Source organism: Cyprinus carpio, chromosome B23 (genome assembly GCF_018340385.1).
Source record: "Cyprinus carpio isolate SPL01 chromosome B23, ASM1834038v1, whole genome shotgun sequence".
Classification (NCBI taxonomy): Eukaryota; Metazoa; Chordata; class Actinopteri; order Cypriniformes; family Cyprinidae; genus Cyprinus; species Cyprinus carpio.
The window spans coordinates 2,884,979-2,956,163 of NC_056619.1; the positions used below are offsets into that span (position 1 = coordinate 2,884,979).

The 71,185-nt window shown below is 37.3% G+C and overlaps 6 protein-coding genes across 13 annotated transcripts in view; all 6 read right to left on the reverse strand.

The window, feature by feature from the left end:
* LOC109083437 (protein tyrosine phosphatase domain-containing protein 1-like) overlaps positions 1-1,363 on the reverse strand; it is a 9,550-nt gene extending 8,187 nt beyond the window's left edge. The window contains 3 exon segments of the mRNA XM_042750736.1: positions 52-226; positions 543-577; positions 1,118-1,363. Of these exon segments, the coding sequence (XP_042606670.1) occupies positions 52-226; positions 543-552 (185 nt within the window). The 5' untranslated portion in view covers positions 553-577; positions 1,118-1,363.
* Positions 1,364-15,753: 14,390 nt separating this feature from the next.
* On the reverse strand, positions 15,754-23,871 carry LOC109083443 (serine/threonine-protein kinase Sgk2-like). Its single transcript, XM_019098222.2, has 13 exons — positions 23,734-23,871; positions 23,001-23,193; positions 22,858-22,910; positions 22,688-22,745; positions 22,410-22,493; positions 21,971-22,102; positions 20,870-20,982; positions 20,757-20,793; positions 20,579-20,665; positions 18,699-18,794; positions 17,466-17,621; positions 17,286-17,375; positions 15,754-16,375 (listed from the first exon to the last, which is right to left on the reverse strand). Exons 2-13 carry the CDS (start codon positions 23,151-23,153, stop codon positions 16,214-16,216), a joined length of 1,221 nt encoding a protein of 406 aa, XP_018953767.2. The 5' UTR covers positions 23,154-23,193; positions 23,734-23,871; the 3' UTR covers positions 15,754-16,213.
* A 1,387-nt stretch (positions 23,872-25,258) lies between these two features.
* Positions 25,259-43,566, reverse strand: LOC109083438 (lethal(3)malignant brain tumor-like protein 1). Of its 6 annotated transcripts, none has more exons than XM_042750579.1 (23): positions 43,459-43,499; positions 43,071-43,164; positions 42,449-42,606; positions 42,002-42,168; positions 40,593-40,719; positions 39,352-39,517; positions 39,071-39,194; positions 38,896-38,944; positions 37,549-37,634; positions 37,366-37,470; positions 37,162-37,297; positions 35,312-35,427; positions 35,082-35,233; positions 34,559-34,635; positions 31,910-31,995; positions 31,698-31,808; positions 30,438-30,576; positions 30,258-30,345; positions 29,892-30,086; positions 29,738-29,787; positions 28,756-28,913; positions 27,529-27,591; positions 25,259-26,036 (listed from the first exon to the last, which is right to left on the reverse strand). In XM_042750579.1, exons 3-23 carry the CDS (start codon positions 42,582-42,584, stop codon positions 25,902-25,904), a joined length of 2,466 nt encoding a protein of 821 aa, XP_042606513.1. In that variant the 5' UTR covers positions 42,585-42,606; positions 43,071-43,164; positions 43,459-43,499; the 3' UTR covers positions 25,259-25,901. The 6 variants fall into 6 exon arrangements, with proteins under 6 accessions (XP_042606513.1, XP_042606514.1, XP_042606510.1 ...); XM_042750580.1 differs by having other exon boundaries at positions 43,071-43,161; positions 43,459-43,497; XM_042750576.1 differs by lacking the exon at positions 43,071-43,164 and having other exon boundaries at positions 37,549-37,631; positions 43,459-43,566.
* Positions 43,567-44,999: 1,433 nt separating this feature from the next.
* Positions 45,000-48,810, reverse strand: LOC109083444 (zinc finger protein 124-like). 3 transcript variants are annotated; one of them, XM_042750798.1, is made up of 7 exons: positions 48,600-48,810; positions 48,291-48,319; positions 47,954-48,106; positions 47,748-47,870; positions 47,558-47,584; positions 45,675-45,898; positions 45,000-45,584 (listed from the first exon to the last, which is right to left on the reverse strand). In XM_042750798.1, the coding sequence occupies exons 2-7, from the start codon at positions 48,298-48,300 to the stop codon at positions 45,069-45,071; spliced, it is 1,053 nt and encodes a 350-aa protein (XP_042606732.1). In that variant the 5' UTR covers positions 48,301-48,319; positions 48,600-48,810; the 3' UTR covers positions 45,000-45,068. The 3 variants fall into 3 exon arrangements, with proteins under 3 accessions (XP_042606732.1, XP_018953771.2, XP_018953773.2); XM_019098226.2 differs by having other exon boundaries at positions 45,000-45,898; positions 48,600-48,807; XM_019098228.2 differs by having other exon boundaries at positions 45,000-45,847; positions 48,600-48,805.
* A 6,206-nt stretch (positions 48,811-55,016) lies between these two features.
* On the reverse strand, positions 55,017-59,557 carry LOC109083441 (serine/arginine-rich splicing factor 6-like). Its single transcript, XM_042751187.1, has 6 exons — positions 59,349-59,557; positions 58,250-58,443; positions 56,769-56,884; positions 56,442-56,644; positions 55,945-56,022; positions 55,017-55,869 (listed from the first exon to the last, which is right to left on the reverse strand). Exons 1-6 carry the CDS (start codon positions 59,453-59,455, stop codon positions 55,422-55,424), a joined length of 1,146 nt encoding a protein of 381 aa, XP_042607121.1. The 5' UTR covers positions 59,456-59,557; the 3' UTR covers positions 55,017-55,421.
* A 656-nt stretch (positions 59,558-60,213) lies between these two features.
* On the reverse strand, positions 60,214-65,734 carry LOC109064527 (PRA1 family protein 3-like). Its single transcript, XM_019081568.2, has 3 exons — positions 65,513-65,734; positions 62,835-63,052; positions 60,214-60,988 (listed from the first exon to the last, which is right to left on the reverse strand). Exons 1-3 carry the CDS (start codon positions 65,692-65,694, stop codon positions 60,813-60,815), a joined length of 576 nt encoding a protein of 191 aa, XP_018937113.1. The 5' UTR covers positions 65,695-65,734; the 3' UTR covers positions 60,214-60,812.
* Between the last annotated feature and the right edge of the window lie 5,451 nt (positions 65,735-71,185).

Genomic DNA, 71,185 nt, shown 5'->3' on the forward strand with positions numbered 1-71,185 from the left:
ATTTGGTAAAAGTCATGTTTAAGTAAGCAGGTGTAAGTGCATGCCGTGTACCAAGACGAGTAGATTCCTCTGATGGCCTGGTCGTCTTCACCCCAGTGTGAAGGGTCCTCGTACTTGCAGGCCAGTCCACCACATCCCATGGAGCACTGCATACGGTAGGGGATCACATAACACAGCGCCTCTCGAACCATTGTGTATTTGGCTCTGGGAACCCTGGAACCCGTCACTTTAAGAATCAAACAGACATGATCTACTTAGTAACTCAGGAGAGTCTGATCACTCTCAAACTGTCTGAAGAGTTTCCTCGGGTGAGCAAAACCATTCACCAACTAATGAGTTCTGCAATATAGATGTCAAACAGACATGTAGATATGGGAAATCTTTGTTGCTTTACTGATTACATTAGGAACTTAAAATGTCTTTAAAATGTAAAAGGCGAGAGGACAAAGTCAAACATAGTCAATTAATAATCATCAGAATGATGTTAAACTATTACACCATTTTATTAATCAAGGTAACTGTAAGTTTTTGCCATTCCTTACCAAAGTCCATGATACTTCCTCCTCCATGGCAATATCTGTTTGGGCACAGGATAAATGAATTAGCTCTACAGACGTCAACGATTCAGTAAGATTTACTTGAATCTGTTGCTTATACTCCGCAATTACAGCGGCATTTATTTGATCAGGAATACAGTAAAAACAATAAGATGTATTTTCAGCATCTTTACTCCAGCACACGATGCTTCAGAAATCATTATAATTTGCTGATTTGATGCCCAATAAACATGTCTTATGTTATTATCAAAAATAGTTTGCTGCTTATTTTTTGTGATGAGTTTCTCCCCAGTTATTATTAATGTAAAAATGATATATACATTTTTAACTAATACTAATATTATACCTTTCATTTAATTTTCTTTTTTTAATTGTTTTTGGTGTGAAATGTGAAATGTTCCAGCCATCCAAAACCTTCTCAAATCAAGGCTATAACCTGTCTTCATTCAAAACATAATTGCATTTTTAATTAATTCACCATTATCTCACCTGTACACATTGGATTTGCTGTTCAATGATATTGTCTCAGACTAGAGAATGAGCTGATTATTATTACTCACCCAAAAACTGCTAGAGAAATTCAACTTTACTTTCTCTTCGATCCATTGAATCCACAGCTGAATAGATAACGTGTCCCTCAATCATACACTCTAGAATCAAAAGCAAATGACACGATATCATTTATTTTGTCCTGCTCATTTTCAAACAGTAAGTGTCTGAGTGAATTCTGCTGTTCTGTGCTCACATCAAGCCAAAGAGTGAATAAAGCAGCTGGAGGTTTACCACCTAATCCACTTACTCCTGAAATAGCCCATTCTCTGACCGCTGACCTCACAGACACACAGCATCATCGCTCAGAGCTGCACTCCAGTGATTCCAGTTATGATTCCAAAAAAACAAAACTGTCTCGTTCTTCATTTATTTTTAAACTTTGACTTTTCAGCAATTTTTCCAAAAATTAAGCTGCTTAAAAGACATTTTCAGCAATCCCAACATTTGTTTTTGTTTTGGTTTATGGATCTAAATTAATTCTAAACATGCTAGTTACTTGCTAATCATCCTAGCAACATGTTAGCAAAATGTCAATCATGCTAGAAACATGCTAGAAAAATGCAAGTTACTTGCTAATCATGCTAGCAATTTATTCGTTTTTTAATGCATTATATATTTTAAAAGCCCTTGCTATGTGTACTGCATTTAAGCTAACTGAGACTTGTTATAGCACTTGTGTATCATTGCTCTTTTGGTGATTTTGATTGCTTCCATTAGATAAAAGTGTCTGCTAAATGACTAAATGTAAATGTAACTTCAACCCACCAAAAAGCCAGTAACTGAAAACGTCAATGAGGTGAGGCTCTCAAAGCTTTGCAAACTGATGGACTTACAGCCAATCTGATTAAAGCAGAGTCTCCTAAGTAGAAAGTTAAACAGCTGACGCACTGCTGCTCCACTGAACCTGACTGACTGCTCATTTAGATGATGACACGTACAGGGAGACGATGCATACTTTAAATGAATAAAAGAACAGTTCTGAGGTTTTATTGTTTATAGATGACATTATTAATCATTAAATTGTGCAAACCAGTATCAGAAACCCTGACTGGCCCTCTTAAGTGTCGGTGCATCATATTCTCCACAAGTGCTATAATAATCATATCAGTACAGGCATCATAGCAAACGGATCTGTCCACTCAGTTCACCTAAACAGCCGTCTGTTTTACACACTTAAGATGAAGAGGAAACTCACCGTAATGACACTGAAGCACTCTGCTCTGCTCTAGAACAAGTAATATTCAGTTTTCATGAAAGGTCTCAGAGAACGATACTGAAGGAATGCATGCAGAGCCATCTCTCTGGATGTGAATTAAACGTGTGTTACAGCGAGGACACAGATTACTAGGGTTTACTTGTTTCCAATAAAGTCTATCATCAAACTCTGGGCAAAGCCGGAAAATCACATTAAGGGCTTCAGTGGTGAGATTAGTGTGTCATTGAGCGTGCCCTCAAACTCATCGTGTGACACATTTACACGGCTACAGAGGGCTGCTTATTTTATATTAACAGCTCAGACTTGTTTTAAAATAATGGTTATGAATCTGAGAAGGGGAAAGTGCTCAGTACTGACTGTCCCTTAATCACTGAACAACAGCATTCTGGGATATTACAGTATCTGGAACTTCACAACTGCTAAACCTGTGCTTTGTGCCCTGAACAAATGTGTTGTTTGGCTGGTTTGAGATTCCAGCAGACATCTACTTCTTTTCCTCTTCTGATTCCCTTATAAAGTCAGTATGGATCATGATAATAAGACATACGTCTACCACACTCTGCAATTAAAATGTGTTATTCTCATTTTTTAAAATGGAACCGGACATTAAGTTTATTGAACATTAAGACAAAATGTAAAAAGATATGTAAAAAAGTTTGCATACGAGTGTCATATTTGATATGTCAGGCTTTTATGGCTGATAAAGTGTGATACACGTGACTATGGAGCTCATACTCAAGGATTAAAGTTAAACACTCATTTCTTCAGAGGCCCAAAATTAAGCAATTTGCTGCAGATGCTGAGATTTATATGGACAAAAGTGTAAAACTAAATTCTGACGCTTGTGATGTAAATGTATAACAGTAGAGCAGATAATTACATTTGGCACTCTATATCGCCAATATGTCTTAGTAAGATGAGAATTAAATGATCCAAACATGTAATGCAACGCAGTGCAATAGCGAAACAAAAAAAAAAAAACAAATCAAAATCAAAATCATCCTAATCTAAACTCACACACACTTATAAAAAAAAAAAACTGAACAATCAATAAAAAATAAAATCTACGTTGCTTCAGTAAGTGTTCATCTTGAAATATTACTAACAATACAAGTTATACTTGTGTTTACTTTATAAAAAACAGTATTTGACAGATTTGACAGCAAAAACACATTCAGCACAAGCTGAAGCTGGACATTCACACAATTAAACTAAAAGGCCTTTTACTCGCTAAAAAGGTAAACGATCAATTGGATTGTGTTTTGATCCATTTATAGGTGTCACGAAACACTAAAACACTGTTTTTGAGGTATTAACATGAATGGGTTGCACATCAGTGAAAACTAGCACTCATTATGTCTGTTATTAAGGGACAAGAGCAATTTCCTTCCAGTTTAAAAAGCAAAGTTGAGCCGGCGTCATGAGAGGTGATGTATAAGCATTCATCTGCAGTGGTGATTGGCTGCTGTGGCTGGAGAGCGCTTTAATCTTTTTTAGCAATATATTTTAATATTAACATTTTATATTTCATTTTTCCAAAAATACAGTGACATCATTTGGACAGGCATGCTAAAAATATCAGAATTATTTAACATAACTGAGTAAATTATTCAAAAATAAATAGCCTGAACTCAAATTTGAAAAAGTTTCAGTGAATAATAACAGCTACAGTATTATTTTAAAAGACATGAAATATAGCACTCAAGTCATATGATACTTTAACATACTTTTTTTTATTGCCATATTGGAGCTTGATAGCCCCAGTTCTTATTCACTTTAACTATGTAGTCAACACCTGAAGTGATCAAAACCTTTCATCAAAGTTGTCTTAAAATCCGTTCTTGTCTTTGGACAACTTTGATGAACTTTTTGATCCACTTTAAGTGTAGACTACAGTATATTATAAAGAGTGGCCAGGTATGTTATAAAACCTCATCTTCAGAAAGGTTTGAAACCACAAAAGAGCAAGAGTGTGATGACAGACTTTATCTGTAAGTGAAAGGGAAGGTTATACTCAGTATTTGTGGGGTGGCTATTTGTGTTTTTCTGTGCTTATCCAACAAGGTTTGATTTAAAGAACTCAATCCCAGCAGCGATTCCTTAACCTGCATCTTCAAGAATCAGCTAAAACACATCTCTTCCATCTTCATTGACTCTCTCACTCTAGCACTCTCTATTCTAATTCTATTCTGAAATAAATAAATAAACAAACTTAGACTTGGCAGCCATGTTCATCGGCTCTGACGTCACTGGAAAGAAAACTTCTCCAGTAAGAGTTTTCATGGTGTAACTTATAGAAATATTTTTCTTATTTTCCTGTTAGCTAAATATCATATTCATGAATGTAAATTTTCTAAATGCAAACCTTTTTTTTTTTTTGAGATTCAAACGTGAAATGAAAATGTATTTTGAATCTATTGAATTCTCTACAAATTTAAAAGCAGTAAGAACAATGAATGACCCTGGACTGCAGTTGCATTGTTATGATTTGAGAATGATGACAACAGATATTGTTATTGTTTTCACAAGCATTCAGTTATGTAAGATTCTATAAAAGAATAGCAGACTCCACAGCTCAACTAACGATAACTGCATTGTTGGAATCTCTTTTATATTTTTTTACAGCTGATGAATGATAAAAGCACTGACAGTCAATCAGAATCCATTCACTTTAAAGAGCTCCAGCATTTCAAGCATTGGAAGATAAACCTGCAGCGCAAACATAGATATAAGTTCGCTATCGTTCTGTGGTGTGGAGGCTAGCAGTTACTCCTATAGTTATCTTCATTGTTCTTGGTGTGAAGAGGCTTTAAGAGTGCCACCCAAGCTACTGGGTCCACACTTACTCTATTAGCTTATTGGGCTTTTTAAAGTACCTAGCGTCTCCCTCTGTTCATGAGTGTCTATAATTAATCAATAACACAAATTAAACAATACTGAGCTGGACCAGTAAAGATAATCACAGTTATTAACAACATCTACTTATTTTTCAAAAAAATCTAACAACAATTTTTTTTGGCATTTCACTGAACGACATGTTTTTGTAAGCATGAAAAGATGAATTGATCAAGTATTTAAGAGCAATAATCTCACTTTTCTGCAGCACCACATGGTCTTTCAGGAGCCATCTGATGATATCACAGACTGCTGAATGACTATCAGTTTTTTATTTGATTTCAGAATAACTTCTTATTCCTGGAAATGAACTATAAACTGCATTTTGGTTATTTATTAAAAAAATGATTTCAGAACTGTCACCGTCCCACTTCTTATTCCTATATGTTATATCATTTGAAAGCTTAGAACCCCAAGATTCATCCTGTCAAAACCATTTTGAAATCGGACATTGCGTTACCATGGAAATGGTAATTTAAAATCTTATGGCGGTCTCCTCCCCCTTAGTGGGCAGTGTCAAGTGTCATATTAGCATTACGGTCTTTTAGAAACAAACTGCACCCAAAACACAAAATAACATAACAAATCAAATAGGCCTGTCAAATTAAAAAAAAAAAAAACAAATAAAAAAGCAAAATACAAACATGACCTCAATCATTTTTGGTGATGGAACATATTGCCCATATTTGGAACAAACTATTCGGGTTTAATTTTATACTTAAAAATATTTATAATAAATAAAATAAAATAAAAATAATATGACGCATTTCATTTACAATCAACTTTTGGTTTTTGATGGAACAAAATATTGAGACCCATTAGGTCTATATTCCAAAGTGTTCATAAAATTTACTTAACTTTTATGCCTAAAGTTAAGGGGTTAAGACATAGTCACCATGTTTCAATATATACTTCCACTTGCGCCTCAGTGTCTTTTACTGCAGCTGTCTTGTACACTTGCGCCAGTGTCTTTTGCCGCTTCTCGTCACCACGAGGTGCTCGTTCAAATTTAAAAAATGCTTCTACAAAAAAAGTTATCGTGACAGGCCTAAACACAGCCAACACTATTACTTGAAAATGCCAAGACAACAAATATATTTTTTAACTTGGCATTTTATATGATTATTTAAAGATGTAATGGTAAAATCAAAGTACAGACCATCACACTGAATAATTACTTTACACTTTGGAAAAGATGAAGTGCTGTGCAGGCTATTTAAGACAATATTGGCTGATTAGATTGAAATGCTGACCTAAATTGCAAAATGTTTGCCCTTTCTCTCTTCACCGTTCCCACATCCCAGACCTCAAATACATAAAATATTACCCTTTTTAGACAGTTTTTGAAGTGAAAAATAAAGAAAATACTATACAAAACTTATTGAAATGACCAGGTTTTTTTATTTACCCTTGAAAGATCTCATAGGTGACCTATTTTGATCTGAAAAAGGTGACTGTCACTGAAAGGTGAGGAGTTTGCATCTATGAAAGACGTGGAGGCAGAGGTGAAAGTGTTAGATACATCTGGGTCATATAAGCAGGTTCTCTCTTATTCAGAATGATGTGAAAACTACAATTTGACACTCAATTCAAGATATCAAGACTTTTATATATTTATCAAAGATGTTTATTATCAGGCGACATTCTAATGAAGTCACTCAATAAACAAAAACATTAAAAAACAAAAATACATAAACTTTGTGTCACCGTGTATTTTCCACTTCCTTTAAGAAAGCAAAAAGCTCAGTGTTTACTCCATTGCATTTTTGCCATTGGTTTTCCGATACTCTCTGTACAGCAGAAGTCGTTCGGTCGTGTGTTATTCCACTCCTCTTCTCCCGTACCACACAATACACTACACAAAACAAAACATAAATCCAAACCAACATGAAGATACTAACAAGGCCAACAGTTTGCGGCAGATGCTCTGTAGATGAGGGAAGCGGGTAGCCTCTTTCCAGAAGGTCTGGACAGAAACCTCTCCCTCAGACAAGGGCTCTGATAAATACTGATGCAGCTCAGGCACGTTCATTAGCCTCTGCATATCAACACCTGCTTGATCACAGCTCGCTTCTGCAGCGGTACAAGTTTCACTTAATGCTGACTCCACAACTGTAGAGGCACGCTGTTTGGAGGGTGTAAACAGTGTGGTACTCTTGAACTTCTCTTTTCCACTGTGAAAGGGCTGCAGCTTGATTCGTGGGTCCAGAACTGTGGCTAGTATAAAATCTCTTCGCAAAATCAGAGGCTGGAAGTAAGAGCGGAGACCAGAGCGCAGGGCTGAGCAGAACAGGCTGAAGCTGGTGGCCTTGGTCTCAAGTGTTTTATCGAGTCCAATAATGGACGGAATGATGAGGGACAAGGTGAAAGCGTCTTCCTGAAGCACCTGGACCACTTCCTCAAAAGGCTCTACCAAGCCAACAAAGTCCACTACCTGCTCACGCGCAACATGAACCACTGGTGGACAAACGTGGCAGCTGTTTGTCTCCGTGCGAGCTTGATTGAGAAGGCTCATCACCAAGTCCCATACCGACTCCTGCATGATTTCACGGATGACGGTGATCGTGGAGTTCCAGGTGTAGCTGCTTGTGCTGCAAGAAACAGACAGTGAGCTCTTGCATTTCCGTGCAAGAACCTCAAGCCAGTAGGCACTGCGGCGAAAAAAAGACACCACGCTTTGTATCTCAAGAAGTATACGCTCAACAACTCTGGACTTCTTCAGTGCCTCCTTCATTACACAATGCAGTAGTGTTGTAATACAATCCAGATGTTTGCTGCACGAGACTTCAGCTATAGAGTATTCATCTATGGCGAACTGGTCATCAAGAAAACGCAGTAACTCATTTTCGTCTGGATCGTTCTTTTGTGCAGAATACATGATCTTGTAGTCACAGAAAACATCATGTGTAGCAATAGTGTTCTTGGCCTCGTGGATAATGCTGTAACCAATGTTATGTGGGAAAAGCCCATAGCTTAGAAGAACTGATTCAAGCTCTCCTCCAATCTTTGCAGTAAACTGTTTACACTGCAATTGGCGAAAAGCCACAGTCGGTCTGTGAATGTTCCAGTCGTCATCAAGAAAGTGCATCTGAACGGCAAGAAGTGGTTCTGCATGTTCACTAGCCCAGATATCAGCGGTGATGTGAACAACATTACGGCCTGCACTCAAAGATACACAGCTCCTGAGCTGCTGGATCAGCTGTGGCTTGATGGTTTTCTCCACAGCATTATAGAGCTCTAATGCTATGGTGCGCTGTGAGAGCTGTGGGTGTTGAGGACCAACTGAGGACATGAACTTACGAAAGCCAGAGCCTTCGGTGAAGTTCAGGGGCAGCATGTCCTCGGCAATCATTCGCAAAACATCATCAACAAAATCTTTATGCTGCGGCGGCACAGCAGAAGGGCTTCTGGAGCTGGAGGGAGAAGCTGAACATGGGTAGAGCGGAGGACTGTTCGCATCCAGCGGTCTTTCTGAAGTCGTCCTCTTCATCTCCTTCACCTTGGGTAGTGGCTCTGCTGTGCTCTTTGACTGTGGATTAAAATCAGATATTTAAAAAAAAGACAAGTGTAGGCAAACACATTTATTTCTAAAACGTAAAAAAATCAGCGCGTATAGGAAAGCGATTGCAGGCTTTCACTATTGTCAGCTAACTGTGCGAATCCAGCCATAAAAACGGAATTCACAGTTTAATGCGGAATGTCACGGAATTTGTCAAATTTTTAAATTAATTAATCAAAAGCAGGTCATAACACTTAAATCAAATCACGATATGGACTAGTATCAGTAAATATTAAGCCGGAAAAGTTGATGATTTTGTTGTCCTCTCGCTTCTTAAAAAAAGAAAAAGAAAGAAATATTGGGTCCATCCAATCCTGAGATATAGAGAGGACGAAGAGTTCCCCCTCAGGAGCAGCGGGATTATCCCAGCCGATTCAAAGTTTACTTCAGGGTGTCAATGGCTTAGTTTGATGCTTTGATACTAGAGCCACCAATTTCTGTGAACTCAGTATGCAAGGATCTATATACAGTGCTTTGTGCTGCAAGATGAAGTGGATGAACTTAACAATCGCCATTCTGGGTTTTGGCATTCGCTTGCAATGAGCAATGAGTCAATTCACGGCAACCCATCAAAATAAAAGTCCGGTTTAATTTAAAGACAAGTATTTGCTAGAAATGTATTACTTTTGTTCAGCAGATTGTACATAGCCTACTACTACTACTACTACTAAAAAGAAACAAACATTATTTTTTAAGGGAATAATCACACAACATTTCTTCCAGGTTTTAATTTTAATAGTAAATCACCTTTGTTTGCCAAAAAAATTAAGTTTACTTAATTTTCAATATTTTAATTAATGTTTTATGCCTTCATTTGATAACCAGAAAAATTTAAATACACAACATAATTTCTGAGGGGGAAAAAAACATTTCATAAGGCTATTTTAAGAAAAAAATAATAAATTAAGTTGTTTTTATACATTTAAATAATTAGACATGCTTTATTGTTATTGGGTAACAAAACATATGGTGTAGAAAAAAATAAAACATTTCATAGGGCCCTTAACATGTAATATTTGTTAAACTTTTAATAAATTGATGTGAAAATGTATAAATTTCATGATTTTAATTAATTAGACATGCTTTTTGATTAATAAAATTTAATTTAATCATTAAAAAGGAGTAGAGAAAAATTTAAATGGAAAAAAATGGAATCTAGAAAAATTTAAACGGAAAAAACGGAATTAGGAAAAAAATAAAACTGAATTTGGGAAAAAAAATAAACCGGATTTCATAGGGCCCTAATATATACAAATAATAGAAAAAAGATCTGCACACAGTGCGTTTGCCTGACAAGGTCTTTGACCGAAATGTTACTAATTTTAACTTTTTGAATAAAGGGAGCATAACAGTGTGTAGAACTTTTTTCTATTATTTGATTTACCCTTTGATCTTGCACCTGGCCAAGACTTTTTCTGGATGTGCGTATTTTGACCCTTTCCCTAATATATACACAACACAAAAAATAAAATGAAATACCTTTTCATGACTTGTGGAAGTAGTGGTTTCTTTCTGTGTCAAGTAGAGTCCAAGATCACTCAAGTCAACATCCTCTATCTTGTAGGTGCCCTTGTCCATTTTACGCTTTAAGGTTGAATACCAGTGGTTCTTTATGGAATTATCAGTCCTACCAAACATTACCAAATGCTGATCAGTTACAGTGCCTTACTGTAACAACTTACAAACTGAGAACAGCCTTAATTATACAATAAATGACAACACTATAAATAAGACTGTTTAACTATAAAAACAAAGATGATTATTTACAATTTTCTGTAAATTATAAATTACCTTCCAGGGAGAAACTTTGCAATCTGTGCCCAGCGAGATCCCAGCACACAGTGGCATTTAATGATCATGAGATCCTCCTCTTCTGTCCAGGGGGTCTTAATCACAGAAGGGTCGAGGTGATTGTGCCATCGCTCACGGCACTGTTTGCCCCTTCTGCCTTTTAGGTTCTTTGCAATTGTGATCCAATTCTTGTCACCATACAAAGTCACCAGCTGAATGAGCTACAGAAAGAGAAGACATCACAGTTAAACTCACATAAACTTCATCTCTGAGAGTTCACTTCAGGAGCTTTCCACCATTTCATTTCAGAAACCTATGCTATTACTACTGTATACTAAAATATACTTTCTAAAGTAATAATAATAATACATTCATCTTTTAGGAATAACATACAACTAAGATATTTTTCATACATGTCTTAATGTATACAGTTCTGTCGTGCAGCATCTTATTTGACAAAAACAATTAAAATACAGTGTCTTGACAAAAATAAAACGTCCAGCCCTGATCTTTCATTAAGATCTCATAAATACAGCAAACATTGCTCACCCTTTCATCTTCTTCTTTGGTCCAGGTTCCCTTAACGAGCTCTGGGTCTAAGACAACCGTGAATCTGTATTTACATTCCTGTGCAGAGCGTCCCTGCAAACACAATTCAGACTCAGATATGACCAACCACACATCTCCACTTAAACACGTCAATATTTCTTTAAATTAAATCACTCACAGGTAGGAAGCCTGCGATCATTTCCCACTCATCCTTTCCAAACCTCCCGACGAGGGATGCAAGACTTTCATCCTAAAAATTAGCAATAAAAACAAACCACCAAAAAAAGGTTACATCCCTTAAAACTAAGCATGTTTGTGTACAAGGTTGAATCTCAAGAAACCTATCAATAACATCTCATATTTTGGTCAAATTATACCTCACAAAAAAGAAAGAAAGAAAAGCAATTAGACTTATTAAATAATATTTTACTTAAAAGACAACTAATGCAATCTAATACATATATACTATAAATACCTAAATACCTAGGGTTGTTATTAATCACACCTTACATTAAAATATATAACAAAGCATTTGGAAGTGGAGAATAAAAACCTGCTCCAATACTTGTTAATAATTGTACAGTTTCATGTACAATTACTTAATTCAAGTAAGTGATGTATTAATTTATTATTAGCAATGATTTAAATGCACCTCGGTGCTTCAGCTCACCTCTTTTGAAGTCCATTTGCTCTTCAGTCGCTCAATATCTTCATCAATATCAGACTCGGGGTCTATCACACCCTTAGGTTTAAGACTCACCATAGCTTCTGTCACACTAGAAACACAGAGATGAGAATCAAACTGGATCCAGGACTGCGATTAAACAGTCCTGCATGCGGCCGTTGAGCTGAACCCCAGTCCTAATCAGACGTACAGAGCCTGCTATGAACTTCTACACACAAACACAGCTCCAACGAGAAGCAGAAAGGAATAGGAAGCTTTTGCAAGATTGAATGAAGTATGGTTTCAGTGAGATGTAATCACTCATTTAGTGTAAAGGCACAGAGAGGAAGATATTACAGCAATAGAGAAATGAAACAAAGAGAATATGCCACATACCTTACTTTCCCTTTCAAAGGATGACTCAAACGAATCGCTGGATTAGCATCCTGAACCTAAAATTTTGAGTAAAAAAAGAAAACGATTCATTATTGAGTTAACCCCAGATTTGTTTTTCCTGGACAGCTACACGCAGCTGTGATTTTTAAAGAAGATACAGATGTGGTGGTTGTTGCGTTTAGCCAGAAAGGCTGGAACACCCAACACCACTTTCATAACCTGAACAGGTTTTTAAACACTGCATCATATATTTGCCAATTTTGTAAGATAGAGAAAAACTGGTCATCATACTCGTAATGACTGAGGATCACAAACTAGCAGATTTTCATGATCCTCAGTCGTTTAGTGTATGAAGGCCAGTTTGCACAGTGTTTTAAAATCTGTTTGAAGAAGTCCTGTAGCGTATTCCAGCCTCAACTCAACGTCAGTCCAAAACATGTTTAAACACAGCACGAGGCTTTAAAGTCTGTGCCCATCATACGCTACATGATCTTCTTTGAAAAACTCTGAGTGACCAAAATCTGTAGATTGGCTGACTTCGATCAACTTGAGCAAAAGTCACAGTGTACTTGTCTTAAAGGGACAGATCAGCCAAAATGAAAACTCTGTCATCGTTTGCTCCACCTCGAGTTGCTCCAAACCTGTATGAGTTTCTTTCTTCTGCTGAACACAAGATAGATTAAAGAAGCAATTGATGGTCCTCGTTGACTTCCATAGTTCCAAAATATCTTCTTTAGTAGCAGTAAAAAGAAACACAAATGGGTTTGGAGCAACTTCAGTGTGTGTGCATGATGACTGACTTTTTATTTTATTTTTGGGTGAACTATCCCTTTAACATCCCTTTACATCTTTATAGTGTGCTTTCATTTGTTTTTGCAAAACTGTATGAAAGACATGATGTCAATTATCAGCCTTTAAAGGGTTACTCCACCACAAAATGAAAATGTTGTCATTAATCACTTGCCCCCATGTCGTTCCAAACCCTTAAAAGTTTCTTTTGTCTTCAGAACACAATTTATGATATTCTGGATGAAAACCGGGAGGCTTGAGACTGTCCCATAGACTGACAAATAAATAACAGTGTCAAGGTCCAGGAAAGACGTCGTCAGAGTACTCCATCTGCCATCAGTGATTCAACCGTAACGTTATGAAGCGACGAGAATACTTTTTGTACACGAAGAAAACAAAAATAATGACTTTATTCAACAATTCACTGTTATTTATTTGGCAGTCTATGGGACAGTCTCAAGCCTCCCGGTTTTCATCCAGAATATCTTAAACTGTGTTCCGAAGACGAACGAAGCTTTTATGGGTTTGGAACAACATGGGGGTAAGTGATTAATGACAAAGTTTTCATTTAGGGATGGAGTATCCCTTTAAGGCTAACTTGCTGTGCTAATTCCATGGGGGCAGTTCTAACCGCATTGCACGACCGTTAGTGAACAGTGTAACTGCTACATTATACATATAATAGATGTGTAACGTTAGATAATACAATGTAAACTAAATGGTTCTAGGACACCACTTTAAAACACCCAGTGCCCTACACACGGCAGCGCGAGCGAGTTCAGACAGTGAACTTTATGATTAGCATTCCCGGCTAGTTCAGAGGCAACTGACCAACATTCTCCGAGGATGGAAAAAACAAACCTTATATTGTTAAACTCGCTCTGTAAAAGATGTGTTTAGTTTATAATAGCGAATACTTTAATATTAGTCTAATAACAAGAGCTGTACTCTCTAAAACTGAAGCGGGTTTCCTATATTTCAGACTAAAACAGCACGATAAACTTCGACAGTTAGTGTAACGGCCGCTCGCATCCTAACGTTACTTCTGCCCACAGATGAGCTGCTTTGAGCGCCAGACTGTCCACGGACATAACTCTCTGTCACTTGTTCAAGCACAGTGGAGAATATTTACAGCAATTAAACGGCACACGTTTTAAACTATAACGTTACAGTCTATGGTTTCAACTGTTGTTTTTCTTTCTTACCCACACACTTGCCCGGGCATTTCCTCGCTGTCCTGCAGGACTTTCTGAAATGTCAACGATAAATCATTCAGTAAACTCGCTATTATAGTGAAGATATGTGTTACTGTAGTGAAAGCTGGCTGTGTGTGTGCCTCTCACACGCCTAGACTCCAACTGCTGCGTCCTGAGCCCGCGCACACAGCTTCTGCGCTCGACTGCGTCACATCTGCGCTCAGTTTGCGCAGCGCAGACGCTGCTTTCCTTCCACTGCAACCCAACGACTCTGCGCAGAAATACGCAACACACACCGTTCGCGACCGTTACAGGTAAATTCAATGACAAACTCACTGTACTTTACATTTAAGTGTTTGTATTAGTCTGCTAGTACATTAAAACGTGTTTAAACATGCATCGGATCAACTCAGATTTCATTGTCATCTCTTTTGTGCTGACAGAACTTTCTGTTATCAGTATAATTGTGATTCTAGATTACTATATATATATATATATATATATATATATATATATATATATATATATATATATATATATATATATATATATATATATATATGTATGTTTAGAAATTTATATAATTTAAGCCAAAAGTGTTGTTCACTTGATTAAACCTTTCAAATAACAAACAGGCATTTTCATCTTTTAGTTATTAAACACACTAGCAATACATTCAAGCAGCATATCATAAACACAGGAACAACAATAAAATGAATTAAAAGAAAATAATACAATACCAAACCTTGTAAAGCAAATTATAAGAAAAATAGTAGTTTGGAGAGTTTCGATGCACTTGTTTTTAATTGTTTTAGGGATTGAAATAAAATTCAAAAATAATTTTTAAATGCCTCAAAACAAGGAGAAACATTAACCAACCTCCATTATCTCAGAAATTTTCCAGACTTTTTTTCCAGAGTTAGTTTACACTGTGGAAAGCACACACACAGATAGAGAATTCCTAGATAAGCAAATGAGCTTATCTGCAGTCACCTGATGAGACTAAAATTAGCTTTTGCATAAGGGGCAAAACTAATTATAATTTGTCTAAAAACAGTTTCTAACTTTCTAGTAATTGTAAAGTCAACATGTAATTTTAAATACCTGTTTCTGTATTTCTGTCTCATCTACAGTCTAGATGTCTTGAAATGGTTCGTTTTTTATGTTTATTTAATGGCAGTTAACATTAATGTTATAAATGTTACTATTGAAATAGATGGAGATGCTCTGCTTACTGGTGAAGTCAAGATGAATGAACAGTGTGTGAATGTAATGCTTTGCATTCATTCACTGCTGCTTTGTCATATGGAAACAAAAAGTGCCACATCAGAGGAAAATAAAGTAAAATCTCAGCACATTTTTTCCAAGTTGAATTCTAACATATCACACAGATTAAGGGAAACATTAGCAAGATTTTACAACACCTTAAACAAAAACACGTAACATTATGAGCAGTATATCTGTATAGCTTCAATGAGAAAAAACAAACAAACATACATTTATCAACGGTTTTTCACATACACAAATATTAACATATCATTAACACAAAAACACAAAACAATAACATTAACATCAAATTCACATTTAGAAGATCATAAAATAGATTTGATTGTGACATTTTTAATAACAGAAGAGCATTACATTACAGGACGTTTTGCACAAAAACGTTACAAAGCAAAGGTGTAATTCTCCATGCTTTTCAGTAATCAGATGAAGAACATTAGATGAGGATGTTGCCAAGAGTAAAGCATGCAAATCCCCTATCCCCAAAAGACAAGCAAGATCAGGAATCTAGACTTTTACACGTTTGGCAACTATAGCTGCTTTGCCAGTGGTGCAATCAGCAAATCCGTCTCCCGCAATGTCCTTTAGTCTTACACAACGAACATGAGTGCATACTGATGAAATATCTTATTATGAATGCAGAATGAGCACAACATCTGAAAACTCGTCATCCGACAGGTGCGTTTCCTGTGTCGCAGCTTTTACCCTCATTACAGTCCAGTGAAACGCCCTGCGCTCAGAGAAGCCCTCGTCGGCCGGCGCGCCTCAGAGGAAGCCGTCTTCTCCAGAGATGTATGAGAAGCCGTAGAAGGCGTTGGAGCTGCTGGTGGCCAGGCTGGGGGTGAGATCTGGAGTGCGGCCCACAGAGTTGGGCACCATCTCTCTGGTGAACTCTGGGTCAATGTGCTGAAGGTCTGCTGGGCCTCTCTGGAGAAACACGCAGAGCGCTTATTACACACATCGCTTTCGGTCACTGTCAGATGGACCAGAAATTAATTTGCTTCCTAATAATCACCAACAGTGTTTGGGAAAGCTACTTTTAAAAGTAATGCGTTACAATATTGTGTTACTACCTAAAAAGTAACTAATTATGTTACTTAGTTACTTTTAATGGAAAGTAATGCATTACGTTAATTTTGCGTTACTTTTTAAATCTGGGCAGGGCTTGCTTGTTTATTTTTTATATAAAAAGTTCTTCTTTTACAAATATAAATGCCCTTTCACACCAAAAGTGAAATGAATATGCCTCTGTAGAGGGCACAGCTCAAACAGATCACATGAAGAATATGATGCAGGAGAAGAAAGTTCAACACCTTTCAGCAATAACTAAAATAAAACACAAATGTGTAATGTTTGCTTAGTATGGCTGAATTGGATCATCGAAGGTCAGCAGCAAAGACATTGGTTAATAAAATGGGATTAAATACATAAATGATATTTGTCTTATTTAACATATTTAATTATTGCATGTTTGTACAATATTCTACGTTTGCATTTGACTGTTTTTATTGATTTTGAGGAACACTGAATTTGTTTTTGTCTATGTGAGATGAGTAAACACATGTTCATATTTAGTCTAGAACTACAGTAAGATCATATTTACACCTAACACTCTGCTCTTACTCCTGATTTCTCTCAACATGGCAACACCAGAGCTGTCACTCAATACATGGGAAACAAAGTAACTGGCATTACTTATTTGAAAAAGTAACTCAGATATTTCCTTCTAAATTAAAAAGTAATACGTTACTTTACTAGCTACTTAAAAAAGCAATCTGATTACGTAACTCGCATTACCCCCAAACACTGATCACCAAGGGAGTCTGTAGTAACCTACCACATTTGGGTTATATGGAGGAGTGATTCGCTTGTGGTAGAGGTCGTCCCAGTTAATGGGGGCAAAGAACACATGATTTTTAATCTCCAACTGCAAATTCAGAACAGTTGACACATTAACAGTGACGCCTGGCCTGATAAACGGTTTCACCATGACAAAGACCTCCAGAGGGTCACTCACAAAATCAGCGATGGCTCCTATCCGGCGATGCTGGTCTTTCTGCAGGAGTCCGTAGAGCAGGTGACTCGAGGCCTGCGACTTCCCCGGCGGCAGCTGCAGAGGTTTATGCAGGATCCCGTCGTACATCTCAGAGACGTCCCGGCTGTAGAACGGAGGCTGTGTGCCACAGTGTGATTATAATCCATTAAGTTTGGGCCAAGAACATTAAAGTACACTGAACAAAATTATAAACGCAACACTTTTGTTTTTGCCACCATTTTTCATGAGCTGAACTCAGAGATCTAAGACTTTTTCTATGTACACAAAAGGCCTATTTCTCTAAAATATTATTCACAAATCTGTCTAAATCTGTTAGTGAGCACTTCTCCTTTGCTGAGGTAATCCATCCACCTCACAGTTGTGGCATATCAAGATGCTGATTAGACAGCAATATTATTGCACAGGTGTGCCTTAGGCTGGCCACAATAAAAGACCACTCTAAAATGTGCAGTTTTACTGTATTGGGGGGTCCGGGAGTTCCAAAAACCAGTCAGAACTAAGAACTGGGATGTTTTCAGCTTCCAGGAATTGTGTACAAATCTTTGCAACATGGGGCCATGCATTATCATGCTGCAACATGAGGTGATGGTCGTGGATGAATGCCACAACACTGGCCCTCAGGATCTCGTCAAGGTATATCTGTGCATTCAAAATGCCATCAATAAAATGCACCTGTGTTCATTGTCCATAACATACTCCTGCCCATAACATAACCCCACCGCAACCATGGGCTATCACCATGAGGTGAAGATGCTGGATGTGGAGTTCCTGGGCTGGTGTGGTTACACGTGGTCTGCGGTTGTGAGGCCGGTTGGATGTACTGCCAAATTCTCTGAAACACCTCTGGAGACGGCTTATGGTAGAGAAATGAACATTCAATTCATGGGCAACAGCTCTGGTGGACATTCCTGTAGTCAGCATGCCAATTGCACGCTCCCTAAAAACATGCGACATCTGTGGCATTGTGCTGTGTGATAAAACTGCACATTTTAGAGTGGCCTTTTTATTGTGGCCAGCCTAAGGCACACCTGTGCAATAATCATGCTGTCTAATCAGCATCTTAATATTAGCCTTTTGTGTACATAGAAAAAGTCTTAGATCTTTGAGTTCAGCTCAAAAAAAAATGGGGGCAAAAACAAAAGTGTTGCTTTTATAATTTTGTTCAGTGTATATACCGTGAATGGGTGAACTTACTAAGCTGTAAAGTATCTCATAGAGCACAGCTCCGAGACACCACCAGTCCACAGTGCGGTCATACGGCTCTTTCCGTAGGATCTCAGGGGCCAGATACTAAGAGTGAGAGAAAATCACATGACTTTGTCAACCCAGATGCGTAAAACACACTCACATTAAACAGTATGTACAGCATATAGCAAATCTCAACTGCTGTAATTTGTATATATTATTGAAAAATGTAAACTATAGTATAGCCCAGTGATATATTAACAGCTGAACATATGGTACATCCTACTTTACCTGTGTGCATGTATACACTCACGTAAACCAATATATATACTGTATATATTAGAGATGTAACAGTATGAACATTTCTTCAGTTATCAGTACTTTCACAGTATTAAACTGTGCTGGAAATGTTCAAAAAGTACTGACACATAAATCGTTTAACAAGTTTTGTATTTAAAATCAACAAACAATAAATAAAATTACTTTTTGTTGCGTTAACACTAAACCTATAACATTACCAAAGATGTCTGGATTTTAAATAACAACATGACTGAATTGCATGTACGAAATGTGCAAATAAAGCTTTTAAAAAGTTTCATAAAATGGTAAACCTCACATTTTAGCCTTTAAATAAAGAAAAGGGTTAATTTTATCTGCTCCATAAATAATTCTAGATGCCTAATCCCAATTGTTTAAATGTGTAGGATCAATATGAATTATTTTTCATCAACTGTCAAAGGTTACAGAAAGCCATAAAAATTCAGTCTGTTTTTATTCCGGACAGAATCTGCACACAAGCTGAATGTGAATGTGAGTCTCTGTAAATCCACTCTCTGACAGCAGGTGGCGCTCATGGAGCAGCAGAATTACAGCTGTTTCTCATAACCTCTGTGGACAAAGCAGCACTGCGATTAAATCACTACTTTATTAGCTATTAGCTATACATCCTCTTTTCCCCGGACATGTCCTCTTTTTGGACCTACAAAAATGCGACTGGCTCGGATTTCTAAACTGCTCAAAATGTCTGGGATTTGGCTTTTGCTATCAATATGTGGAGTATTTAAATCACTTTAGATGCAGCTAGTGTTGGATGCAGGGTTGCCAAATTTTATTTTATTTTTGCATGGAATTGGGCTGATTTTAAACTGTTGTGGCGGGTTCAATTTCTCCCTTGGGTTAATGGTTTGAAATATTGCATAAATTACATGTGACTGAAATGCTTGTATTGAAACATTTTGCATTCTACCTATGATAAAACTGTGGTAGATGTTAAGTTTTGTGAAGTATGACCACTTGTAGGAAGCCTTTTAGCTGGGTTTAGGATCATCTGCATAATGGTGACTGTAAAATATGTATTTTAGGCATGAACATTTGAGTTCTGATATTTGGGATATGGTCACTGCGCTAGCCCTACTTTGGGGACTACTTTAACCCCCCTTAAACCCAAAACCTGAGACTGTTATTAAAAACTGTGCTTAATGCTGGATAGTTATTTATTTATCGCAAGTTGTTCAAATTACGGTAATCGGATTTGTTTTTATTGATAATTAAAATATCAAACAGTAATAATAACCATGGGTAATTTTATCATGATTTATCGTCAAACCGGTAATCGTTCCATCCCTAATATATATATTTGCTATATTTATTTATTTATTAATTTAGTTATTTATAGCTGCGTTATTGTTTATATTGTCACAAAAATGTAGCTATATTATTGTCCAGCTCTTTATATAAAGTTGAATATAAAAGTATGTCCAGCTTTATCCACATACACACAGTACACTAGTATAGACCTTATGTAGCTCCAAGATATAAGAATATTATAAACATTAACACTATGATTAATGTAAAGAAATGGTAAATTTGACTCGACTCAAGATTCGTACCTCTGGAGTGCCGCAGAAGGTTGTGGTGGTTCCTTCTGGTTCTATGCCTTCTTTACACAAGCCAAAATCTGTTAACACCACATGACCCTGACAGAGATCAGAAACCAATTTATATGCACTTATCATCATAATGCATTTATTAGTACTACTGCACACAAGTCCTAAATGCCTGTTTTACCTGGTGGTCTAACAGAATGTTTTCTGGCTTGAGATCTCTAGATGGGAGCATGAAGACATGGAGGTGAGTTCAGGCCAGCTGAGATATGAAGAGAAAGCGCTGCAGGTACTGACCTGTAAACTATATTGAGAGAGTGAAGGTATCCGATGGCGCTGGCCACCTCCGCCGTGTAGAAGCGAGCTCGTGCCTCTGAGAAACACCGCTCTCTCTGCAGGTGATAGAATAACTGCAGGGGAAGAAAAAGGAGCACTCAGACCTGCCTTTCACACATTCGACTGGTTGTGCTGCTTGTTTCCAGCATGTAAAATGTAAAAAAGAAATCTGTTTAAAATGGTTTAACTTGTGTGAGCTGATATTTAAATTGAGTTTATGTATGTAAACAAAGATATTTCAACATAAATGTACAAGCAGAAGTTTAGTGCTGTGGCAAATCGTGTCCTGCCTGTCTTTAACCCTGAACGGTGTCTGTTTGTAATTCCTAACCAAAAACACTTTGGTATTAATCAGATGTAGTCAATCATGTGAATCTACATGTTGAACAGTACTTCAGTCTGAGTTACATATTATAATGAAATCAAAAATACATTAAAACATGCAATATATATATTTTTTTTTTTTAAGTAGTCTCTTCTGCTCACCAAGGCTGCATTTATTTGATCAAAAATACAGTAAAACAGCAATGTTGTAAAGCAATGCATTTTTAAATGTCATTTATTTATGTAATGTAAAGCATCATTACTCAGTGTCACATGATCCTTCAGAAATCCTTCTAAAATGGGGATTTACTTAAGGATTCTTTAATAAATCAAAAGTGCAAAAGAAAAGCATTTATTTGAAATGCAAATCTTTTATAGCACTACAAATGTATTTACTGTCACTTTTCATCAATGCAATGTAAATATATAAATGTACTGTATAATAAATAAATACATGCATTCATCTGTTAAGTCAACATGAAATCGAAGTCACCCTGTCTATAAATGCATGGTTTGTTCTTACTGTGTCTCCAGTCATCAACCCATGTTCATCTGCCTGTGTTTTGATTGGCCACGCAGCAACAGACAGACAGAACTACTGCATACTGTGCATTTTTGTTGTTTGTTTTCTGATAATCTGTCACATTTGTATGTTTCTCGGTTGCAATGGTTTTTGAAACAATTGGACCTTTTCTGAAAATGCCTGTTGTTTTCAGAAGTGATGCTTTCTTGCCATACCTCTCCACCGTTGACGTAATCCAGGACAAAATACAGCTTCTCCGAGGTCTGAAAGGAGTAGTGCAGCCCGACCAGAAAAGGGTGTTTCAGACTCTTGAGCAGCACGTTCCTCTCTGCCATTATATTCTTTTGCTGATGCACACAAACACAGCATTGACTACAGATGTGAGCTGACAGCATCCAGCACAGGCCAGTGCTACAGTTTCAGCTCTGCAAGCAGTTTGCACTCTGCTTGTGTATTACACACTGGGATCGTTTTAAGCAATTATATTCCAACATATTAGTTGGCATGGTACAAAGGACAGAGTTAGATTCGATTCTATCATTATCAGAGCAATGAGGTGTTTTGAGCTTTCATATAAAACACTGAATAGAAAAAAACAAGCTGGTTGCATGTAAAAAAATAAATAAATAAAAAATTAAATAAATAAACACCAACCTCTTTTTTCTTCAGTATAACTTTCTTTTGCAAAACTTTCACAGCATAGAATTTTCCATCAGCTTTCAGTTTCGCTAAGAGCACCTGCAATCGACATGACATCTCACATATTGTTTTGGATAAAACAGCATTTCTGTATTTTTTTTCGTGTAGGTCACTTATGCCTTTAAAACAATCCCAAACACTTCTTTCATCAAGGTAACCTTCGCAGACTTCCTTCTGAAGCGTTAATGATTGGTGAAGTCATACGGGACACAGTTAATCAGATAGCGCCTCACCTTCCCAAATGTTCCTTTACCAATCACAGCCAGAAAGTCAAAGTCAGTGGGTTTGGCTCTGAAGCACATAAAACAACACAGATGAACACAGCACCACAATCACTGTCTATGAACATAAATCCATGGTGTTCCATACTTCTGACAAATGACTAATAAAAGTGTGCTCTTACTGAGGATTGACCGACACACCCAGATTGACCTCGTCTGATGGAGACGATAAGGACTAGAGAGGACAGGGAAACAGAATCAGCATACACATCCCAGCAAAGCCTGGCTAAGCCTCAATGTAAGAGTGAAGAATAAAAGATCTTACTGGATTATAATGAGCCATCTTGTGTTTGTCAGCAGCGCGAGTCAGATCTGTGAAGATCTGAAGTGTCCAGCAGCACTGAGCTCTTATGCTGCTCTGCCGCTCACAAACTGGATCTTCAGGTTTTGTGTGACACAACAGACCCATGAAGGACATTTGGACAAGTTTACACGGTAAATACAGCTTTGCAGTTCTCCTGCAAATTAGGACTATGAATAAACACTTTGTTCCTGAAGGTTATGTCTGCTGGTGTGAGGTTCGACTAAATGTGCTGTTTGTTTGATAGACACAGTGGAGTATCACAGAATTATCCTTGTGTTTTTATTCATCTTAATAAACACCATCAGACGAGTTAATTATGAATCAAAATAAATACTTTATTTTAAGGTGTCCTTGTTACAGTGTAATTATACATTAATTACTGAGTAATATGTACTTTTTTATATGGTTAGGGTTACTTGCATGTGAGTATGCATCATTTATTGTTATTATAATAGTAAGTACAGGTAACATGTGTAACAAGGACATCTTAAAATGAAGCGTTACCAAATAATGAATCAATATATCAGTTGGAAGTAGATTAGTGTATACACTGACAAGCAGTTTGTAGTTTCTGATCAAATAAGAATAAAACAAACATAAAGAGTGTAAACTGATGTCATAAGAGATGCAGGCAAAAACATGCTCTTGAAATCAGTTCAAAATGAAAGTGAAATGTTCCTGAAAAACAACTCACCCGTCTGTTAGGAGTCAGGGTTAAATATATGGTTAATAAAGTGTTGTTGAAGTGCATCATTTCAGAAACGTCTGGTTATGCAGCTGCTTCGGCTGAAGGCCCGAGTGAATGATCAACCCATGTGTGCAGCAGAGATATGAGAGCCTGAGAGACGCACTGTAGTCTGTGTGTGTGTGTGTGTGTGTGTGTGTGTGTGAATACTTCACTCTGCACTGGAGACAAAAGTGTCCCCAGAAATGAGTTAAATCTGACGAAACTTCCATCTGGGGACATTGTTCTTTGTAAAAATGGTACATAAATAAAGCAGGTCTAAATAATCTTTAGTTTTTATTTTGGAAATGCAGATCTGGGTGTGGATCTGGGTCAGCATTTATTAGCTACATATAAAAACTACAGAAGTCTATTGCATTTCCTCATTTACAGTAGATAAAGTGTTTGTACATTATAACTGATTTTTTGAGTGCATTTTATGTGCCTTCACAAGTTAAAAATGCTCATAAATTGGCCAAATTATATTTTATATTTAAACTTTATTATTTTAAGATGTCTGATTGCAGCGCACTTCAAACTCAGTTACACACTATCGTAAACACTAATATATCACAGTGCTGGGAAGAGTATTTACAAACTGCCGTCTGTTACTGATTCTAAATTACATGACAAAAATTAATCCATTACATTACACATTTCAGGTGATATAATCAGAGTACTTTTAGATCACTCTTGACCTTACCTTGATTTAAACAGCATAATCTTGTATCATATTGATATAAAGATACAAGGAGTAAGAAAATATATTCCATTTGTTTTCATCAACAGCATGAAGTGCATTACATTATATTATGTCAATGTTTCCCAAATTAGGGTTCGTAAAGGAACTGCAGGGGGATTGTGAGTTTAATTAAAAGCTAATTATTAATAAAACTATAAAAATGTTAAATCAAAATAATTCATTTTAAAATAATCAAAATCTGAAAAAAAGAAATATTTGAAATATTTTATTAGTTTATCTGCATGTCATGTGAACATTACCCAACGTCAGAGAACTGTAACATGCAAATGTGATACTTCATTATTAAAATATTTATTTTAAAATCTCAGATATATGAGGTGGAAGAAAAAGTTGGTGAATTTGTGCATTTTAATGCATTTGAAAGAGCAACAAAAGTAATTCCTGCCTGTTTTTCCCCTTCGGGATGGTTTTTGTTAGTTTTGTTTATGTTTTTACTATTAATAAAGAGCCCATTTCCTGCACCTTTGAGTCCTGGCCTCATCTCTCCACCCCGAGCGTGACAGTGACGCTGTTTGCGAATCCTCCGTTAGTCTTAAATATGCTTTCAGGAAACACAGAAATGTTGGAAATGACACAACTTGCGATCATATAGTTTGCTAAAAAAGTGTGGTTTCCAGGGCCATTTTATGGCGGTTTTATCGCCTGCCAGATGAAAATTGTGAATCTAGTGGTTCAGAAATAGCACTGCTCTCATGACAAGTTTACATATTCAGACTCCACTGAACACAGTGCTTGAATTAAACATTTATTCATGTTGATGAACTGAACGACACAGCTACTCAACTGTACATTATTCAAAATTTCCCATCAGAGAGAGAAACGTAGATGACCTAAAAACCTGACCTCGGTTACTGCTATTCAGCCCTCATTCATACAGTTGAAAAATAACAACAACACTGATATGACAGTCCAAACTATCTCAGTAAAATAGCTCATGCTTTTAAACTAGAATCTCTTTGAACTCCACAATGTCAGGAGCACTTTGTTACCGAGGGCAAATATTGTTAATGGTCCCCAAACAGTGGACAGCAGCGCCCTTGAGTGGCTCCTCATGTAAAGTGCATAAACATCATCAGGGATCGAATAAAGTAGCACCAATCGACTGAAATCTGCCCTGATATTTCTGCGCAACATACTGAGGATGAATGTAGATTTCAGTTACAAAAAACACTGTCTGTAAAATCCTGCACGGTGGGTTCAGATCAAGTTGTTCTTTATCAGAACGTGTCATTTCGCTTTTGAAATAAAGCAGTGTCAAAGCTCAGCTGGGCTGCTATCTCTCTCTCTCTCTCTCTCTGGTGGGTTCAGACGGTAAACACCAAACACGTGATAGATGTCGGATTCTGACTGGATGGTTACAGCACAAGGGGTCTGCTCACTTCAGGCCTTCATCTGTGCTCTTGAACATTAAAATGGCGTTGTGAATCTTCAGCGCTGGTCCTAGCTTGATATTCATGATCTTCACAATATCATTTTGAGTCAGAAGGAGGAAAGCCTCTCCATCAATCATCTGCAGAGAAAAGCATCGATGAGCTACACAAGATGTGATCAGCCTTCACTGATCTAACAAGAAACTAAATGTATCACAAGACCCCTCAAAATGCCTGTTTTAATTCTAAACTCATTCTACGATGCCTGAATATGGTGGCTGGGAGGGGACATGTTCGGTTCACATATTAACTCGTGGGAAGGTGATATTATGTTGTGGCCTTGAGATGCTATGTTGAGCAAACGACATCCATTTCCAGTTTAATGCATAAACAAACCTGCGTGACCATAGCAACCCGGGATTATCAGAGATGGATTTATTAATATTTAAATTTGAATTAAGAAATTATTATATTATAGAAGTTTATCATGAATAAAAGTTACTTAAAGTGCATGCAATAAAACATTTTTATCCATCCCACAGTCTTGCAAGTCCATTAAGTGATTGTCTTTTCCCCTGAAATATTTGCATATTATTAGTATTAGACTACTATTATTGGTTATATTTTATATTTGTTTTTTCCCCCTTCATTTTGATCTCTTTACTTAACTTTCTGAATACTAAATAAATGCTAAATAATAGCCTACTGTAAATGCTTGACATGCCAATGAAGCTTTGATTATGCTGGCTTAAATTTTTACTGGAATGCATTTTATTTTAGCTGATTAATAGACTATAATTATAAATAGCCTACTATAGTGTTTTGTTGAGGAATAAATAATTCGCTTAGTTTCACTTGTAAATGAAAACACAACACGCTCATTTATCATCACATACGGGCATAAATACAATCATAAAGTCAAAACTTTATTGCCATAATTGTCAGGTGTTTACAGTATTTGCAAAATATAAGGTAGCAAATAATAGCATAATTATTCAGAACGTTAGGTAAAGCGATACATGAATGGAAAGGGCAAAATTAGCATATACAGTACGTATAAAAATATAGCCCTAAGAAGTTAATATAGTAATAATAATAATATACAAATATTAAATGAAATGTTTCATGTTCAATGTAAAAATGTTTTATCCATCTCTGATAATCCCATATTAATGGTGTCTAGCAGGTTTGTTTACGCATTAAACTCGTGGCCACGAGAAAATTAAGTGAACTGAACATGTCCCCTCCTGGCCACCATATCTGAAATATCATATATAAGGTTCTTTAAAGACAATATTAGTGGTGTGTACCCATGCAAAACTCACTACCAATATACTGGAGTTATTTACTGTCAGTAGTGTAGCAACGCACGACACAACACACACACTATCAAACCAAATACCCAATCCTATGGATTTCTATTGAGACGCATTACCCTCCCAGAAATTAATGTGCAAAGTTAAATGTGATTGCGCCTTCATATACACAATTCCTATATAGAAACTATTAACTGCTAAAACATTATGACTCAACAGTCAATCTATTAAAATTTAAATTTGCACAATAATACTTATGATGCTTTCTTCAGCAAGTACCATTATTAATTCTAATTTAATGAGGGTAATTACTTACTTCATCTTTGAAAATCCGGGCCTGCTCCTCACAACCAATAAGATTATTGACAAATCCAAAGACCTGCAAATAAAACGGGGATATAAATGAACAGAGCCATCACACTGACTGCTGTTTGTTTGCTGTGTCCAGCCCAGAAACTCAGAACTGTGCATCTGTACTCTTATTGTCCTGCCCTAGTGAAAAATAAGTAACCACCAATAAATGATAACCACCAAAAACTGGTGGTGATGAGAAAGTCACGCGATGAACCAAAGCTCATCACAAACAGCTTTTCTACGAGCTGAGGAGAGAAATACTTATATAATAAAGGTGCACAGTGTCTTTCACACAAACACTAAACCCCATTATGGTGACACACGATACTGAAATAATGCAATAAACATTTATTTAACAACATTAGATGTAAGATTAAACTCTAATGCACACAACTGATAAGAAAAAAATAAGAAGAAACCTGTTATTTCAACAAAAAAACATCAAATATGAAGTGTCATGCAGGGAATTCTGGGATTGTCAATTTACGGTTTGTCATTGTAAATTATAGAATAACTTTTTCTTTTTCATTTCCAAAAACCCGTATTTGTAACAGTATTTTACTGTAAAATTACATTAAATGTAATTACATTTATTCACCAAATACAGTATGGAAAGTCTTTTACTGTTAAAATCACAATCATTTTTTACAATGTATACTCAATGTCTGCTAAATTGCAACAACTAATTTTGTGCTTAATGCACTTTAATTGTGCAGAAGTAGTGCTGAAGTCCAACTAAAGATATACTGAAGTAAATCTGTTCGTGGTAAAGTGGAGCTATTGCAAGTACACTTCAGGTACACTTTAAATATCTTACATTTAAAGACCGATATTATTCAAAGATCACACAATCCTCATTAGGCTTAATATTAAGAAATGCACAAGTAGTACACCAAAAACGGTTTAATTATAATGTTTATATCAGTCTCAAGTGATATGTGAGTAAATATAGATTTGAACTATATTAAGTATGAAATAGATGCATTTTAAATATATGACTTTTTTATTGAAAATAAAAGTGTTGGAAGCATAAGTGATTTAGTTATATATAATAATTTAGTACATGTGCAAATAATGGCCTGTGCATGCCGTCCCATGCATGCATGCCGCATGTGATCTTTTACACTAAAATTAATAAATGTATTTATTTTACCCAAGAAAATTGCAAACGGTTGAGTGAAGCGATTACCTCCTCTATAGTCCATGTGGACACTTGACCTGCATGAAGTCCTGCGACGCCGGGCAGTAACTTACAGTGCTGCTCCCAGCAGAGAGACAGAGTCCGGTCCGAGCTCGCTGTAAACGCTGTCATGAACAGAGACGAGTACATTCCCTCCGACGCCATGTCTGAAACACACACACACACACACACACACACACACACACACACACACACACAAACACACACACATGTTCACACACACACACACACACACACATCACGTTTACACGCATATAAGCTTCCGATTAAGCTCCATATTCTGCTGAAAGATTCACATCATTTTTAATCTAAAAAAGGTTTACATGCTTCTTTTTTGTGCTTAATCCACATTCTCTGAATAAGACTCTTCTGCTTGTCCTTGTCATTTACCATGCTGTAATTTTCATAATTCCACACAGTAATTTAATCAACTATTGATTATTAGTGTCTTTAATAAAACCATGCAGTTTTCAATGAATAGCAAAATCACATAGACTTCATTTGTCTATTTAATTAGGATATTCTGAGTAAGTCTTTGCATATCTCAACAATGAATACATCAGTCAGATTATTAGTAAACAGAATATTACCTATTAGCAAAGTGACTTACAAATGATGACAATGGAAGCAATCAAAACCAACAAAAGAGCAATGATATGCAAGTGACAGCTCTCGGTTCATCTAAAGCTGCACAAAGGGTTTTTATATAATAAATAAAAAGACAACAAGTCAAAAGAATAGAAAAAGAACAGAGAATGCAAGTTTTAGAGGGTTTTTTTATAAATAAAAAAGAAACCAAATAGATAAAAAATAGAATTAGAATAGAAAGTGCTAGAGTTTGATATAATTACATATAAATTAGTCACATATAATTGGAATAATTCGAGCTCATTCAAACACAGTCACTGATACAATTTCATTGACAATTATCAACTTTCAAATATAGAAAAAATAGTAAAGTTAAACTCACTCTGACAATTTCTTTGCTGACTTTTGCGATATTTAGGGGGGCGACCAATCCTGGTGACAGGAAACAGGTGACTTTTAATAAATGTTTACATAACAGCAATATCTTAATACACAATTATACTTGATTAGCACAACAATCGTAAATATAGTTGTACCTGCCATGGTAGCGAGATTTCTTTGCTCTCTGGCCGAAGACCAGCAGGTTACGTCTGGATCCTTCTGTATCAGAGAGATCCGCTTTAAGCCGGCCCTGGTTCCTCTCAGCCAATGGGCAGCCAGACAAACAGTGATGCGCTGTGAAGCGGCCGGTCACATGACCTGACCCGTCACATCCCGGAGTAGGACACTTTCTGAGTGACAGAAACCCGTCTGTTCTGTATTCTGCATTGTTCTTTTGTCTGACCATTTGAACATTTTAATTTTTAAGCCAGTGCATTACAGCAGGGGTGTTACGCTTTCTGTCAAGCTGCCCTAAAACCACGAGTGTTATGAAGAGTGCTAAAGGCACGCTGAAGACTGACCTGTGGTGGAAGCTGTATTTGGAGGTGCTGCGTGGCTGAGGCACGGAGGAGAAGCTGGGCTGCCGGGCCGTCAGGCTCTCCCGGGGACCTAAACCACACAGGTGACTCTGAGCTGACACAGTACTCGGTACATGAGCAGGTGAGGGTCAGAGGAGAGAGGTCTGCAGTCAGGTTTCTCACCGGGTTTCTGGGCGGTGGGCTGGCAGGGTGGAGGTTTGAGGGGGTGTCCTGTGCTCTCACACCAGCCCGCAGGGTGGATGTCCGGATGATCTGAATCCATCCACTCATCATACAAGTGACTCCAGCCATCAAAATGAATCTAAGGACAACAGAAGTGAGGCTGATTCACACTCACAATTAAACCTCACTCTACTACATTAATGTATATAGAGAGAGAGAAAGAGTTCTGTCATGAAACTCTAGATGGCGCACTCTAGTCAAACTCAATCTGACATAATGACATCATTATCACATGGCACAGTTGATTGGTTCTTTTTGTATCAGCAGCCAATGAGCTCGCTGCTCAACATTCAAATATTTGGCTAGTGCTTGCTGTATCAGTCGCAGCACTTCAGAAACCCTCCACCTCCCCCAGCTCCACCTGTATAGACCTGCTACGGGGTGATCATGTCTGCTATGGGGGTTATTCATATATGTTATAAGTGCAGCAGCAGTATTCCTACATGCTCACAGCAGCATGTTGTGGATGCATTGGCAGCAGCGTAGCAGACCTATTGCACCAAGACCAAACACATTAAGATCGTCATGTAAATTACCAGAGAGTTGTCATGACAGAAATATATACACATGCTGTAATTCAAAAGTATTCAGCAGCTCAACTGTTTTCAACATTGATAATAATCAGAAACGTTTCTTGAGCAGCAAATCAGCATATTAGAATAATTTCTGACTGGAGACTGGAGTAATGATGCTGAAAATTCAGATTTGATCACAAGAATAATTTACAGTTTAAAGGTGGTCCTATTATGCTCTTTTACATGGTCTTGATTTTGTTTTGGGGGTGCACCAGAACAGAACAGGCTCTCATACTAGATTGTTTGAAAAACACATTATTTTTCAAAGATCTTTTTTTTATGCTCAAACAGACTAACTAAAGTATAAAAAAATATATTGAAATACTTTCATACTATATGAAAATATTTTTAAATAGAAAATTGTAATAACATTTTACAATATTACTATTTTACTGTATGGTTGATCAAATAAATGCAGTCTTGGTGAGCAGAAGACTCGTCTTTCAAAAACATTTTAGAAAAAACATACCTACCCCAGACTTTTCATCTCAGTGTATATTACTATTATGAGCCATTAAAGGAATACATTTAATATGCTGTCTGGATTTTTATTTGTATTTTGTTGATCAAACTGGCACAGCTGTAAGCTGGGGTTAGTCTTCAGAAGCAGAGAGGGTTTTCTCACCTTGATTCTGTAGGTGTCGATCTCCTGCACCGTAGCCACGCGGATCAGCCCCGGACACCTCTTATCCACCGCCTCCAGCTTCATCTGCACCTGGAAGCTGTGGGAGGGGCGCTGCGCAAACACAACAAGAGGCGCTTTCCTTATTTTGACCAGGGAAGTGGTTTTAATAGAGTTCTGAGTGTATTTGATCAGGACTGAGAGATCTGACACACCACTGTGAAGGCTTCAGGAGCGACCGCCGTCGAGCCCGTCTCCTCCAGATACCTCTCCCACGAGAACCTGTCAGGGTCCGGATAGTCTGCCGGGACAAGACCACATCGAGCCAGTCTGTTATAAAAGCAGGCCAGCCAAACAGACAGACACAGTGTTCATACATACAGCTACACTAGCCTTCAAACGTCTGGGCCCAGCAAGATGTGTTTATGTTTCTGAAAGAAGATCAACAATGCTGCATTTGTCAATATATATATATATATATATATATATATATATATTTATTTATTTATTTATTTATTGCTGATCAAAGCTGAATTTTCAGCATCTTTACTCCAGTCTTCAGTGTCACATGATTTTTAGAAATCATTCTAATATGCTGATTTACTTCAAGAAACATTTCTGATTATCATCAATGTTGAAAACAATTGTGCTGCTCAATATTTTTGTGGAAACGGTGGTATATATATATATATATATATTGGATTTACAGATGAACGGAAAGTTCCAAAGAACAGCATATTTTGAAATATTATGCTTTCGATCAATTTAATGTGTCCTTGCTGATTTTTTTTTTTTTACTTTCCTCTAAATTTTTTGTTAAGTGTAAATGTGTGTGTATATATATGTGTGTGTGTTTCTTCATTTATATAATTATTCCAAACCTTTAACTGGTACTATATAAAATATATTATATGAATGACACAAGTCTGCTTTTCTACAGTATCACAAACGAACTACATTACTTGGCTTAAAAGGTTTTCTGTGAATAATATTAATAATAAATGTTATCATATATTTAATATTGCTGTCTTTTGTCATAGTGCTGTGGCCAGAGTACAGTTATTTTACCATGTTATTTCTTATTTTGTGCATTTTCTAAAAAAATTGTGCTACTTAATATTTTTGTGGAAACCATAATACATTTTTCCCCCACAATTCTTTGATTAATAAAAAGCTCACAAGAATCTTTTGTGGCATTATACTGTCACATTATTTACTGTAACTTTAGATCAATTTAATTCATCCGTGCTGAAAAAAAGCCTTGATTTCTTTGAAAAAAGAACCCCAAACTTTGGAAAGGCAATGAACATCTATAGAAACAGCTCAAGTCAAATCCATGTTAATAACAACACTTAAATATCAAAATAACAATTTGGTCACACATTTTGAAACAAAGTAATGGTATCTGTCTGATTTTGGCAATGGATCCCTGTTGAACCGTGTAGAGTGTAGGGATGGGCGATATCTGATCGTTTGCGATATACCAGTAAAAATTCTCCCCACGATAAGAATTAGTCTTCCCACGATAATAATGATAAAATTTAGTTGTTGACATATTTCTGTGTGCGACTGTGTGGAGTGATGTGAAGGAAGGCGAACATGAAATTGAGCAGCTCCTCCTACAATCTGGAACAGGTTTGGATAACACTGTACAGTTCAGTCTGCCTTTAATAAATTATTAGCACGTGTGCAATACAGTTTTACATGTGTATGAGTCGTTTACAAACCTGTTGTCCAACAAAGATATTATTTATTGACGTGCTTTTTCTCCATATTAACTTCGACATAGTCGAGTGTTTTGTTGAAAAAAATTTTTGAGATCAGATGTGCTTGTATCAGAATTTCTTTTTATAGCATTATATAAGTGAAAAGGCTATGTCGATTACCATTGCATTATAAATACACTTTCCACAAATACCCAAGATTGCCTTGAAGAACAACAGACCATGTATTTTTCCCCAATTGCATGTTTGTCTTCAGGTTTCCTCAGTCAAGATTTCTCTATCTGTGTTTTATTCAGCTACAGTGATCACTGGATACCTCTGTCCATATCATAGACCTGCGACCCCATTGGAGATCATTTTTTTAGCGATTTTTAGCATTCCGTTTCTGAATAAAACAAAGCTTGATGATCGTCAGCAACCTGTCTGACAGAGTGTAATTCTAGTAGCTGTGCGTGCAAACTGCCATCGTTAATCTTGCAACCCACATGTGAAAGCAGGAGTAAGTCTTTGATTAATTATTTGTATAGTATTTTAAAATGTAACGCCATGATACTTGACGTCTCCCCGAGCTTCTCCTCCTGTCTGTACGGTAATTTCTCTAGTGTGCGACAGAGAGTCGAGTGGTTATGACGCAATCGTTAGCCTATTACAAAAACTGTTTACGGGGGCCAAATGTAACATAGAAGGTAATGGAGCCCTTTATGTCGTCTTTAGAAATAAAAATGGAAACAACTTTAAAACGCCTCAGATGTAAAGTCGCTGTCAAAGTGAAGCAAAAATATGAATGGGAGTCAATGGGATGCTAACGCAAGTGAAGTTCTGACTACAAGATGGCGGCAACGCGACTTCAACTTTCGGTCGAATGGTCCATATCAGTGATTTCCTGTTACTTCTACTGACATTGTGGAGTTTCTGCGCAAAAAGTCGGCTGTATGAATTAAACAGTCATAGTAGTCACAACACCCTATTTGGGTGTAAAAATAGGAAAGATAATACCTTTTATCTAAAAACAAAAAAAAAACAGGATTCCTGGGGGGAGTGAGTTACCCTGAGGGGGCGTCAGCGGGAGGCCTCTCTCCTGACACAGTGGAGTAAAGAAGCTAAAGCGGAGTGAGGAGGTGTGTGGGGGGAGTGAGTTACCCTGAGGGGGCGTCAGCGGGAGGCCTCTCTCCTGACACCAGCCGATGGGATGAATGTACGGGCTGTGAGCATCACACCTGCGGGGAGCACACGAACACTTCATCTTCAGTAATAAACCCATTCATTCCACACTGGACCATATACAGACAGTAAATAAGTACTGAACACGTCACCATTTTTCTTAGTTAATATATTTCTATATATTTATAAGGTGCTGTTGACATTAAATTTTGACCAGATGTCTGTAACAACCCAAGTAATCCATGCATACAAAGAAAACGAAACAAATACGTTCAGAAATTAAGTTCTGTGTAATAAAGTGGAATGACAGGGAAAAATAATTGAACACATGAAGAAAGGGAGGTGACGAAAAAGTAACGTAATGCATTACTTTCCATAAAAAGTTACTAAGTAACATAATTAGTTACTTTTGTTAGGGAGTAATGTATTACTTTTAAAAGTCACCTTCCCCAGCACAGTGTCCGGCATCATTTAAACCAAGAGACCAGCAGCTGTAACTCACCAGTAGTCATACGTGTCGTCCCAGTTATCAAAGTGAACCAGGAAGCGGTTGCCCACTTTGTCCGTTACCGTGGCAACACAGATGAGAGACGGGTTCATGCGGTCCACAGCCTCCAGCTTCATCCCCACCTCAAACCCACAGTCTGTCTCGGGCTGCACAGTCAGAAAACCAGCTCAGTGCTCAGCGTGCTTTAGTGACACACGGCAGCACAGCTTCAGTGTCTGACTCACTTTGACGGAGCGAGAGAACAGCTCCTTCGGGGCCGCTGGTGATCGCGTGATTTTTAGGTAGTTGGACCAAGAAAACTCTTCTTCTTTACATCCTGCAAGGGTAGAGAGTTGAACTGCTGAAATATGAAATAACAATATAGCTGTATGTTAGCACATCTATAACAGCTGTACGGAAGAGGATCTGAGCCAAGCAATAAAAAAAAAAAAAAAAAAAAAAAAAAAAACATCTCCAGATTAACGTCATAATAATACGAGGTTAAACTCATTAAATTTCAAGAAAAATATCTAAATAAAATGTTGAGATTAAACTCATTAAGTCGTTATGCTTTGAGATAAATCACAAGTGTTTATTCTCAAGAGTTTTTTTTTCTCAAATCACAACTTTTTTTCTCGTATTTTAATGACTTTTTGAATTAGGTATGTGATTTATAATATAATATGTGATATGTATTAGATCCAATTTTTTTTAAAGTACATGTTTTTGAACAATGTTAAAGCAATAAACCATAATGGTCCATGTGCAGAAAAAAGGGGGAAATTATCAGAGGAAGTGGGATTGTTATTTACTTTAAACAAGCAATGGCTAGACTTTAAAATGGGTCAGACTCTTGTAAAATCTCATGTAGCTGTTGTTCATTTTTGATTTTATTATTATCATTTTTTTCTTTTTTTCTCTGTGAATGTGTGTCTTGTAGATATTTTTGTTTATGTTCACTATTTAAATATATAAAAGAAAAAAAATTTTAAAAATTTTTTTATATATAAAAAAATGTAATATATATACAGTACAGACCAAAAGTTTGGAAACATTACTATTTTTAATGTTTTTGAAAGAAGTTTCTTCTGCTCATCAAGCCTGCATTTATTTGATCAAAAATACAGAAAAAAATGTAATAATGTGATATATTATTACAACTTAAAATAATAGTTTTTAAATTTATTATACTTTAAATTATCATTTATTTCTGTGATGCAAAGCTGAATTTTTAGGATCATTATCACATGATCCTTTAGAAATCATTCTAATATGATGATTCATTATCAAAGTTGGAAACAGTTCTGCTGCTTAATATTTTTTCAGAACATGTGATACTTTTTTAGGATACTTTGATGAATAAAAAGTAAAAAAAAAAAAAAAAAAAAAGAAGCTATGTTTTTAAAAATATAAATATTTTGTAATAACAATATACACTACTGGTCAGTAATTTGGGGTCAGTAATTTTTTCCTTTCTTTTTTTTAAAATAAAAATACTTTTATTCAGCAAGGATGTGTTAAACTGATAAAAAGTGATAGTAAAGAAAATATATTAGAATATATATTATTAGAAAACATTTTTTTTATTTTGAAAATAAATGCAGTTCTTTTTAAAAATATTAGACTGATTTATAGACTTCATCAAAATATATTAGACAGCAGAACTGTTGTAATAATATTTCACAACACTCATAATAAATCAGAATATTAGAATGATTTCTAAATGTATCATGTAGAAGACTGTGATAGACTACCACTATTGGATGTTACATGTGACACTTCAGCTATAAATGCAGTCTAAATACAGCACTGCATCACAGCAATACATTAAATATCAAAATAGAAAACTTTGTAAAAATATTTAACAATATTACAGTTCTTTCATAACTGAAATCTTATATCAGATATATGTAATTCAACAGTTCTTACTGTGTTTTTGATCAGATAAATGCAGTCTAGGTGTGCAGAAGAGACTTCTTATTCCAAACCTCTGTTTGGTGTATATAATTCATCCTAAAATTGTATGTATGTCTATCACATTGTATGGTCATCCCTTATTTTACTTATTTTTCATCTAAACAGTTCTGTACTTCACCTTTTGGGGTGTACAGCTTGTGTCCTGTGCTCTCACACCATCCAGCGGGGTGAATATCAGGGCAGCTGGCGTTGACCCAGAAGTCATGGCAGTCAGAATAGCCATCAAAATGAAGACGCAATCTGAAGCCGCAGACCTAGAGACGAGCATGTCAAGAGAATGAGCTCTGAGAGACAGATCACAGTCATAAGAGCCAGAATGTACCTCAGCCACGGTCAGGACGAAATACATGGAGGGGTGCTGGGGGTCGATGCCTTCTAACTTCATCCCCTGTCTGAAGCTGTTCTTAATCGTGGGAACCCTCTGGGTCTAGACCGGTGACATGGATAAATGTTAAGATTGAAAAAAGAAGAAAAACCCATTCACTTCCCACAGTGAAAGACAAACCTCCTGAAAGAGTCTGTCTGGAGCGGCCACAGCTTTCTGCTGCTCTAGATACTGCGGCCAGGACCACGTCTCCAGCTTACACTCTGCTGAGCCCACAGAGAGACATGCCAGAATACTGTTAGCTTGTGTGAAAACATTACTAGCTAAAACTATACCAATATATATGCAGATCCATTCATGTAGTACTTACATGAGACTGAATTCACGAAACTCATAGATTTCATTATATTTACTTATTATCAGTATGATTAATACTCAAAAGCAGAATGTGCTCCATTACCACAAACAATATTTTAGACTCATCCCAGTTTGTAAATACAAATTTCGTTGTAAGCTCATAGTGATCACAGTTGTATTTTTACATCAACATTTAATTTTTGTTAAAGTTTTAGTTATTTTTTGTGTGTTTTTGCCATTTCTATAATTTCTTAATATGTCTGTGTACTTTGTATTAGTTTTTAATTTTTATGATGCTTGTAAATCAAGTTAAACTAAATAAAAATATGAAATATTTTGGCAACTAGCTGAAAAATATATATTTTTAAAGTTTTTGTTTAATATATATTTTATTTCAGTTAATGTACATTTTGAATAATTAACATTAACATAACATAATAGTGTTTTTTTAATGGTTTTAACCATTTTTCTTTTTTGTGGTTTTGGGTTTAGCTTTATTTGCAGTTAAATATGATAACATTTATATATATATATATATATAGTACTGTCAAATGATTAATCGCATCCAAAATAAAAGTTTTTGTTTACATAATATATGTGTGTGTACTGTGTATATTTATTATGTATATATATAAATACACATCCATAAAGCATATATTTTGAAAATATTATATATTATATTATATATTATATAATTTATATTATATATAAATATATTTAATATGCAAATATAACATATTTTTCTTAAATATATACATGCATGTGTATTTATATATACATAATAAATAAACACAGTACACACACATATATTATGTAAACAAAAACTTTTATTTTGGATGCGATTAATCGCAAACAATTACACAAAAAAATATAATAAAAATATATATATATATATATATATATATTATATATTATACACACACACACACACACACACACACACACACAGTGTCACTTTATATTAGAATACCTGCATATACTAATGAAGTCACACTGGTAAGGACAACAAAGCCTGCATTTTGACAGTCAAGGCAACATAACTTTCAAGAAGTAATGCAGTGATTGACAGTTGTGAGGGTGCAGAGTGCAAGAGTATGAAATCTAACTTTAGCTCATTAGTGATGGTTTCGTAACACAATTACTGTTTATCATGGGAGTGTGATGACGCACCTGCTTTGTTCTGTCTGCCATCCATTTTTAAAGCCTCCACTTTCTCCTCCTTTAATCACACGAGTTCATTTCATTGCATTAAAAAACTCAAAGCACCAAATGAAATGCATGATAATGTAAAGATACACATCAAGCACTGCAATGACATTCATTTAAAGAAGCAAAAGAACTGCACCATTGGCTCAGCATCAGACTCTTCCTCTGATGGGCTGTTGTATTCCCTCCTCTTCCTCTTCTTCATGGGCTTCAGCATTTCATGCTCATGATAGATCACCTGTGCTTCAGCAATCCCTGCAGCACTAAAGCACCCATACAGAACACCATACTGATAGAACAACCTCAGTATCCTTAATCTGACTGTAATATGCATGATTTTTACCAGAAATCTGTCTCATACATATTTATACTGTATACTGCATGAGTTAAATAGATGTGTAAGTCTGGCAGTTAATTTACTTTTCAGACATCATCTCTCCGTGTAGCTCCGTCAGGTAAGTCTGTCTGGCCGATGTCTCAGTGCACTTGCTATGAGCTGGACTGTCCTGAGGCTCCATACGTGCTCTCTGAAGTCTGCCGGCCTCCACGAAGGCAGCAGACCGGACATTCCCACCCGCTGAGACGTCTGCAAGACAAGACTGCCGTTTGTGATGGTGCTGCTGGAAAGACAAATGCTAATAGCTTTAAGATTTGATGCATGTTCTCAATGGTTACTGAACTTTTCATTGGACTACTGTTCTTCCAGCTTGAGTTCAACTGGCATAAATTAGCTGTTTCCACCCAATTTACATTCTACTGATAAAATGTTGGGTGTAATAATGTTATTCAAAAAATAAAAAATAAAATAAAAAACTGTATATTACAAATTCTGTATCATTCATCTTCCTAGATTTACCCTAATATTAGTAAAATGGAGAGCACAACTGGTTATCTTACTGCTTAGGCTACTAATTTCACACATAATTTAATATTATTAAATTATGAAATATTAGGAAATATCACAACTGCCTTTATCCGAAGAAGCCCATGGGACTAGGGCAGCTCAAACTAATCCTGTATGCAAAATTTAAGGGTCCATTTAAAATATATTGCTATGTAACCATGTTTAATAATTACATACTGTACAGTGAGAAGCTTTAATGCAGCCTTTAACATGCAGTTAAAGCAGCTGAGGTTCGACGTGGCCATGAAAGTCTGCCTGCAATGACTTAGTGCACTCAACCGTAATATGCAAAGTGAAATATATGGGAGAACAGAAATAATGATATGGGGAAAATGTTCAGAATTTAGATTGTGTTAGGCCATTTCACTATGTATGAAGTCCAAATAGATTTAACGCAACACTAAAGATAACAATCAACCAAAAATTAAAAACATACAAACCAAGACACAACACATTCATGTGACACCATTTGCAAAAAGCCATTTTTTCTTCGAACTAGTTTTTCAGGACATTTAAGTTATCAGTATAGAATTTACGTGCTAGAATTCAATACTTGCACAGTTGTACTGATAATTAGCATAGTAATAAAGAGACTGTCTAATAGTAAAGTAACTCTTTTATGTACTCATCAGAGCCAATTTTTACTCCTGCTTTAGTGTTAATTTTGAGCCTTGACTGACAGCCAGACTTCAAAACATCATTAAACCATTCTTGTAAGAATGATGTAAGAATCCAGAGATATCTAATGAACAATTACCTGGTTTTTCAGCTTGTTTGAGCTCCATATCAGCTGATTTTGTCTGCGCTCCTTCAGTGGTCAGGTTAGCAGAGCCTATTTTCCCTTCACTGATCACTTCCAGTGAACCAGTATCACTAACACATAACTGAGGAAAGCAGAGTAGCATTATTTTTATGCAATAATAAAAGTGATATATAGTGCATTCAGGAAGCATTCACCACACTATATAATTATTTGTTGCTTCTTTTCCCACTCCAGTGATAAGATTGCATAAACTTCTTCAACAGAGATTGGTGAGAGAGCAAGTTGTCTGCAGTTGTCTGACATTTAAATCACCAGACCTTCCCTCTCTGCACTGGTCATCGTGTGAACTGCACTCCTCTGGGCTGATACCAGAACAGGCAGATCCTTCAAACTATCTTGGAGTGAAGCAGTGTCTAAATCACACCGGTTATCCACTGGTGTGCCTCAGGGTTTGGTGTTTGGCCCTCTCCTCTTCTCAATGTACACAAAATCACTTATTATTCATGCACTCAGATTTCCTAACTATGGTAACAGTACACTTCTGCCAGCCTCGTAGACACCTCGGCATGGAAGAAAAACATCACCTTCAGCTTAATCTTTTTATAATGGCATCCATTTCAGCCCTTGAAGTTGAGGGTAGCATTCGACAACCATTATAACCTCTCAAACCACATCACAAAAATCACACAGTCAAGCAAATTTACACTGTAGAGCATCAGGCATTTAAAACTGCTTGAGCATTTGATTTAACATTTGAGAAGTTCCTCTGATTCATTATTTGAGTATTGTTTATTTCTGCATTGTTGTCGTTTATGAAAATCAGATATTAACCACAATATTTCTTCTTGTTAGAGTTTATGCTTCACCATATGAGTAGATCAAATGGCATTTAAAATTGATTTTTTTAAATTGTTTTAGCATTGTATTTTCAAGTCATATCATATGGCAGGTTACTTAATTTGCAACTTTGGGCACTTGATTTATCCTTTTAATTATGTTAGGAAAAAAACCTTCCTGATGCCTTAGCATGAAATTCTAATGATGCAGAATTCCTAACTTGTAACTTGCTTTGCATAAAAGCATCTGCTAAAGGAATGGATTTGAATCAATCCCTGAATTTGGTTTCACAATTATCTTCAGCAATCGTACTGAATATGTTAACATGTCATGGTTAAACATTTATTTCAGATAAATATCACTGACTTTGTCATGTCATGTAGTGAAAATGTTGTAACAGATCAAACTAAAGCTCTTAGTTCCAGTACTGTAACATCACATCTACACACAGGCACAGGGCGGCTGTCTTGTGCTGTAGGGCTGCTTTTTGAACTTGAGGAACTCGAGAGCTTGTTGTCATTAAGGTCACACATACGGGGCCACACAAACATAGACATGTGGCTCACCTTCAGATTGCTTCCAGGGAGGATGGCCATTCCCTCCTTCCAGCCCAGAACATGCACAATCGTCCCTCCAACCTGAGCAGGAAGTGATGCGGCCTCCAGTTCACTGCCTTTAATCGCCTTGATTGCATTTGGAGGCAGCTCCACTTTTGGCAATGGATGAGCAGAAGCTTTGGAAAAATAAAAACTTTGTTTCCACAATATTTAACACCTCTAAGTATGGAGAAATGGAGTAAACAATCGCTCAGGAGGAGTGTGTTCATTTAATCCTGTCAGTCAAACGGCAAGAAAATATAAACAGATGATCGAGTCTCGAGCCCTATCACTGCACCAAGGACAGCAAGCCAAATGTGTTTACCTTTTTAGTTTTAAAAAGAGAAAAACAAATGTGGGAAATTCAGTATATAATACATTTACATTCTATGCTGATTTCTATTCAACTGTAAGCACCTGGAAAGATGATGGTGGTGGTTTCCTGGGGTTTGAGCCGCTGTGCAGAACCGTCACTGGGAGCGTGAGAGACGCTGCTTTCGGACGGGACGTCTGCATCATGTGGCAGGACACCCAGGTCTGCTTTGGCACTCATAGCAAGACTCTGCTCAATACCACTAACAACAGAGAATTGAGGACATCGTGATAGAATAGAAGTCATTTCACTGTTCATATGCAACACTGAACATCCTTCAGAAGCAGAATGTGGATGTTTGAAATAAATAAAGGTAACAGCAGAGTTCATTTTAAGGGGAAGACAATTAGCCACTTAGGAAGATCATTTCTGTCATTCCTTTTACAAAGAAAAATGAAAGAGAAACAGGATAGTGGAGAATGATGTTAATGTTGAATCTATCATCTGATAGTGATGAACAATTTTAAGTGATGGTGATGCATAATCCATAAACTCATGGTGATGATGCTCATCCCTTAAACCAATGGTGGTGATGATGATGATGATGATGATGATGATGATGATTATGCATAACTGATGATGGAGGTGATGTGAGTGAATCTTCCATTCCATGTCAAAGAGCATCAGTTCCAGCGCATCCTCTCCTCTTCCCAAAATAATCTTTACCAGTGCAAAATGGCGGAAGTCCATGTTCCTGTGCAGTAAACTGTAAAGTAGGCGAACCATTCATTATTTCATTCCGCTCTTGCCTGAAAGACTGCTTTATGAGGAACATCCGATTCCGATGCATTTGGAAGGAAAAGACAGATGCGCTCTGTTATGATGATCGATATTAAAACAAATGTTGAAATTTCAAGACAACCTCAGCTTAATTGCTAATTATAAGGGCTATTTAATAAATTCATGAAGGAAAAACACGATGGAACGCGCGTCATCATAAGTGTCCAGAAATGCATGCAAAGTAAAATCTGTTTATATCGATCGCGCATTGATGGCATGATTGTCATGAATTGGGTGTAATGTGAAGGCGATCAGATCATGAATTTATTCTCACCAGTGCTGGTCTTGCTCGGGAGGAGTGTGATCTGCGCATGCGCGCATCCGGAGTGCACAATCCTTTGATGTTTGAAAGTGTTGCATTTACACCAGTTCACGTGTGACAGTGTGTATAACACACCTCTGCTGTAGAGGTCATTTTATACAACATGGATTTCAATATCTTTTAATAATGACACTGGAGCGAGGCGTTGGAGCAAACGAATCAAAAACAAATAAATAACCTCCACTGTCCACATTCAGCTGATGCTTTGGCATAATTTCTAGTAGTTTTAATCAAGTGATTGTTATCTGGGAATGGAAATGTCAATTTTAAAATTATCATTAGCTGAACAAGAATCAAAGCTGCTTTGACATCAGTTTTCTTTTATCTGATCCGTTCTGCCTTTGAACTGATCTGAACATTTATGTGGACGTGAACTGGAAAACAACGCATTTAAACAACTATGTTATTTCTCTATATTTCAACTTCTGTATGTAGAGCATTATTTAATTTTCAGTTTTTCTTATATTTTAGTGTTATAATTGCTATGTCTGTACTTTCTTCTGCACTGGAAGCTCCTGTGGCCGGGTCAGATTGCTGATAAAGCTCTTTCTGACTTCTGAATAATGCCATGCATACCACTTGGGCATCCTATAAGCCAGTATTTCTTTCATTTCTTTATTATTATATAATGCAGACTTTGCTGCTCAAACATAGATAAAGATGCACTTAAAAAAATGAAAAAATCTAAATACTTATGTCATGTGAACTTTGTTAAATTCTGATTAAACCAGTCCCAGCAAAGCCATGAGGGAATTTATAGTCACAAAACATCAGTGCATCAGTACTCTGTGCATGTCTTTGGGTTTTGTGTTGTTCGATCTGTTAGATCACATCACTCTCACTATTTACAGAGCAATACAAAGCCTCCACTGAAACTTCCCCACAGAGGAAGGTTTGCAGTTTATCATCCTCGTTACGGGACTTAATATGCATCACATTTTGCTTTAAAAGCATAAGAACACACATTTTTGCTTTTCAATTGTGTATAACTAGATTTGAACCTCAATAGGGTTTAATCCACGAATAAATCTCATGACATCTTTCACGAAATCTTCACCACAAATCCAACTTTTTTAAAATTAGTGCGGCAATGTCACGAACATACAATGTTGTGGAAATTAACTTTTATAAGTAATCATTACAATACTGCGTTTTTCCATAAAAAATAACTAGCTGCGTTACTTTTTATCAGAAGTACATTACATTACTCTTCCGTTACTTTCTGTCACCTGGGCGGGGTTTGCTGATTTAATTAATAATTAATAAGCTTCAGGCTGAAGGAAGGCAGTTTCTCTGAACACGGGGACAGGAGAGCCGTCACTGACTTAAATGAGAAAAAGTAGCTTCAATACTTCATCGTAAATGTAAAAGTAATGTGTTATTGACAAGTTACTTAAAAAAAGTAATCTGATTTCATAACTAGCGTTACTTGTAATGCTAACACTGCAAACATATCACAGCACACAAGTTTCTGTAAAAATTACAAGCCAGAGTAAAGGTTACGTCCAGTGTTTTTATTGAGTAAAGACAGGAAACGAGAGAAGTTCTGACGGATGCTGAGTCTAGCAGAGGTCGTCATTTAAAGCTCTTTCCGGGTGGACATCTAGGGCATCCTGCAACAGTTCGGGACGCTCCTGAAACAGCCACCACATACACAAACACTTGTGGACGCAGCGGCTTCTTTTGTGCTTACACAGACACTTCCAGCTGCCAGACTTGCTGTCGAACGAGACGCGTGTCCTCCCAAACTGACACCATTTGTCCTCAAGGTCAGTGTACACAGAGAAGAAGACGCATCTCTCTGGAAGGTCATGCTCGCCCCAAAAAACAGGGTAGACACAGTCCACCCCCTGTACACACGCCCTGGAGTTCATCTCCTGGCACTCGTGTTTCTCTGATGCGGACAGGAGGTGTTTGTCTCTCATCTCCTCCAGAGAGCGGACGCTCAGAGGTGGAGGAGGGACGTAGTGCTGCGCGTGATTCGTTCTCACGAGGTGACGGCATTCCTTCCCAGGATTCCCGCTCTGGGCCTGCGCTTTCATGAAATCCCAGCATTCCTCCAGCTCACACAGCAGAATCTGCAAGGTGAAGGATTTGCGGATATGAATGGGCACTCTCGGCCCGTGCAGATATTTGGGTGTAACATAGATGGCATTTTTGGCATCTACGCATAAAATGGGCTGCTGGTCTTGGCCGTGCTGTAGTCTCTCATGCCGTCTCAAATTTGATGTGGTGGTAAAGAGGATGCCACACTTCTGGCACGCTGCCTTGCTGCCCGGTGTCTTGTCTTCGCTGTGTGTTTGCAGGCTCTCTAACAGGACTGTTGTAGGCTGAAGCTCAGCTGGAAGAGGAGAAAACTTTGAGACGAATCTCAGTTTGTTTCCATCAGACACTGTGTGACCAGAGGTGGACGAAGTACACAAATCAAGTACTTGAGTAAAAGAACATAAAATACTATTCCAGTAATAATAACACTTTATTTTAAGGTGTCCTTGTTGTGCATACTTAACTTATGCATAATTACATGCAAGTAACCCCAAACCCTAATAACCCTAGTCATATAGTAAGTACATGTAGTTAATTAATATTACTCAGTACTTAAATGTAGAATTACACTGAAACAAGGACACCTTAAAATAAAGTGTAATCAATAATAATAAGTGCACTCTTTTTCAATTTTACTTGGCTAAAAGCACAAAAGTACTCGATACTTTTAATGCACTACTTAAGTATTAAAAGTAAAAAGTACTGATCGATGAATGCTTACTTATTTTGCAATTTTATATACTTTATCCTCCTGTTAAAAATACATGTCATACACTGATTACTACTGATAACTACTGATCATTCAAGTGTGGTAACGAGTATATATAGTATATGATGTGTGTTGGCAAATATAAATAAACAATTTACATTGGGCAAAATGTGTTAGCATTTAAAAAACAAAAAAACAAACAAAAAAACTTACGCAAACATACTAATTGCGATTAATCACATACAAAATAAAAGTTTCTGTTTACATATATATACAGTACAGGTCAAAAGTTTGGAAACATTACTATTTTTAATGTTTTTGAAAGAAGTCTCTTCTGCTCATCAAGCCTGCATTTATTTGATCAAAAATACAGAAAAAAAACAGTAATATTGTGAAATATTATTACAATTTAAAATAATTGTTTTTACATTTATTATACTTTAAATTATCATTTATTTCTGTGATGCAAACCTGAATTTTTAGGATCATTATCACATGATCCTTTAGAAATCATTCTAATATGAAGATTCATTATCAAAGTTGGAAACAGTTCTGCTGCTTAATATTTTTTCAGAACATGTGATACTTTTTTAAGGAAACTTTGATGAATAAAAAGTAAAAAAAAAAAAAAAAAAAAAGCAGCAGCAGCTATGTTTTTAAAATATAAATATTTTGTAATAACAATATACACGACTGGTCAGTAATTTGGGGTTAGTAATTTTTTTTTCTATCTTTTTTTTAAATAAAATCAATACTTTTATTCAGCAAGGATGTGTTAAATTGATAAAAAGTGATAGTAAAGAAAATATATTATTAGAATATATATTATTAGAATTTTTTTTTTTTTTTTTTTAATAAATGCAGTTCTTTTTAACCTTTTATTCATCAAATATATTAGACAGCAGAACTGTTTCCAACACTCATAATAAATCAGAATATTAAAATGATTTCTAAATGATCATGTGATAGACTGGATGTTACATGTGACACTGAAGGCTGGAGTAATGATGCTGAAAATTCAGCGTTTGCATCACAGGAATAAATTATTTTTTTAAAGTATATTCAAATAGAAAACTATTATTTTAAGTTGTAATAATATTTCACAATATTACTGTTTTTTTTGTATTTTTGATCAAATAAATGCAGGCTTGATGAGCAGAAGAAACTTCTTTCAAAAACATTAAAAATAGTAATGTTTCCAAACTTTTGACCTGTACTGTATGTGTGTATATTTCATTAAGTATATATAAACACACACGATGGAGGAGTGCTACTGAATAATGAGTAACTGCTCACCTGAGGATTTGTCTGTCATCTCAACACCTGCAGTCGTATGAAACAGATTTGAAGGATATTAATTAACAAGAATCACCTCGGATGAGCTCAAATATACATGGTTTGTTTATATTCTACAATACAGACAATGCTCATAATAATAAATAAGCAAGAACCATTCATTCAGAACTGTACTGTGACAGACACAAACCGTGGTTGGTAATGTGGATTTTGTAGTTCTGTGTCCTGTGCAATATTTTCGAGCACATCGGGCAGTGCCAGTGGCTCCTGCCATGGCCTCCATCAGAGCAGTAACAGGGGATAGAAAACCTCCCTGTCAAGAACACACAACAGTCACGCTCAGAACGGGTGTCTAATGCTATGTGTGTGTTGTAGAAACGGTTACTGGTCAGTTACCAATGCCGGCGTCTTTATAATATATAGCGAATCTGAGATGTCTCTTTTTGAGGTGCTGTTTGGAGGCAGTGACAGGAATCCTGCAGTAGAGACAGTCAGCATCCTTCATCACGCTGAACAGCTCCTCTTCATCAACAAACACAAACACCCTCTCTGGAAGAGAGAAAACAAGCTTTGTGGATCACCACAGACATCTAACTCCTGCTGAAACGGGTTCAACTGATGCTGGAGAACAGTCAAGTGACCCATAAATCAAAATTCAGCGTTTATAACCCAAGAGATATTCCTGAGAGAACCTGAGGAAGATTTTCATTCTAATATAAAGCATGATACTCACCAGAGGTCATGACTGCTCACTTCCAGAGCCTAAAATACATTTAAAGACACATTTAATGAAGTCCCCAATGCTGTTTACGAGCTCTGAAAGCATCACAACACATTACTGCTGATACTACAGTAAAACTGTGCGAGTTCGCTTATTAACACCACAGACTATGCAAACATAAATCACGGAATTACATAAAATAACAGATTGTGAAAGCTTCTTAGAATTATATATCATGTTAATGCTTTATTTACAGCAGGCACAATAACTATGGCCTTTTAAACCGTTACCAGAACCACAGAAACAGATATATCTACTAACCCGCCACAAACAGATCAGTCTGGTTTTCTGTCAAATCTCTCGAGGCAGACTCTCTAAAGATGACTCCACAATGTTAAGAGCATCGATCAACTACGGTTCTAAATATATATAAATATATATATACATAAGAAATAAAACCAAGAGAGAGTGAAGCTGAGCGACGCTGAGACTAACGCTGATTCTTCTTCTTCTTTGGTTTTATGGTGTATAATAATCTACATGTATAGCGCCACCTACAGTACAGTGCTGTTGCGCAGTCTTATGAACAGAAAAAAAGGGAGGGGAAGAGAAATAATAATAATAATAATAATTATTATTATTATTGTTATTCTTCATAAATTCGAGACTAACCAGACTCCCAGGTTCCATGCAGGGTCCCATCTGGCGCTGTGTCTCCTGCTCCTCCAGAACACTTCCCTGGTTCCCTAAAATCCAGATCAGGCGACAGCATCGCTGTTTGATTTTAAACCTCTCGCTCCACCCTGTACTATAAATGTATTTTATTAGCAGCCTATATCCTACTCTTTCTTTATTAAACCCAAATCCTAACAAGTACCCCAAATCCTTATTTACTTTTCCCTTTTTATTTAAGAGTGTTATTAATTCCTTTCTTTCTTCGTCATTTTTTTTACAGTCGTATATTACATGTTCTACTGTTTCTTTTTCCACACAATACTCACAGAAACCATTCTCATGTACTCCAGTAATAAATAGTGATGCAGTCTCATCCTTGTTATAATGACTTGTTCCCACCTGTGTCTACCACTAATGTTTCGTGTATTATTAAAAAAATCTTATATTAAATAAACGCCTCCCCTTATTATCTGAATTCCATATTTCTTGCCAATCCTTTAAAATATTTTCCATAATTATAGTTTTCACTTCATCTTTACTTAATGGAACATTAACTTCTACTTCTTCCTTTTTCTAAAGCTGTTTTATTTCCCACAATGCCCACATGTGCTGGTCCCCAGCAGAAACCGACTAATATATATATATACACACACACCTTTTGTTTGTACACACCATAATAATGTAAATATTTGACTTAATAAGTCTCCTCTACATGAACGATGGGAGGACAATGATGTTAACACAGAAGCAGAATCAGAGCACATCACTACTCTGTCTGGTCTTACCTCTTCAGTCCACATCAGTCCTGTTATGACAGTGAGTGACCATTTCAATAGCATATATTGAGAGCTTAGATGATACTCTTTTAGTTATTGATACATTCAAGTCCGGGATAAAAACTCCTGTTCCTGCAAGCCTTATATTGGGTCTTTTGATCCATCTGTATAAATATGCCTACTCGCACAAAATCTTTGCTGTAAATGTCTATTCACCATCTATTTAATATTACGCATTTCCTCCCAGTCCCTTTTCATGTCTAGTATTTCCAAATCAATTTTAACTTCAGGAAATAACCAAGCTGGTACCTCGCCCCATACTGGAGACATACAGTATACTACATTCTATATTTGCAGTCTGATATCTTTCTGTTAGTTGATTAATATTCCATCTAAAACCCTTCCTTTTTTCCTCTGTATATTCCCAACAGTTATTCAATGCATCTTTAGAAATATGTTCTCCAGCATGACTCTTCATTGATGTCCAATATACCAGGGACAATTATACTCTACGTAAACTTAATGGCATTTCGTTAGCCTCTCCTAATAGTGCATTGACTGGAGTTGTTTTAGTTGCTCCCAGACACATCCTGAGTGCTCTGTACTGTATTCTATCTAATCTCCTGCTGCATCATACACCATACTGTACATAATCAAGTATAGATCTAATCAGGGCTTGATATATTGTTAACATAGACTCTCTTCCAGCAACACACCCCATCACATCAAAAAAACTAATCAAATTTAATAACTAATCTGTCTATTCAAATCTTTCTATTAAAACCAAACAACAAAAAAAAATTCCCAGATACTTAAAAACACTCTTTCTAAAGGTTTACCATATAATACCAACTCAATGTGTCTGTTGGAACTTTTCTTTTTCAACTAAAGAACATAAAACATGATTTACTTGTTGACATTTTAAAACTCCATTCTATAGGCCATTTTTCTATCTTTTTAACAGCTGTTTGCATACTTGCAGTGACTTGAGATACATTTCGAGCTCTCTTCCAAATAGCGCCATCATCAGCGTATAAAGCACATCCCACACCATACCCTAAGTGGTCAAAAATATCATTAATCATAATATTAAAAAGAATTGGACTGACAACACTCCCTTGTGGATACCAAGACTGACCTAATCCAACTTGAACTACAAAGGTTCTTTCAAATAAAAACTGTTCCAGCCAATTATACACACAGCCATCTATTCCTACACTTACTGCTTTAATTAACAGTCCTTCTCTCTATATTGTGTCATACGCCTTTTCTGTGTCAAAGTACACTACTGTTACTGACAGAAACAGAGAAGAAGAAAAAACCTTAGGAGAAAGCAGACTCAGTTGGGAACAGATGATTGGCAGTGCTGCTTTCAGTCCGACCCATGCAGTCTCTCTGTTTTGTTAAATCATTCTGCTGCTTCAGATGCCTGTCCTAAATCAGCTTCGTGGGGCACATTTTGTGTACAGGGCTGGGGTCCTCCAGGACAGGCTAGAAAACCCCTGCATCTAGTACAATCTTTAATGTCACATGACTGGACTGGGTGGCTTAGATCAATGTCTATTATTAATGGCTAGTTAAGTCTCATCAATGTTCTTCATAAAACATCTGAGTCTCCTTTAGTTGTAGTACAAGATCAGCTGAAATATTTCTAACGCAAAAAACATTCTTCCTTACAGTTTGGCTCCTTCTGCTCTCAGATCCGGCTGTATCCACGAGCCGCTGGGAAGAGTCACTAGCTGCCCTGATATCCAAGAGCTGAACTCTAATCAAACCAGCAGTTCCTCTGGCAATGGAAAGCCATGAGATCCTGAACCTTTCATCATGAAAAATGCTCTGCTGCCAGTGCTAGAGGGGGAAATGTCTTCATATAGGAATCAGTTCATCTCTTGTCTCTTATAAGCATCAGTTCTGCCAAAGATAGAAGACTAAATTCCAACACTTGAAGGTCTCTTCACACCAAGAACAATAACATTAGCATCAATGCTGCACAATAACGTTCTGTCATCAACACTCAATGCATAAGTGCATTAACAGCAACACTTATGCATAATTACACGCAAGTAACCCTAAACCTACCCCTAACCATATAGTAAGTACATGTAGTTAATTAATAGTACAGTCGTGGCCAAAAGTTTTGAGAATTACATAAATATTGGAAATTGGAAAAGTTGCTGCTGAAGTTTTTATAATAGCAATTTGCATATACTCCAGAATGTTATGAAAGAGTGATCAGATGAATTGCATAGTCCTTCTTTGCCATGAAAATTAACTTAATCCCAAAAAAAACCTTTCCACTGCATTTCATTGCTGTCATTAAAGGACCTGCTGAGATCATTTCAGTAATCATCTTGTTAACTCAGGTGAGAATGTTGACGAGCACAAGGCTGGAGATCATTATGTCAGGCTGATTGGGTTAGAATGGCAGACTTGACATGTTAAAAGGAGGGTGATGCTTGAAATCATTGTTCTTCCATTGTTAACCATGGTGACCTGCAAAGAAACGCGTGCAGCCATCATTGCGTTGCATAAAAATGGCTTCACAGGCAAGGATATTGTGGCTACTAAGATTGCACCTAAATCAACAATTTATAGGTTCATCAAGAACTTAGAGGAAAGAGGTTCAATTCTTGTAAAGAAGGCTTCAGGGCATCCAAGAAAGTCCAGCAAGCGCCAGGATCGTCTCCTAAAGAAGATTCAGCTGCGGGATCGGAGTGCCACCAGTGGCAGAACTTGCTCAGGAATGGCAGCAGGCAGGTGTGAGCGCATCTGCACGCACAGTGAGGCCAAGACTTTTGGAAGATGGCCTGGTGTCAAGAAGGGAAGCAAAGAAGCCACTTCTCTCAAAAAAAAAAAACATCAGGGACAGATTGATCTTCTGCAAAAAGTATAGTGAATGGACTGCTGAGGACTGGGCAAAGTCATATTCTCCGATGAAGCCCCTTTCCGATTGTTTGGGGCATCTGGAAAAAGGCTTGTCCGGAGAAGAAAAGGTGAGCGCTACCATCAGTCCTGTGTCATGCCAACAGTAAAGCATCCTGACACCATTCATGTGTGGGGTTGCTTCTCATCCAAGGGAGTGGGCTCACTCACAATTCTGCCCAAAAACACAGCCATGAATAAAGAATGGTACCAAAACACCCTCCAACAGCAACTTCTTCCAACAACCCAACAACAGTTTGGTGAAGAACAATGCATTTTCCAGCACGATGGAGCACCGTGCCATAAGGCAAAAGTGATAACTAAGTGGCTCGGGAACCAGAATGTTGAAATTTTGGGTCCATGGCCTGGAAACTCCCCAGATCTTAATCCCATTGAGAACTTGTGGTCAATCCTCAAGAGGCGGGTGGACAAACAAAAACCCACTAATTCTGACAAACTCCAAGAAGTTATTATGAAAGAATGGGTTGCTATCAGTCAGGATTTGGCCCAGAAGTTGATAGAAGAGCATGCCCAGTCGAATCGCAGAGGTCCTGAAAAAGAAGGGCCAACACTGCAAATACTGACTCTTTGCATAAATGTCATGTAATTGTCGATAAAAGCCGTATGAAACCATATGAAGTGCTTGTAATTATATTTCAGTACATCACAGAAACAACTGAAAACAAAGATCTAAAAGCAGTTTAGCAGCAAACTTTTTGAAAACTAATATTTATGTAATTCTCAAAACTTTTGGCCACGACTGTACTTTAACAAGGACACCTTAAAATAAAGTGTAACCCAGTTATTACAGTGGTTGCACTTTATTTTACAATATGTGTAGTTACAATATACATTTACATTTAGAACACTTTTATCTGAAGCAACTTACACATGGGGACAATGGAGGCAATCAAAATCAACAGAGCAATGATACGCAAGTACTGTGACAGCTCTCAGCTTAACACAGAACATGTAGAAAGGGCTTGTTAAATTATATAATAAATAAAAAGAAAACAGAGAAGAGAGAAGCTAGTGTTAGTTTCTATTTTTTTTTTAAGAATAGAGAGTGCTAGAGTTAGAGGATCAAACACAGATGGAAGAGATGTGTTTTTAGCTGATGCACTCAATTCAGTTCAATTTTAGGTTAGGTTTAGAGCTAGTACCTTATTACCAGTTACTGTAATCACAATAACTGTACATAGTACAGTCAGTGCCTGCATTATTATTGTGCTAGGTGATATTTTGATCATATTTTTTCCAAGCACATTTTACCAATTCCAAACCACATTAATCTTAATAACTACTATTAATGTTATATTTGATCATTTATAGGTGATATATAATTGTCCATGAAGACTGAAAGTGTTAAACTCCTTATATTCAGGTGTGCAGAATTATTAGGCAGGGTTTCTTTTACTGATAAAATGAGCCAGAAAAGAGATTTAACTCTGAGTGAAAAGTCAAAAATTCTTAAATGCACATGAGAAATATTAAAAAACTAATGCAATGCAGTAGTTGCAAAGTTTAGGAATGACCACTGGACAGTGAAATGCTCACTGGGACAGCAGAGTCAGAAAAAACAGCAGGAAGCATTTAATCTCCAGCAAATTCATTTTTATTCCATCTCCTATATCAGTGGTTCCCAATCCTGGTCCTGGAGAACCACAACACTGCACGCTTTTGGTGTCTCTCTTACCTGACACACATTTGAGGTCTTAAGAGTCTTAGGTAACGAGCTGATGAGCTGAATCATGTTGGGGGATCTCCAGGACCACTCCATTACCAACCATTTCTTAACAATTCCCTAAGAGGAGACTGAGAACCACTGTCTTATACTGATGGGCATCTTGCAGAGATGGACTTAAAATGATTCTCCTAATTACTGTCAGATTCTGGAAGACAAATTCTTGAAAGTGGTGCAAGAGGATGTGATGCTGGTCTTTTAAGAGTCATTTTTTGACTTTTCAGTCTGAGTTGAATCTCTCTTTTGGCTCATTTTGTCTGTAAAAGTAAATCTGCTTAATTCTGCACACCTGAATGTAAGATTTCCACTTCCTGCCTTCTTGGACAACTATATATCATTTATAGGTGATTAAATACAAAAAGTAGCTAAGGTTGATGTGGTCTGGAAATGGTAAAATGTGCTTGGAAAAAAATATGATCAGAATATCAACTTGCATAATAATCATGCACGCACTGTATGTGCACATGGAACAGGACTGTAAAATAAAGCTCTACTATTATAGCTGTTGGTGTGAGTAGGCCTTGAGTACCACTCATATCTGCAAGAAAGAAAAAAAATATATCCCTTCACATCAATTATTTTGGGTGAAAAAGGCATTAAAAAGAACACACAACAATAAAATAAATAGACTGGATTTTAATTAAACAAAATCAGACAGTTTTTAATAAACTATTACATGAAGAAACCAAAGCCTAGATTTTTCAGATAATAGTTTTACAAGCCAAAAGATACAGTGAATTTAGTTTCTTTGCCAAGAAGCCTCTTCCAGCCACACCCCACAGAGGATCATGGCTTATAAAAAGGACTGACATGCAGCACACTAAATTAAATCACTTATTTTCATGCTATTGTTATGAATATAAAATATTGAAGCGGTGATTCACTTTTACTGTAAAATAAAACATGAAATGCCTTGGACCTGGATCCCATCATCACCATTAGAAAACTATCCTGGACAACTGGACTCGTAAGAAGGTGGGGAAAAAAAAACAAAAACAAAAAACAAAAATCAGACCACACTTAATACTAATCTTGGGACACAGATCTGGAACGGGAACGGGAGCGGGAGCGGGATTTAGAGCGTGAGCCAGACTTAGAGCGAGAGCGAGAGCGCCTGTCCGGAGACTTGCACTGGCTCTTCTCAGCCTGAGGTGATGGAGAGCGAGAAGCAGACTTGGCACGACCCCCGTCGCCATTCTCCATCGGTGAAGCAGATCTACTTCTGGATTTCCTGCTGACTGATTTCTCCTTGGAGCGCCCACGATCCGACTTCACTTTAGAAGTGCTCTTAGAGCGGGACTTGCGCTCATCTGAGCGGGAGCGAGACTTGCGACTGGTTGATCGACTGCGAGATTTGTGTGTGCGGGAGCGAGAACGGGATTTACGGTTGCGCGAGCGAGACTTGCTCGATGGAGATTTGGAACGAGACCTGTGTCCTGACCTGGAACGGGAGCGTTGCCGGCGAGAGCGAGACCTACAGGAGACAAACAGCAGCTGAAAGAAGGGATACAAACAGTCAATTACGTTCAGTCAATTTTCATTTTAATACCTTGAGCGAGATCTCGAGTTGCTCCAAGAATGGCTGCTACGGCGACTCCTACTACGAGAACGACGCCGGCTACGAGAACTGGTGGGGGAGAGGTAAAAAAAAAAAAAAAAAAAAAAAAAAAAAAAAAAAAAATTACTTTTGTTAAACATATCTACTCCTATCTCAGCCTAATATGCAAAGTTAACTGTAAACATAAATACTCAGGCTCTAATCAAAGCAGCACCCTTGAGCATTCAGTTTGGCATTGGACCGTTTGTCTAAACAAAGATGGGAGGGTTTGAAAACAGACTTTTAACTTCATAATCGGCAATTAAATATGACCCAGGATAGAACCTTGTGGTACACCAGGGGTGAAAAGTGCCCAGCAAGATCCCAGTCCTTTGAGATTTCAAATGTCTTGAATATTAATCAAAATCCAAGCCAATCTAGGGGAACAACACAACCAGGTTCATCAGAAATTGGTGCTTTGCACTTGTTGGTAATAGGGTCACACTCACCGAGAGCGGCTGCCAGAGTAGGAGCGCCGCCGCCGCTGCTTGTCTTCAACCAGACGAATCTTCCTGCCATTGATGTCTGTTCCATCCAGTTTCTCCACAGCTCTCCGCATGTCAGAGTAGGAGCGGAACTCAATCACGCCCTCATTGGCACGCTCCTTATGGGCATCTGCGTAGGTCACCTCACCTGCCTGTCGCATGAAATCCTGCAGAGGCAACCCAAACTTCACCTCAACACTGCTGGCAATGGCAAGGCACTTCCTTCGATTATAAAGTGATGCAGAGAGAAGTTTTTTTTTTTAATTGAAACTGAAATTCATCAACTGTTACCTTGAGGTCTTGCCAACTGCAGCGACTAGACAGATTCTCCACAATGAGGCGGTACTCTGTGCGAACAGGAGGGCCATACTTGTCCCTTCCGGGGCGGCTTCTGCTGCTGTAACCACCTTTGTAAGAAAAGGGAAGGGAACATAAAAAGATCTTCTTACGACAGAGAAATCAGGGAAAGACAGGCGCCATTGACTTAACATTAGAACCTAAGAGAAGATACAAGTCATATTTGCCCTCTGTTGCTTATTGCCAACCTGTTCAGACTCAAGAGCAGTTTGCTGCCTCCCAGAAAAGGCATTACTATTTGGATAAAAGAGAAACTGATAAGACACACATAAGGCTGACAAGACCATTCTTGGCCTTTCAGGGCAAAACTGATTTTTCGATAGGCAGCATGATACAGTTAAATGTTTTACTATTTAGGCTCACAAACCCTTCGCTTGAAAATCTCGACTTGCCCATACAGAAATGCTAGTGTAACCCAATGTCTCCATTTTAGGTATTTCTATTACATCCTGGCTAGAGGCTTTCCATATGGACAACATAGCAATAACTAGTGTCATTCCTCACCATCACCCCTGGTCTATTGGCAAAAGGCTGCGGTCATCTTGGCTTCCGGTTAGGTCAGCCAAAGCATCAAGGGGCAAAGGTCACACACACATTGTAAGGTGAAGAGGCCAAGGCCAAACCGGTCAGGTAGTCATCTTAGCCACAACGACACTTGGACTCAGCCTCAGCCCCCACTGGACTCTTTCAAATTGAAACATCAAGGACTTCGTTATTGTGAAAATCAAATTGGAAATCAAATTAGACTTAAACATGGACTTTGATGCTTACTTTCCACTGGGCTAGAACACAAGCTTAAACTCAAGAACAAAAGAAATGTAAAACACCCTTTATTTATTTACATATATAAAAAAAGATTAAAAAAATGGTAGAAGCATGTAAACAAAAAAAAAAAAAACAACATGTTACGAAAGTCGAATTAGTGAAATTAAAGTGTGAAAAATAAACACTTGAGAAAGAACTGGCAATGACGTGCCCTGATATGACTGGGCTAAAGGCTTAATGTTCATTTACGACATGTCATTAGCATTACATGAACATCATAATGAAGACACAAGGAATCCAGACAGCTGTGTGCAGCTGATTTGGCTTTCTTTACTAAAAATGAAGAACAGCAAGGGAAACAAAAAGATCTTCGCTTTTTAATAGCATTTTCATCTGCAGTTGAAATGTGATTTTGCCAGCATGATGTTTGATATTCTGTAAATGCCAATACAGAAATCAAAAATTACTTGAATTAACAGCAAAAGGGACAGAGAGAAGAAAAAAATTACTTGTAAGCAACATAACACCTAGAGGAACATAAAATTAGGTAGCAAGTTGTGTGTTACATGCTTGCATACACTCGTAATATCCTCTTAGAATGATCTGGTTAACAGAAATTTGAAAAGTACTCAATGCAATGCATTACTTACTGCGTCCTCCTCCTCCACCACCACCACCTCCTCCTCCTCCACCATAATAACCCCCTCCTCCATAGCTGTCCCGGTCCCGGCGCGGACCCCTGGCGTGCTCCACCATGACCCGCTCTCCACACAGCTCTTTACCGTTCAGCTCATAGACGGCGTCATCAGCATCACGGGTGTCCTCAAACTCAACAAAGCCGTACCTATGTGCACAGCGCTGATTAGACCAGGCACAGAGCAGTGTACAAACATAATGGGGTTAAATCCATTTTGGGCATTTGACAGTGTTATTGAAAGCATTATAAGCGCCTAGTCTAAACACAATCAGATCTACCTTTAAAGATCCAATGAGAAGAAAAAAAAAAAAAAAAAAAAAAAATTGTTTTTACACTTTCGGTTCTCTAAATCCTTGAGATAAATTCAAGCCTCAGCTTGTAATTGAAGATATTCAGTACACTAAAAGTGTAGACTTGCAAACTTGAATTGATGCAACAACAACTGGGACACAAATTAAAATCTGGTGCAGTAGTAATTATCTTAAATTGCATAAATGTGATTAACTGTAATTACAACAAGACTAGGAATGAAAGTAAGGACCTAAAAAGGTTTTTCAAAATAAGCTTTAAGTAGTTTAAAAAACAAACAACAACAAAAAAAAAAGTTCTAGTTTGATGTGATTTTGCATTAGTGTTGTTTCGCGCGCTGGCTCCGCCCCTCTCAGCTCCGCCCACCGCTGCTTCTGTCTCGAGGCCCGAGAAAATGGAGGCGCTTCAGCCGTAAACGTGGCGACAGCATCAGACTCACATCTCTGCAACAACCAGCGACCGAAACAAACACTTCCCGCCGAATACTGCGCAGTATCACCGCGTCATCAACAACCGCAAACAAACAAACTCGCATTCGTTTTAAAAGTGGCCTTTCAGTTTAAGTCTATTGTTATATAACTTACAAAAACAAAATCAACGTTTAGAATATACACTGACCTAAAAGCTGCAGCTAAAAACCCACCCGAGGTTTCGCGTCGCAGACTGGTTTAATGGCGGGTTCTGGCGTCACCGTCCTCGTGTCGCGCTTTATTATTGTGTCGCGTGCAGATGAACGAACTCACCCGTTTTTCAGATCCACCTCCAGCAGCTTCCCGTAGCCTCCGAAGAAGCGCTGGATGTCTTTCTCGCGGACATGATAGCTCAGCCGGCCGATGTACACTCGAGGCATCCTGATTTCACTTTACCTCAGCAGCCGCAGCAGATTATCTCCTGCACCGAGGACAGCCGCAACAGGCTTTTGTCCGTTCATCAACCGGAAGTTCTTAGATCTTCTTCTTCTTGTACGATTTAATGGCGGTTGACAAGCCAACGTATGGTGTATTACCGCCACCAACTGGACTGGAGTGTGAAGCGTTAACGGGAATGAAGGAAAAGAGGGAGGAAATCAAGAAATGAAAAAAGGGTTCTTCGATCTAGAGCGCCCTTCTAAAATAACCCTGCGTCCCAATGTTCATACTATCCATCCTAAATAAAAGGATTTAGGAGAAAGGGAGCACTGCTAAAATGTAAATGTGCACATTGAATGCAATGTAAGATGATTTTTGGATAAAAGTGTCTGCCAAATGCATAATCTGCCATTTGTTTTAAGCACAACAATATATATATTTCTCTGTGAAAAATAAGTCTTTATTTAAAACTAGCACTTGGCTATATATCTTAAATGCTTGAACAGGAAACTAACTAAAAAGAAAGTGTTTTTTTTTTTTTTGCAGTCCACTCTCTATTATCTAGGTAAGCATGCTTGATCATGCATCATCAGCATTATCAAATGCAATTCTTTAAAACCAAATATACAATCAAACTACAAGTCCTCTGATCCCATACTGTATGTACCTCGATTCATTACTTCAAAGGACATGTCATGTTTGGACAGTCTGATTTCTGCCAAAGGGGGTGTTTACTTTGTACTGACTCGTACCATGCCCACACGTTTCCACATTCCACCTTTATTAGATCTATTCAAAACAGCAAACAAACCGTATTTTGTGCATTGATTTCAGAAGCGTGTAGATGTTTGTTCACTGCAGAGCTTGCGTTAGCCAAAAAAAGAGAAACAGAAACAAACCATGCAGTACACACTCCTCAATCATATATCATTTCAGCTCAAATGAAAACATTTCATTACTATTACAAATTTGTGCAGTAGAAGAACGATGATCGTTTCACCACAGGGGAACAATAAGGTATGACCGAATCTACAATATTTCAAAGTGCTTTCAGTGACTCTGTCTATAGAAATCCATTCAAGCTTTACAAAGCATACACTTTTATCTTAATACATCGTGTATAAAAACAAAAAAATAGACAATTTCAATGGAAGCTAGCGTTTGACAGACTCATACTAGCAAGAACTAAAAACAGCATTGTCATCAGTTCCTTGTGATGTGACAGACATGTACACGTCGGGAACTTAGTCATACTTTGGCATTTAAAAGATATTTCCATTTTGGTATTTGGCTGTGAAACACAAAACAACTCAAGAAGAAAGAGTGGTGGCATGTAGTGGACACGGAGGCGTTTCATGCTCAATCTTTCAGCTTACTCTCCAGGAAATCCTGGATTTTGTTGATTTTCTCTTCTTGTTGATCCAGGAGATCCAGTATGACTCCCATGGGCGTCTTCTTCAGGCCAACGCCCTCGATCTTGTTCTCCAACTTGTTCTTCATGCTGCGAAGTCTCAGAGAAGCGTGGATGAGGATCACTGCAGGGCAAAACACAAGACTTCAGCAACAAGAACACTCTTGATGAGCCGTGACAGAACACATACGAGATGAGAGACCGATGACAGAGAAGGCCATCTATCCAGTATTTAGAGCTCAGTTGCTGTATTAGTGTTTCCAGTGAGCATGCATCTTTCCCTTTAAGCCCAGGGTACAGTATTGGCCCAGTGGATGCAATGCGATCTTTCCTTATTGCAGTATATTTCCTTTTATACATATCTACACATGCAAACACACATGTAGTGATAAACTGGAAACAGCTTAATTTGACATGCACAATAAATAAATTTAATTCCTAGACATAATTTCACATCTTTATGTATTCAGTCTTTAGAGTGCACCGAATGTGAAGTTATTTTAAGACTCCATCACACTTGTAGTAAAAGGGCAGACTGCTGTAAAAGGCCCATGCTGTGGTTTCAGGCAGAGACGTTTCCAAGAATCTGATCTGCTAAAACTGAATATAGCATAATTAGATAATGTTTTGTGTTGCTATGACTACAAGCAAAACACGCTGCTAGATCTCTGCCTGTTTTCCGCAGCACCTTGAAATCGCCACGCAGCCTGACTCTGAGTGAATAATAACCGTCAAAGAACTGAGGAGAGATCGGTCGAGTATGACTCTGTGACTGATATACTGTACTAGCTCAAATCCTCCAACTTTAAAGTGTTAGTTCACACAAAGATGACAAGACTCTGATCATTTACTCAGCTTCATGTCGTTACAAACTTTCTGTGGAACACAAAGAATGTTTTCAAAAAGAGTCTAAGTGTATTTTTTATGTCCATACAAATCCCAAAATGCCCAAAACATCTTTGTTTATGTTCCACAGAAGAAATAGGCAAGTCATGCAGGTTAACAAAGGGTTGCTATTATTTGTTATTATTTATATTCTATTACAGGTTTTATATTCAATATTTTAAATTAGCTTTTATTTTTAATTTTCACTTTTATTTTCTATTTTAGATTAATCTGGGTAATTCGGTTATGTGCTTGTGTCATTTTTATTAGTTTTGTTCAAGTTTAATTTCAGTTTTTTTCAGTTCAGTGTTTTTTATTTCAGGTCTAGTTTTTATTCATTTCCAGTTAGTAATATTAGTGCTTATTTCAGGGAGTCAAAGCTACATTTTCATCTAATGTTCAAATTTTATTTTATGTTGGTTTTTGTTTTTAGTTAGCATTTATTTTTTAATAATTTAATAATTTTCCAGTGAAAAACTGAAACCAGGCGGTGTTCTCTTTTTGTCACAGGATAATTGACAGGAAGGATTTTTACGCTTAAAGTAATAAAAGGCATGTGTCAAAGATGAGATGTCATCAGTCGTTACTGCTGTACAGAACAGCTGTATTATTATACATAAATACTTTCACTTTCTCTGAGTAACCTCAAACACTTTTACTTTATTTTGCAAAAGTAATCCTGCACTTTTACAAATAAAGCTTTCTTATTGGTATTAATGGTTTAATCAGAAAACTTTGACAATCATTGAATCTTTCCATTGCATACAAGGTTCCTTATAGTGAAAGGATCAAATCTGTACATTTTTATGAAAAGTGGTTCTTTTTAAGAACTGTTTACTGAAAGGTTTTTGTCATTAATGGCAAGGCTGTGAAAACCCGCTTTTGAAGCCTTTATTTCTGAGAGTGTGGGTGACAAATATGCCTGTGAACAGAGTATTTCTACAATGGCACTGGTGACCAAATATGGTCTTTGTTTTGGGTTGATGCTGCATCCACAGCAGTTAATGTCCGTATAAAGTCCTAGAAAAGATATTAAAAATGACACGGTGCATCAGTGCATTAGAAGATCTAATTCTAGTACTCACAGAGCATGGGGAATGTGATACCAAAGAGAAACACCATCACTCCTCCACACAAGGACAACAGGAAGTAGCTGATTCCCAGGACACCCACAACAAACAAGGTGGGATTTCTCTTCTTGAAGTTCTTGATCATAGCTTTATTCTCTCCTGCCCACACTGAGCCCATGAAGACCAGCGCCACAACCGCCCCACCAAGAAACATGCCCAGAGGGTTCATGAACCTGCAAAAACCACACCACACATTTAGTGCACATCAATTCATCACTATTACTGTTATTATAACACACACACACACATATATATATATATATATATATATATATATATATATATATAGGTGCTGCATCAAACGGGTGATAAAACAGGGCTCCTAATGTCAGTGTGAATGACAGGAAGTATTCAGTTGGGTCACTCTGTAAAGGGTCATTCATTCACATCTATGAAGATAACAATACTAAAGTTATCGGTATTGCTATCTTAAGTAATCGGTATTACTATCTTAAGTTATCAGTAAAAATATCTTAAGTTATCGGGAAAGATATATTAAGTTATCGGTAAAGATATATTAAGTTATCGGTATTGCTATCTTAAGTTATCGGTAAAGATATATTAAGTCATCGATATTGCTATCTTAAGTTATCGGTATTGCTATCTTAAGTTATCGGTAAAGATATATTAAGTCATCGATATTGCTATCTTAAGTTATCAGTAAAGATATATTAAGTCATCGGTATTGCTATCTTAAGTTATCGGTAAAGATATATTAAGTTATCGGTATTGCTATCTTAAGTTATCGGTAAAGATATATTAAGTCATCGATATTGCTATCTTAAGTTATCGGTAAAGATATATTAAGTTATCGGTATTGCTATCTTAAGTTATCGGTAAAGATATATTAAGTCATCGATATTGCTATCTTAAGTTATCGGTAAAGATATATTAAGTTATCAGTAAAGATATATTAATTGTTGGTATAGTTATCTTACACTTATCTGCATATTTAAAGTTATCAGTATAGTTATCGGTATATTCATGTTAGTTAGTTATCAGTATACTTGTCTCAAGTTATCGGTATAGTCTAACTTCAGTATGTGCTTATAATAAATACGTTATTGTCCGTTGGTGTGGTTGCTAATATAATTGTCGTTCTTGGTGTGAACTGGCCTTTTCAACCATTATTTTAACATGAAGAAAATAAAGATTTGTAAAACTTTGTACAGAAATTTAAAAAATAAAGAAAGATATAAAGGAAGCCCTAAAGTCCACATGAAATCAAAATGGACTTTATTTAAATACATCACTACACTGAAATAAAGTCAGCAGCAACTTCCGCTTCACAGGGTTTTTAATGTGAACATTATTTTTTAGCTCACACACCAAAGAGTGAGGTAGATGTATTGCAGTTAATTTTTTTGTTTGATTTTAAAATTGTAATGTTTGCTTACAACTCAGTTTTTAGAGTTTTATTTGTATGTTATTATATTTAATTTATATTATATTTAATATTTTTTTATTTATTTATTTATGAGGGACTTTTAAACATGTTATGTTATATGTCATGGTATTCTGGTGTTACACCAAATTCTGTGACCATCGTATCCTAGCAGGCGCTGTTGTCACTGTTTGGCTTGAACTCGATCACACAGGTGGATATTGGGTACGCATTACAAAAAACACTGGTTTATTCATATGTACATAGATTATAGATACAAAGTTTGTACATTTATTTTACATGTGTGGTAAAACCAAGAAAGAAAAAACAAAAAGGTACATGAAAGGACAGATAAGTTACCTGAAATGGTTTGATTGTTGTGTCAGGAATGTCAAACACATAAGAATGGGGTCACACATTCTGATGCCCCCTTTAAATAGATAAGTAGCCTGTTTTTGTGACATCAGCTTCATGAACATTGTTAAACATTTATGTTGCATACAAAATGCAAAAATAGGCTACTCTGCAAACAAGTGCATTGTGTTTAATCTCATGAAATGTTTAAGAAACCTGTGGAATAACCAGCATTTCTAAACAAACAATCCATCTACAGTTTTGAATTAGATCTACAGTAACCTACATAGCACTTAAGGCTAAAACATAAGCAGAGGGAAAGGATTTAATTAATTAATGGCTATAAAACAGAGGATGTTACATTGTATGAACCTGTATACAGTGACAGATCTCACCTACTGAGTGTTTGAAGCCGAGCAGTGCACAGCGCCTACTAGGGTCACAGAAACACCGGACTCTTGTCTGTAACCAGTTACAATGAAATGAGCTGCGTGTTTAACCAGATCCCCGTTTGGGTCTGCTTCTGGACCGTCAGGTTAATTGTGTGAAGCACATTTCTAGAGCTGTGACTCACTGCTTCCAGGCCTGCGAGCTGGACAACACTAACTTACACAGCCGCAGAAGGGTGGGTCCAGCTTCAACACATTCCTCACAGCAACAACACGATTATCTGCTCTCTCACTGCGTCAGGCGCTCTGGACTGAAACAACCCCGTGTAAACCCTACAGTCACCGCATTAAACCGAGGATGAGTGTGCTCTCAAACGGGTGCGACATTTATCCAAGCTTTAGTAAAAATAATAAACACGCACAGCACTCTGGACCACGCTTTGATAACAGACTGATGTATACTCTAGTAAATATAAATGATTAAGACATTTAAGACCTTTACATACCCGACAATCAGAATTACAACGAGAGCGGCTGCGAAGTAGTTGGTCTGATAATAAAGCAGATTGCTGATCACTCTGTTATTCCACCTGCTTAAATCAGACACCTCGGGTCTGGAGAAGCGGTCAAAACCGGGGAAAAAATCCCCCCACGGCCTGAAGGGTGCCAGCTCCATCCCTGCCATCATGTTCTGCGAGCCAGGGCTGGGCCGGAATCGAATCTTTAATTCCGAGGCGCTCGGAATCGAGAGTCGATTCCTCAGATTAGAATCGATGCCATCAAGGGGAATCGATTCCTGATTCAGAGTCGTTTTCAGTTCAACAAACCGAATCCTCTCAAACGGAAGGATGCGTGTCTCGTCTGCTGCGTCATCAATCGCTGAACGTCAAGACATGAAAATAAACTGCACGAAAACGAGTCGGTAGTGAGCTCGTCTGAGTTCAAGGATGCAGTCTTCTGTTTGTGAATCACCCAGAGTTATCCCTACGTGCATTAATTTAGCCTCTTGCTCGCAAATAGTGATTAGAAGACTTAGAAAATGTTATTTCAGATAGATTGTTTGAATGAACAAGAAAAAACCGACTCAGAGGATATTTTAGGATTAAATGGCTTATGTTGTTCACATTTTGAGCGTTGCACGATGTGATCGATGGTGTTTATCTTATTTCCATATTTTAGTAAATGCTATTTTTTTAACCTTTCGCAGTCATGGCGAAATTGGGTTCCTGTAGTCTAAAAAAAACAGGAATCGATAACAACATTGAAGACTCGACTATTGGAATCGAATCCCATCGATTCCAGAACCAGGAATCGGATTCGAACAGGGATTCGAACAGCCCTACTGCGATCTCTGACAGCGGAGCGATGTTGAAGCACGTGGACTGAGCGATGTTCACGTCACACAGAGCACGAGTGGGCGGGGCTCGCGGACCAAACCTGTTCTATGATTGGTCAAAAACGATAAATCAAATTAATAAACCTTTACGAACTATTTTTTTTAAATATACAATTAACTGCTAGTAACCTTTCTCAGTGTAATTATTCGAGTATAAATTCAGTTTCAATCCAGCAGTTTGGTCGCACACATGGTACGTGTTTATTTTCTTCAGCTGACAGGATAGACCAATCACATTCATTTGTGATTAGTGACATGTTTAATAATGAATTATTATTATATTAATATTATTTTAATTATTAGATGTATATACTATATTATAAATTATTATATTTATAGAATTATAAATTATTTTAATAATTGTATTTTATTAATTTTTAAAAAGATTATTTTTTTCAGATACAAACCTTTGCTTTCATTAGATTTAGATATCCGAGTATACATTTTAGTATACCTATATCACCAGTAAGAAGAAAATGCCCTGAGATTTGGAGATTTTAATCATTTTATAACTCTGTATGAAACTGTAAAACAATTTAAAATCGTATGTAAAATTATAGTGCTTTGCATTATTGAATTGAGTGATTATTTTAAGTTTGCTCATCAGTTATGGGGTCTGCACTGTTCATTCAGTTGACAGTAAAGATAGATTAATATATATAATTTATACATTGTTATATAGAATTTTACATACACTAATTTCATATTTCATACTTTTTATATATATATATTTTTTATAATACAAATATATCAGTACAAGTGCACGGATATACCCTGGTCAGTGTGTGCAGGGATCATTCAATAATGTTCCTACATTCCTAAAAATAAATAAACAAACAGAATATACTATACATACAGGCACATAACTACATAACTGAACTGTTTGATTATTTCTTTCAGTCTACAACTTGACATTCATAAACGGCTCCTCTGACATCTTTTGACTAAGAAAAAAAAAAAAAATCAAACAAACTTGTTTTTCTGAAATGTCTAAAATTAAGTTTTAGACATTTGCATTTTAACGTACAGAAAACCATGCATATAGCTTAACATCCACACAGTTGTTTAGTTCGGTGAACAATGCACATCTGAAAGAAAACTGCAATTCGTGCACACTACTGAGAAAAAAAAAAGCAAAATGACAATTCTTTTTCCAGTATTATAAATGTAATGCTTTTTACTGCCATGAAAGTTATTTTAGATGTCAGATGTCTCTGACAGAACTCTGATCTAGAGGAGTATAAACATCAGCAGCACAGTCACAGGTGTATTACAGGGTCAAAATGAACAAAATACACACTCACACTGGGGTTACGCAAAAGATTTAATCAAAGGACAAACATACAAAAAGCATCACACAGACTTGCATAAATACATACATTAATAACATTTTATATAAAAACCAATATATCTCAACATACAGTCATGTAAAGCAAGGTGAAAAATAACTAAGCTTCTGCGTATCTGATCTTCCAGAAGGCTTTGGTGCATCTTTTAATCTGACGACATAGAATAATTATGATGGCTGATCACTGCAAACAATATTGTAAAAGCATGTATTTTGTGAATTAGATTTTTTTTTTCCCATTTACATTTATATACACAAAATCAAAACCACTAAGCCACATCAAAACACCACAGTTATTCACTAGAGTCTCTCACATGACCGAACAATGAGAGCGTGTGAAGTTTATACTCACGGTCACGTACTTTGTGTTTTTATCCACCAGAATCCCACTACTCAGAAAGAAACCAAATTACAGACTTCCCCAAATTAAAAACACTGACAAATCAGGGAAAGCGGCAGTAACGTCTGAATCTTTTCACAATATTTATAGTCACCAAAAGTATTTATCATTTGCAGTCCCACTGAAATGGTAGAAAGCTTCTCCCACACAGTATAAAAATAATAAACCCATAAGCAGTAAAATATTTATATGCTCTAAATAATGTTCATCTCTCAACAGTTCAACGCTATAAAAATAGTTTAAAAATTATTCAGTAGTGAATTACTCTAGATAATTACTTTCCTTTAAACATCAGTCAGCAAACAAAACAAAACTAAATGGAAAACGAAACAAAAAACATTTCACGAGGAAAAAAGCATTCTACTTTGAAACAGGGCTTAATCAGAGGTTTGGAACAAAAACAAAACCAAGATCATTTTTGTGTAAAGGTGGGAGATTTTAAAATTTATCAAATGTACATTACTCCAACACTCAGTCCTCCAGACATCTGTTAGAGAAGAACCAGCACCGACTTGAATTTCCAGAATTAGCTTTGCACCGCAAACAAACCTCTGTGTGTGTTACGAAGGTCACGGTGAAAGTTTGTATGAAATCTTTGACTGCTTTGAATCTGGGCTCTTTCACTAATGCACCGAACTAAACCATCGACTGATTCGGACCCAGTTCTGCAGCCTGATTTAGGCACTTGACCTACAAACTTAATCCGAGAAGCAAGTACTGTATGATTTCTAACTTGTACACACAATACCAAAGTAACTGGGAGAGAGCTGCAAGTCTTATACTTTGGCAACTGGTACACAGCACAGTGTGTGTATATGAATCTGCGGCAGCATGTGTGTGTTAAGACAGGGTTCAAAAAATAAATGAAACAAACTGGCAGTTTGTGTCTTGCTTTTACAGTTGGTTATACAAAAACAGAAGTAGTAAAACAAAAAAGGTTTAACATACGGTCACTTTTGATTGCATGCCTACGGTTTTATTTCTGCTTTTAGGCATCAAATGCATCAGTGAGCAATTCTTCCACAGATCACAACATGCACACGTTCACGGCATTTCAATGGGGAAAAGAATATCGAACTCTTTCATCACACTAATAAACACAAGCGCAAGGAGAGCGCAACGGTGCTCAAACCCAGACAGAACGCAACTTCTACTGCTGTCAGCTTAAGGACACTTAAAGAATCGTAATGTTTCATATAAACTACGTGCTCACAGACGGAGTGCTAGATAACCGAGAGCAGATCACTCAAACGCAAGGAAAAAGGCCACAAAGTGTTGTTCCAACTCTTTTCACATCAGAGCTTCAGGGCTTCATAAACGTCTGAATAGCTCAGTATACCTGCACATTTAACTTTCTCCTGCGCTCAAAACCTAGGGTGGCCATATTCACCGTTCATACGGAACACATGGCCAGGATTTTAATATTGCCTAAAATATCCAAAGCAGTTTGACCAATAACATGTAGGTACTGTACATAAAAGACCAATCGTGCGCTGCGCGTGAGAAGGTGAGATCTACAAGGAACGATCAAAGTGATGCAAATGCACACGTGTTTGTTCGTTCGACTTGAAGCGTCGCTGCGCACCGATAAAAAAAAAAACACCAAAGTAGGTGCGAGAGCGATTCGAAAGCATAAGGAGCTGTCTGCCCTGCTCTCTATAGCTCTCATGAATGTCACACGATCCACCAGCACAGTGCAAACAGCCAAAATCTGGATATTTTAGGCAATATTAAAATCCTGGCCTGGACGTGTCCCGTATGAATGGCGCACATGGCCACCCTATCAAAACCTCTTCAGATTTTTTGAGAATTTGAAACAAAAGGCTGCCTTTCATTGCGTTGAAGATAAAATCCACACTTGCACCATGTCATAATAAAATCTTTAATAAGCTCCAAGGCATTTGCAACTGAAACTAGAAGCAATATCACCATTGACGCATGTGTTATGGACTACAATAGCCCCTCACTGCAGGACAAAGATCCAGGGTTTAGGGGTGGAGACGCTCAGGAAAAGATCTTCAGGGGTAGCCGGGTGGGTTTAGGGATCAGGACAAAGACGGGTCCAGGGATCAGGGAGTTGGGTGGGTTTAGGGATCAGGGGGTGGAGACGGGTGGGTTTAGGGATCAGGGGGTGAAGACGGGTGGGTTTAGGGATCAGGGGGTGGAGATGGGTGGGTTTAGGGATCAGGGGGTGGAGATGGGTGGATTTAGGGATCGGGGGTGGAGATGGGTGGGTTTAGGGATCGGGGGTGGAGATGGGTGGGTTTAGGGTTGAAGAGAGGTGGGTTTAGGGAGACGGGTAGGTAGACAGGTGGGTTTAGGGATCAGGGGGTGGAGATGGGTGGGTTTAAGGGTGGAGATGGGTGGGTTTAGGGATCAGTGGGTGGAGACGGGTAGGTTTAGGGTCAGGGGGTGAAGATGGGTGGGTTTTTTAGGGATCAGGGGGGTGAAGACGGGTGGGTTTAGGATCAGGGGTGGAGACGGGTGGGTTTAGGGGGGTGGAGATGGGTGGGTTTAGGGATCAGGGGGTGGAGATGGGTTGGTTTAGGGATCAGGGGGTGGAGATGGGTGGGTTTAAGGATCAGGGGGTGGAGATGGGTGGGTTTAGGGAATGGGTCGGGATCGGGGTGGAGATGGTGGGTTTAGGGTTGAAGACAGGTGGGTTTAGGGATCAGGGGGTGGAGACAGGTAGGTTTAGGGATCAGGGGGGAGAGGGTGGGAGGGTGGGTTTAGGGATCGGGGGTGGAGATGGGTGGGTTTAGGGATCAGGGATCAGGGGTGGAGGGATCAGGGGGTGAAGACGGGTTTAGGGATCAGGGGGTGGAGACGGTGGGTTTAGGGATCAGGGGTGGGTTTGGGTTTAGGGATCAGGGGGGTGGAGATGGGTGGGTTTAGGGATCAGGGGGTGGAGGGGTGGGTTTAGGGATCGGGGGTGGAGATGGGTGGGTTTAGGGATCGGGTGGAGATGGGTGGGTTTAGGGTTGAAGACAGGTGGGTTTAGGGATCAGGGGGTGGAGATGGGTGGGTTTAAGGGT

Excerpts from the sequence above, each read along its gene's own strand:
- LOC109083443 (XM_019098222.2), bottom strand. The coding sequence starts at position 23,153 with ATGTCCTTCATGGGTCTGTTGTGTCACACAAAACCTGAAGATCCAGTT. Across the intron at positions 22,494-22,687 it reads GTAAAGGAACATTTGGGAAG|GTGCTCTTAGCGAAACTGAA; the intron begins GTGAGGCGCTAT and ends TGTCGATTGCAG. Across the intron at positions 20,794-20,869 it reads TCTCTCAATATAGTTTACAG|AGATCTCAAGCCAGAAAACA; the intron begins GTCAGTACCTGC and ends GCTCCCATCTAG.
- LOC109083438 (XM_042750575.1), bottom strand. The coding sequence starts at position 43,544 with ATGCAACACTTTCAAACATCAAAGGATTGTGCACTCCGGATGCGCGCA. Across the intron at positions 38,945-39,070 it reads AGTCTGATGCTGAGCCAATG|GAGGAGAAAGTGGAGGCTTT; the intron begins GTGCAGTTCTTT and ends GTGTGATTAAAG. Across the intron at positions 27,592-28,755 it reads CCACATGGACTATAGAGGAG|GTCTTTGGATTTGTCAATAA; the intron begins GTAATCGCTTCA and ends TTTTATTTGCAG.
- LOC109083444 (XM_019098226.2), bottom strand. Across the intron at positions 47,871-47,953 it reads TTATAAAGACGCCGGCATTG|GGAGGTTTTCTATCCCCTGT; the intron begins GTAACTGACCAG and ends TGTTCTTGACAG. Across the intron at positions 45,899-47,557 it reads GATGACAGACAAATCCTCAG|TGTCTGATGGAAACAAACTG; the intron begins GTGAGCAGTTAC and ends CTGGTCACACAG.
- LOC109083441 (XM_042751187.1), bottom strand. The coding sequence starts at position 59,455 with ATGCCTCGAGTGTACATCGGCCGGCTGAGCTATCATGTCCGCGAGAAA. Across the intron at positions 56,885-58,249 it reads TGGTGGAGGAGGAGGACGCA|GTGGTTACAGCAGCAGAAGC; the intron begins GTAAGTAATGCA and ends TTTCTTACAAAG. Across the intron at positions 56,023-56,441 it reads TACTCTGGCAGCCGCTCTCG|TTCTCGTAGCCGGCGTCGTT; the intron begins GTGAGTGTGACC and ends CTCCCCCACCAG.
- LOC109064527 (XM_019081568.2), bottom strand. The coding sequence starts at position 65,694 with ATGATGGCAGGGATGGAGCTGGCACCCTTCAGGCCGTGGGGGGATTTT. Across the intron at positions 63,053-65,512 it reads GTTGTAATTCTGATTGTCGG|GTTCATGAACCCTCTGGGCA; the intron begins GTATGTAAAGGT and ends TGGTTTTTGCAG. Across the intron at positions 60,989-62,834 it reads TATCACATTCCCCATGCTCT|TGATCCTCATCCACGCTTCT; the intron begins GTGAGTACTAGA and ends TTTGCCCTGCAG.